At 42.3% G+C, this 72,089-nt stretch overlaps 2 protein-coding genes across 5 annotated transcripts; both read right to left on the bottom strand.

Moving 5' to 3' along the window:
* Positions 1 to 1,698: 1,698 nt before the first annotated feature.
* Positions 1,699 to 28,468, bottom strand: SH3BP5L (SH3 binding domain protein 5 like). 4 transcript variants are annotated; one of them, XM_055123777.1, is made up of 7 exons: positions 27,766 to 28,468; positions 26,696 to 27,286; positions 19,841 to 19,903; positions 18,803 to 18,931; positions 16,130 to 16,291; positions 14,256 to 14,429; positions 1,699 to 13,555 (listed from the first exon to the last, which is right to left on the bottom strand). In XM_055123777.1, the coding sequence occupies exons 2-7, from the start codon at positions 26,879 to 26,881 to the stop codon at positions 13,106 to 13,108; spliced, it is 1,164 nt and encodes a 387-aa protein (XP_054979752.1). In that variant the 5' UTR covers positions 26,882 to 27,286; positions 27,766 to 28,468; the 3' UTR covers positions 1,699 to 13,105. The 4 variants fall into 4 exon arrangements, with proteins under 4 accessions (XP_054979752.1, XP_004618962.1, XP_054979774.1 ...); XM_004618905.2 differs by having other exon boundaries at positions 27,608 to 28,468; XM_055123799.1 differs by lacking the exons at positions 26,696 to 27,286; positions 27,766 to 28,468 and adding an exon at positions 24,891 to 24,947.
* Positions 28,469 to 41,662: 13,194 nt separating this feature from the next.
* On the bottom strand, positions 41,663 to 50,315 carry ZNF692 (zinc finger protein 692). The gene is given in 11 exon segments (XM_055143687.1): positions 41,663 to 42,363; positions 42,489 to 42,588; positions 44,491 to 44,605; positions 46,523 to 46,601; positions 46,690 to 46,776; positions 46,857 to 47,075; positions 47,564 to 47,612; positions 48,807 to 49,061; positions 49,441 to 49,472; positions 49,745 to 49,932; positions 50,184 to 50,315. Coding segments are annotated over 10 exon segments (1,344 nt in total). The 5' UTR covers positions 49,921 to 49,932; positions 50,184 to 50,315; the 3' UTR covers positions 41,663 to 42,131.
* Between the last annotated feature and the right edge of the window lie 21,774 nt (positions 50,316 to 72,089).

The raw sequence follows: 72,089 nt of genomic DNA on the forward strand, positions 1-72,089 counted from the left end.
CTGAAACATAATCATTAAAGTTTGTAAGTCTGTAACTGTATCTCACGGTGATTCAGTTAAAAAAAATTAAATTTTGGCTCCAAAAAGAAAATCGTATTCTCTCATTCTCCATGTCTTGCATTCAAATCTTTGTTCACTGGAAACAAGTCTTTAAAAAAAACAAAACAAAAACAAAAATGCTAACAAAAGAACTGCTGGCCATCTCTAAATGGGCTTTAATTGGCTCTGACTTAATGAAATTCAACTAAAATTAATTGCCCAGTTACCCATCTTTACCTTTCTGTAGTTCCATTTAAGGAGATTCAGACTTTAGTCTCTGAATGACTGTCACTGTCACTGTCATCCCGTTGCTCATTGATTTGTTCAAGTGGGCACCAGTAACGTCTCTCATTGTGAGACTTATTGTTACTATTTTTGGCATATCCAATACGCCACGGTTAGTTTGCCAGACTCTGCCATGTGGGCGCGATACTCCTGGTAGCTTGCCAGGCTCTCTGAGAGGGGTGGAGGAATAGAACACAGGTTGGCCACATGAAAGATGAATGCCCTACCGCTGTGCTATCGCTCTAGCACAAATGACATATCAAAAAAAAAAAAAGTATTTTTTGTTGGATATTAACTCTAAGTGTTTAAGGTTTGATCAGTGAATTGCCCCTTTTCCTTCTCCCAGAGAAGCTTTCTCTGCCCTTGATAAGCATCCCTAATTTAAAGTCTGTCTTTAACCTCTCCTTTGTATTTTACCTCTCCTTGTAACAGTTCCCCAAGTCAGTCTTGATTACTTATAAGCCAAAACTTTCTGGTAATTCTGAACTCTGTATTTGTACTGCTTTGTATTTGAAGTGCTGTGTGCTGGTACTTGCTTTTCTATTTTCCCTATAGTCTTTTTATAAATTTTACTATAGAACAATGTTCTTTGATTAAATACAGAAAGACCATTAATGCTTTGTTCCTAATATTTGGGAGTTGACTGACTCTGAAATCTATCTATTCCTGGGCATAATTACTTGGTCATAATTACTTGACTCAGGCTTCAGTTGCTATAGTTCCTAACATCCCAAAAGGGAGGTCCCGCAGTGGGACTGGGATAGACCCGAGGCGAGTGGCAAAAAAGCTACACTGGCATAGAAATGGGACATTCTAGAAAACATAAATGCATGATCTTGATGTAAGCTGTTATGACTTAAGGGAAAGGACCCCCATGGAGAAGGACAAGCTGAACTGGCCCAAGGGCTTAGTGTGGAATTTATGGCAAAAGCCTTGCTTCCTCTCAGAGCCCAGAGAACTAAGTGTTGAGATCTTTGTCTCTTACTGTGTTTATCCAAACAACTGCAAGTGCTGATAACATATACAAATAGAGGGAAACATAAAAGAAATGTAGATGTCCCTGGGAGACAGTGTATCCCTGAGTTAATCTCCCCAAGAGAATTTCCTCTGCCAAAAGTTTATGCAAATGATCAATCACACCTATGTCCTTACCTAAAGCCCCCTTAGATGTTCTATAACTATGTTAGCAGCTCTGCATTCAATAGGCCATTTTCACCATCAGGCTGTGGTCCTCCATCCCCATCTCTCTGTTGGGGAGGCAGGTATGAGCCATGGGATACACAAGCATAACAGCAGCAACAGCAACCCCCTCATTTTACTTTGTGAACTCACAATCTTTCTAAAGTTGAAAATAAATGCATACTGAGTCAGGTCTGTAATTACAAATCTATCATACCTAGCAATTCATGGTTGTATGTCTGATCATACAGCATGATTGTAAGGAAAACTTTAAAATATTTTTATTAATTAAATTAAATATAAACATATTTTATTAATTAAATGATTAATTTAAAATTTCAAAACAATTTCTTCCAAAATCTTTCTTCTTTCAAAAGGAGAAAAATACCCCTTGGGCACAGGAGTAAACTCTAACCTAAATTATTTCATCCTCCTATTGGAAGTCATTTTTGTGAAAAGGCTAGCAAGCACGCCTTGAAGTCTGGTATCTATTAGAAAATATATCATGAATAAGTTATTATTTTGATTTTGTTTTGTTTGGGGATGAAATCTGCTTATGCTCCGGGCTTACTCCTGGCTCTGCACTCAGGGATCACTCCTAGTTGAGGCACTATAGTGCTGGGTGCTGGGATCAAACCCGTCTGCTGTGTGCAAGGCAAGTGCCCTACCAGCTGTACTATCTCTCCAGCCCTGAATAGTAAGTTCTTAAATCAAGGACTACATTTTGCTCAGACCTGTCTTAACCCCAAAGTGCAAAGCACTCTCTGATCAGCCAGGGTATTGGATCTCACCAAAAGACAAAAAGATATAGTCACATCTTAATTCAAATGTAATGTTTCCTTTACATTTGTAACTACCTCTGTAAGAAAACTATATAGATCTAAAAGTTTATGCTTTATTTCTATCTTGGGGTTACACTAGTATACTCAGGGATGACTCCTGGTGGATATTGCACTTAGGTTGACTGCAAGCACGTTACCCACCTCTCTATCTCTCTGGCCCCAAGGTCAGTGGTTGTTTTTGGTTTTTTGTTTTTTTTTTTACTTTTTCCTTCCATACATTTATTTCTTGGCGATTCAACCAAAGTTGAATAGACAGAAAGTCAGTGTTTTTAAAGTGAACAAATTATATTATTTAATCTCACTTTTTGTGGGTAAAAGTCCTGAAAACTGGTAATTTTCTTTTATTCAGAGTGCTGAAATGATTTAAGTTGACGGAGGGTCTGGAGTAAATGAAGAAAAAGACACTGAAGTGTTGAATAATAACCCTAAGTGCTTTAGGCTTAATCAGTGAATTGCCCCATTTCCTTCTACTAGAAAACCTTACAGTGCTATTGCGAGCATCCCTCATTCTCTGAATTTATCTTTAACCTTTCCTTTGTGTTTTACACCTGTCACAGTTCCCCAAGTCAATCTTGGTTACTTATAAGCCAAAACTTTCTGGTAATTCTGGATTTTGTATTTGTAGTGAATTACTTGCCTTTCTATTTCCCCTATAGCCTTTTCATATTTTACTCTAGAGCAATATTCTTTGCTTAAACACAGAAAGACCATTAATGCTATGCTCCTAATTTTGGGGAGTTGACTGACTCTAAAATATATCTACTTCTAGATATGTCATAATTACTTGACTCAGTCGTCAGTTACTGTAGTTCCAAACACTCCCCAAAGGGAGATCCTGCTGTGGGACTGGGATGGATCCGGGGCAAATGGCAAAGCTACCCCGGCATTGAAATGGGACATTCTAGAAAGCATAAATGCATGGTCTTGATGCAAGCTATCATAACATAAGACATAGGACCCCCATGGGAAGGACAAGCTGAACTGACCTGAGGACTTATTCTGGGATTTATGGATTTAAAGTAAAATCCTAGCTTGCTCTCAGAGCCCATAGAACTAAGTTTTAGAATCTTTATTTCCTACTGTGTTTATCCAAATTACAAGTATTGGTAAGTAGAACTGTTTGGCCAATTGTTTGATATATATGTGTGTGTATATATATACATACATATATATACATGTGTGTGTATATATATATATATGTATATAACTAGAGGGAAAGAGAAAAGCAATATAGCTATCCCTGGAAGACAGAGCATCTCCTTGAGTTTATCTCCCCCAGAGATTTGCCTCTAATGGAACGTTTTACCTTTGCATATCAAAGAGACATGCAGTCCTACACCTATGACCCCTTTAGATGTTCTATAAGTATGCTAGCAGCTCTGCATTAAATGGGCCATTTTCTCCATCAGGCTGTGGTCCCTGTCTCTCTCTCTCTCCTTGGGAGACCTGGGGAAGATGGGAGGCGGCTCTCAGCCACAGAATGCACACACGATATTGCAGCACCCACACATAGCTTCGTGAACTCACTAAAGAAAATGAAAAAAAATTGTTTCCCCACCACTCTTCTGGGTGGGAAGCTAAAGTGGATCTTTAAGTTGGCCTGGACAATTTGATGGCCATCTCCAGGGAAACAACTGAAGCAGATCTGAGTTATCACTTTCATGCCAGTACAGAAGCTTCATCCCCCAATCTTTGACTGTGTTCATAGTATTATTATTTTAGTGAAGCAAGACAATTTTTATTGAACAAAACTTACTTAGAAGGGGTGGGGAAGAAGAAAATGAATATACGTTCCAGAGAACATTTTCTAGCTTGCTGCTTAAAAGCAGGCAAGTAATCAGGGACATAGAAACAAGCAAGAGAGATATGTTTGAGGGAGAATAAGGGCTTGAAGGAGGAAGCCTCAAATTACTCCTTTAAGTGCCTTTGCTATGTATGGTAAATAATCTCCTCCTGATAAAGTTGGTGCAGTTAAGACCCAAGATTCAGCCAGTTGCTCTAGTCCCATATTTGCTTGACTACTTCAGCTTACTCACTAATCCTGCTTGCACACACTTCCACTTCCGTAAGCACAAGATATTAAAGCCATGTACTAGTCCATCAGCTTAGGATGGCTTATTCCAGGTAACTGCAACCCACCACCATCAAAGTGCTCATAACTCCCGTTTTTGACCCTGTTCTATGTCTCCTTCAGCTCAGTCATTTTCTAATTCCTGTGTCTAAGTGTTTTCTTTCCCTCAAGTTCCATTTATGCTTCCAGATCAATTTACCTTCCTCCTATATTCTCCTTTTTATTAGATTCTTTCTGAACATACACTGAAAAAAAACTAATTAAATTTAGAAGAAAAAAAAAGTAAATACCTGACACCCCTCCCCCCAATCTTACCTGGTGTAATTTGAGAGATGACACAGTGACTTTTCTCTAATGGAGACCATTCAAAAGCCTCATGCCATTCTTGCTATTTACAGATCCCTTTAAAATGGGTTCTTTCTGCTAAATCCAACTTTGAAGAAAATGGAAGGGTTTGTGTTTGAAGACATCAAAACGCCCTCTCAAAGTAGAAAGGGTAAACATAGAATTGAAGATACTGAACATATTTTCAAGCATGTGAAGGAACTACACATTCCGATTCTGGAAACAGAAGATCTCTGCCCTTCTCTCCAAGAGTGGAGGCTAAAACTACAGAAGTAACAGGAGGTTCAAATGGAAGGGGTGATATTAAAAGAGAGCCTCTTCACTATACAGTGGCAGAGAGTTTCCCACCAAGAAGTCTTTCATGTCAGAAATTTCCATTATTCTTTCCAGATCTCCCTGAGCCATCCAAGCTCTATCATTTCTACTACTGGAGCTGAAGCAATGGTATAGTAGGCAAGGTGGGCTTGACTTCCATGTGGCTGACCCAGGTTTGATTCCCCATGACCATTTATGGTTCCCCAGGTATCACCAAGAGTGATCCCAGAGCAGAGTCAGGCGTAAGCTTTGAGCAAAACTGGGTGGTAATAGGCATACAGGTAGAAAATTCCTACTACTTAGGAGAAGGGTGTGTCCTAGCATAAGTGAACTTTCATATGGGCACAGAAAGGACCCTTACCTTTTGTATGCTATTACTTAAGTCATAAGGAGGAAAGAAAGGGTGAGAAAAGAAGTCAAATAAGCGGCCCCATGGTAGTAAAATTCAGAAAAAAAGATTTACAAAAAAAAAAAAGTAAAATAAACAAAGAAATATTTTTAAGCAGTATGACATATTTTGAAACAGAATTATTTTGTTGCCAGCTGAAGACCCAGTCTGGGGATCACTAATGGCCAGAAGATGAGGCCTGACTAAAAGGGAGGACAAAGAAATCCCCAAGACTGAAAGTCCTTCTCCTTGACAAGTTCACAATAACCCTCGGATCCAAACAGAGGTAGTTTAGAAGGGGAAATAAACAACCTATAGTCAGCTTCCCAAAACCAGTTGAAAGCACTTCATCCTGAATGACCTGCAGTCTAATTCTGGGGGTGTGATATCTTCTCTACTCTACAGTTGTCCTTGCCTTCCTTTAACATACGCTTTTACTTTTGAAGTTCTGTTTTTACCAGTTCTGATCTCCCTGGGCATACCCACCCCATGAACAACAAAGGGATCAGGCCACCAAGTATGGCATGTACAATGATGCAGCACCTTAAGGAAGAAATTTTTCTTCTCAACAAATTCCATGGCCCATTCCATACTAAAAGTATAAATGGGGGAGATCATTTTAATACCCTTTCCTTCCAACTCTGTTGATGAATAAATCAGCTGGTTCGGCATCTACTTATTCAAAGGAGAAACTCCCATTCTGCATACCAACTTTCTTGACTACAGCAGATGGTCCTCATTTCACACCTACCTCTGGTTGGACCCATGGCTTACCCTGTATTGGAGTTCCCATGCTCTGACCACAAACTCCTTGTAAATAACCCCTCACAATGTTCACCAAGGTATCTCTCACATTACTCCTCCTCCACTGGTTGTATAATCATTCTATGCTTTAGATAACCTTGTCACTACTCCTCCTTGCAAACTGGAATATCAGGCCAGAGTTTCTGAGAATCTTGTTCATCTGCACAGTCCCCGAGGCAGTAGCCAAAACAGTCTTCCTGGAACAACGTGATTTATACTTTTCTGACCTGGGTTACATCTTTCTCCTTTCATACTCAAGGTCCAATTTAAATCAAAGGACACATGGGCACTCCACATACATCTACCAAACTACACTGAGTGACAGTATGGCTGATATGAGGGGTGACATTAAGCCAGTTCAATTATTCAAGAGACTTGGGGAACTTGAGTAGGGGGGGATTAATTCAGACCCTGGTAGAATGCCGGGGGTAAAAAGTACTTCTTTCTCGAGAGAGACAGACATAGAAAGATTGCACTCATCTATGGTATATAGAACAACAGAGTGGGAGACTAACACCCAAGAACTGTAGAAATAAGTACCAGGAGGTTGACTCCATGGCTTCGAGGCTGGCCTCACGTTCCGGGGAAAGGTCAACTCAGAGAAGCGATCACCAACTACATTGTAGTCGAAGGCCATGTGGGGGAAGGGAGTTGCGGGCTGAATGAGGGCTAGAGACTGAGCACAGCGGCCACTCAACACCTTTATTGCAAACCACAACAGCTAATTAGACAGAGAAAACAGAAGGGAATGCCTTGCCACAGTGGCAGGGTGGGGTGGGGGGGAGATGGGATTGGGGAGGGTGGGAGGGACACTGGGTTTACGGGTGGTGGAGAATGGGCACTGGTGAAGGGATGGGTTCCAAACTTTGTATGATGGAAGTATAAGCACAAAAGTGTATAAATCTGTAACTGTACCCTCACGGTGATTCTCTAATTAAAAATAAATAAATCAAAAAAAAAAAAAAGATAGAGGATAATGGAAAAGATAATAAAGGAACACACACAAAAAAAAAAAAAAAAAAAAAAGTACTTCTTTCTCCAGAAAACAGAACATCAGCCAGGCTTCAACCAAAGGGAAAATTCTAATGGGCCAAAGCAAAAATTGTATCAAAAGCAGTGTAGATATAAATGAGTAAGTGGAGCAGGTACTGGGTGGGGGGAAACTGCTTCGTGCCATACCCTAGCGGAGACATGGGACCTGCCAGATTTCAGGACTGGTTTTAGAAGAGTAAATTTAAGGGGTAAGAGGACTGGAAGGCGGAGCTTACTGTCACATTTTTCCAGCCTGAGATGAATGGGCAGTTCAGAGATTCAGAGTAGTCTCCTGCTCAAAGCCTCCTATCTGCCTTAAACTCCTGAGCAATCTTTAAATGCAGCCTTCGTTTTTTTGTTTTTGTTTTTCAATTGCCCTGAATCACCTGTCACCTATGTGTATTTTGTGTTATTTTTTTTCTGATGGTTCCTAAGAAAACCTACCAGATTTTGGGTTTTTTTTCTACTCTAGAAGTTCCAGTTAAGTAAAAAACTACACCTACCCATTTTCCGATCAGTGGAATGGACTCGATTCCTTCCATTTAGCGAAGCTAAAAAGTACAGAGGCCTATGTCTTAAGTCACTATGGCAGGCAAAGCCAAAGAAATTTCCTAGGAGAGCAATCTAAAAGAATGCTGACAAAGACAGTAACAATGGACACTCACGGGGCTGGAGCAATAGCACAGCAGTTAGGGCGTTTGCCTTGCATGCGGCCGACCCAGGTTCGATTCCCAGCATCCCATATGGTCCCCTGAGCACAGTCAGGGGTGGTTCCTGAGTGCAGAGCAAGGAGTAATCCCTGTGCATCGCCAGGTGTGACCCAAAAAGCAAAAAAAAAAAAAAAAACACAACAATGGACACTCAGAAGTGAACTGAGGTGAACTGAGAAAAAGAGCTGCAGAGATTTGGTCTAAAATGGCAGTGGTTGCACAAGTGACTCAGTTGTTACACTTAGTTGCTGATTCCAAGGGAATTCAGGGATACAAGAGGTTCATGCATGAACAATTTAATTATGCTGGATATATCTGACCTCCCATGCCACCATGAACTGAGATAGACATTGTGCATTAAACCCAGATTTCAGGTTGCTGCTGCCCACTGTTATGACGTGAGTATAATGGAACAGCCAGAAAAGCCACTCAATGTGTAAAATGGACACATAGCAACTAGCAGATAAAGACTGTCGGGCTTGACAAAATAAAGTCCAGGAGGGAGAAATTATAATCTTCAGTAAGATCTTTATGAAAAGCCTCCGTGCATACAATGTACACACTTCTCCTCGCTGTATTAACAAGTTGCAAACAGCTAACAAGTATATGGCTGACATTCACTGAACAGTTTTGTGCTAAGCACACCTACATTTTCTCATTTATCAAAGCATAGAGAAATTTGAGAACTCATCCCATGGAGATATATGTAATATATATTATATATTATAATATATATACAAATATAATATATATATATATATACTGGCAGAAGGTGGAAGTTGGGAGATGGGAAGACAGAGACACAAAATCCAACTTAACTAGGTATCTATTAAGTAGGTTCTCTATGCCTGGAACTGAGGTCAGAAGCATACTTGGATAAGAAATTCAAAACAAGTTATTATCACTTAGTGTATGTGACAATACACAAAAAATAGGAAGACTCCATATGCCCCAGGAATCTATCTCTTGCTTATTTCAAAAGAAAATTTCTTAGGGTTAATTGACCTTGATTCTTGATGCAGCTCTGATATTCCTTGTAACTTTATAAATCTCAGCACTTCTCTCCTATAAAACTTCCTAAGAGGTGACTCTACCCACATCTTATAATTTCACACCTTTAGTTTCTATGAGATCATTCACTCAAGAACTCAAGTATGAAACTCTATAGAGTTCAGCTGTCCCATTATCCTTTGTAAGGCTAGAGGTAGTCTGGGCACTTGAAAAGGCAATATTGGTGTTAAGTACCACATAACATACATATGCCTAGCAGAGAAGTACTAAGTAAGTTCAAGTCACTACTACTAGGACAGGGCTCAGGAGACTGATTGTATTGGCTATTCCCTTCTACTAGAAGAGGAGCCACTAACTCTCCTGGATTTTCTCATTCTTGCCCCATCTGATAGGTAGTACTGCAAACAAGGGGTACTTCTTTACTGGTCCCTGCACTGACAGAAAATGATGGGAGTAGTCTGCAGTCTCAGCATGAAAAGCCCAAAAGACATGCTCACCGGTAGCAGCACTTGCTTTTTCCATGAAAAGAAAAAAAAAATTATCACTTATCTGCCAGGTGACACTGACTTATCTCAAAAAAGGAAATCCTAGGGCATGATCAGGATCTATTAAAATGAATGTTCAGTACCAGTAGCCCCTAATTGACCCTCTGGGGTCACTACTCTATCCCTTTAGGCCTTCATTTGAGATATATAGTCCTCCTTATTGTATTAACAGAGTTTACAGGTTCCCAACTTCCTCCCTCACCTAGCTCTAATGTACGCACACTTCTGTTGGAATTCAGTCTATAGAAAAAAAAATGGAGCACAGAAGAGATAAATTTCAGGTTTTAGAGTCAATTCCAGGCAAAGTAAACAAAAATTTTCTTCTTAAAAGCTTTTACACCAAAAATACACTCCCCCCACAAAAAAAAAAAAAAGAGTAAGAAAAAAAGTGCCTGCTATAGAGGCAGGCAGGGCGTTGAGGGTGGTGGGAGAGGTAGTGGGGATATTGGTGGTGGGAAAAGTGTGCTGGTGGAGAACGGGAGTTGGAATGTTGTATGACTGAAACCCAATCATAAAGGCTTTGTAACTGTGTATCTCACAGCGATGTAATAAAAAAAATAAAGTAAAATAAAAGCTTTGACAATCTTCATTGCCCCAGCACGTCTACACTTTAGCCTCTACATTTACTGTGTATCTCATGGTGATTCTATAAAAAAATTTAAATAAAATAAAAAGCTTTGACAATCTCCACTGCCCTAGCTCATCTACATTTTAGCCCCTAAAGAACAACCACAATAGCTGTAAGGAGCAGGGCGACTGATTGGTGCTACAACTAATCCTACTCCACCCCACCTGTATTATAATAGTATGGTGGCCTCCTGCGTTTAAAAAAAAAAAAGAAGAAGAAAAAAGAATGAAGAAAGAAGAGGAAGGTGAGGAGGAGGAAGAAGGAAGAAGAGAGGGAGGAGCTGCAGCAGCAGCTGTGCAGTGAGATAGTAGGGCAGTGAAGGTGCTTGCTTTGCAAATGGCTGACCTGGCTTAGATCCCTGGGACCCATGTGGTCCCCTGAACTCTCCAGGAATGATCCCTGAGTGCACAGCCAGGAATAAGCCCTGAGCACAGCTGGGTGTGGCCCCAAACACCCACAAAAAATACCAGACAAATATTCATATAACTAAAATTCTTACATAAATGTTTATCTTTTATTTACATTTCCTCAAACCTAGAATGGTCCCACCTCCAAGATATAGATCTCAATTCAAAATATGCATTTTCTTGCTCAGCCAGGATATTAGAAATTCACGTAGGCCCTTTAAAGAAAAATAAGAAAAATACTGTTACATTAAAAGATTATAATTTTCTTTTCCTTTGAAAATAGCCCACCTGTTCTGGAACTGCCTTATGGGTAAGGTAAAAAAAAAAATCAGAAATGTTTTAGTTTTCTTTAGGCAGCCCTTAACTAAAATTCTGAAAATTAGGGGCCAAGGAACTTGCTGCACATGTCTAACCAGGGTTTGATCTCCAGTCTCCCATATGGTCTCCTGAGTCCTCCAGGAATGATCCCTGAGCACAAAACCAGGAATAAGTCCTGAGTACAGCCAGGTGTGGCTCAAAGCAAACAAACTAAAAAAAACCTCTAAAAAATATGTTTTATTCCTTCTCTTAGGTGGCAGTGATATTTTAGTTAACATGTAAATACCCCATTCTCCAGATCTCCACTTCCATAGCTCAAGTTCTCATCCCTTCCCTGAAGATTTCCCCATATGTTTCACAGACTATGAAGCTGTGAGTACAAAAGCACGTAAAGCCCTCCCACTCAACTGGTGAAGCCCTATCTAGGGAATTACATCTATATTTTAATCTTACATAGACAATGAAATCAAGTATAACTTGGCATCATATGTAAATGCACACCTTTGTTAAAATCCACAACAGTATTTATATCCTTCCTTTCATGCTCACATCCAGACATGCCCAGGGTCTTCCTCCTCCAGCACCCTCATCAATCACCTAGGCTACCATAATGGCTCTAGCAACCATTGCAGACTCCAAACACAGCTTCTTACACCCATCACACCTCATTCAGAGAACAATAAAGCTTTAGCTTTCCAACATCTCCATCCATTCTCAGATAGCTCACAATCCGTGTCTACTGGTAACCATGAGCCACCTTCACAATATTTTTAATTTTCCTCCTCCCATGGCCATGTTCACCTCCAGAGGAGTCTTTCCTGACCAATTCAGCAAAAGAAACCTCCATAAACCAAGTCTGTTCTTTCCCCTTTCTCCATATTGATCTCTTTCACCTTCTTTCTTCCTGGACAAGGAAAATAAACTTTACTGTTAGATAAACAATATTTTATTTAAAGAGGGACGCACACGCACAGAGGCCTATGCATGCACATATGCTCATGTTCCACCCTTTCTTTCCCCCATTCCTATCCACCTCTAACCTGTGATTCAGAGCACGGCCATCTGGCAACACCCTCTCACATAACTGATCGCAGCAATACACAAGCTAGGTAGGAGCTTTGTCAAGATCCCACTTTTCAGCCTTGAGATGAGACAGAAGGACTGGCTATTCCAAGGCAACCAGATCTTATGTGCTTTCTATACCTTTATCCCCACACACATCCAAAGAGCAACAGATACCTAGAGCTGTTCCCTGTGGACAGTGTGGCACTGCAGGCCAATCCTTTGTATCACAGAGGGCCAGAGAGCCAGACCTGTGCATTCCTCAAGAGATTTAGAGTAGTTATGGTATGGTTGGGGAACAATGAGAGCAGTTAAGCACCAATTTCCAAATACTCCCTGCAGAAGGTGCTTATCTTCAGTCTAGGAACTCCATAGCAGAAACGGCAGGGATATCAACCATCAGGAAGCACATCACTAAATCTCTATACAATTAATCTTGTTAGGTATCTACTAGCACCCTGGGTAATGTTAAGGGCCAGTCTAGCTGGGCCATTGCCTTACTCACTGGAGACTGTTTGGAGATGGTGGTACCCTAAAGCTGACAGTGGGGCTGAGCATCCACTACTCTTGACACTGGCACCCTTCAAGCCCTGCCTTAAGATACACAGAGGACAGTGGCTTAGGTCATTAGAAGCACATTTTGAAGAGTACTGTCTTCCAGAGAACATAATCTTATAGTACATCTAAATGTAATAAAAGGACCAGTTGGGACCAAAGACAAGGATTAGGGCACCAGAAGAGGTCAGCAGCATCTCCAGGGCCCCTACTAGAGAAGATAATGGGAGGACTAATACTATAGAAAGGCATTTGTCCATTAATTCAGAATGGGGCTGAGATGCCAAGAAGCCAAGCCTTCTCTGATGGCTTCCATTTGCCTTCCAACACAAGTTCCCTGAGGGAAAAAGCCAGAAAGGTGAAAGGAGAGATATCAGAAAGAGTACAGCAAAGGGTTTCTGACTGTAAGCAGTCAACAGCTGAAGAGATGTGTGAACCAGAGACAAGCCTTCTGAAGAGATCTGACCTGATCTCTTTGAGGTAAGCAAGGACCAGAGCAGAGCAAACCAGAGACTGATACAACCCTGTGTGGGCTGATAAGACACAAACCAGTTTCCCTAAGTCTAGGGCTATAGGCTGACACTGCGCTGATGTCGGCCCCCATGGCTTCCACTGTAGCTACCCCGATGATCCCCACTCCGATGATCCATGTCCTGGCCATCCAGACTGGTATGATCTGAGAGACCCCGCAGGTGTTCCACAGAGTCACACTTCTGCAAGTCAGATGCCACAGTGCGCAGGCTCAGCAGGCTCAGGGTGTCGGTGTCCAGGTGACCCTCGTCCAGGCCCCCTCCCTGGGCCCCCTCAATAATCCCACTGTCCCCCTCCTCGCCTCCATCAGGCCCAGCTTCAGCTCCTACAGGAGAAGAGCGCCGCTGGCCTGGGGGGTGAGGTGACAGGCCCCGGCGCCGTGCATGGATCTGTTCACTGATCTGCTCCAGGTTGCGCAGGGCAACTGAATAGCGGGTCTTGGCCTGGGTCACCTGCTGCTCCAGCTCTGTCACTTTGGCCTTGTGCTCCTGTAGAGGAAGGGACAAAGTAACCCACCATGCAATTCTCCACAACCTGTGGAGATGGCAGATCCTGTCAGCCTGATTTAGCTCTCTTACAGCATCAGCCTTCCCCAACTAACAGAAACCTGCAGTACCTCACCCCACCCCACTCACCTCGTTTTCTTCCTAGGTTCCCCCTTCTCCAGCATTCCTATCCTGCTCCTAACCTACACTAAACATTCTAGATCTTTTTCCGAGGTGTTCATTCCCATACACTCCTTCTCTTCTTCCTGTTTTTCCCTTTCTCTGTCTAGATAGTTCTCTTCCCCATTCATCCTGGTGTCCCTCATCCTCACTTTCACTTTCGTTTACTTCCCATTTACTGTTCCTTTGGGGGGGAAAACTAGGGCTCCTCAGCAGTGCTCAAGGGTTCTACCGCCACTCCCAGCCAACTGGTAGGCAGTACAGCTCCGGTTACGCAGTGTTGGGGACACCAAGTCCTAACCCAGTGGGGCTCAGGGGGCCATGCAGGGCTGGAGAAAAACCCAGGCCTTACACGTGCAAAGTATGCACTCCATCCCTCTAAGTATCCCAGCACCAACCCCAACCTAACGCCACTCTCACTCTACAAGGCTGTGCTGAGTGCATGTATTCTACACTGGTATGAAGTATAGCCGAGTAACATGTCCTCACCCAGTCCACCCATTCTCCCATGTCCCTCTGTTACCTCTAGAATCTGGCTGAACTGGGCCTTCAGCTCAAAGTAAGGACGACTCTTGCCAATGGCCCGACGGAGTGTCTTCTGTAGGGCCTGGACTCGAGCCTCAGCCTGCTGGCACAGTCGAGTCACTCGCTGATGCTCCCGCTCACCACGAAGCCTCTCCTCCTCTGCCTCATTTACCTGGCCCAGGCAGAGGGCAAAGAGACATATCACTGAGCCGGAACCCTCATCTCCTCATCTCCTAGCCCTGTCATTTTTCCCAGGCCGCCATTCCTACTATACCCTGAGGTGCTCTCACCAGCCTGTAGAAGACACAGCACAGTGAGTCCCTGACCTGCTCACACACTGGCTCTGTTGCTGCTAGCAGAGTGGGCTAGGCTTCTCTCTACTACATATGAGGGTGTGGGGCAGCTCCAGAACTACAACAGCCACCGTTGCTGTGCTTAGGGGCTTCATGGGCTGAGGGTGATAGGATAGAAAAAGCCCCATTAAGGAAGCCAGAACTCTGCGCTCAGTTCTCTAGGTGTTCCCACTGGAGCAGGGAGCAGGTGAGAGCGTCACCGCAGCAGGCAGCTATTCCAACCACATTGTGGGCAGATACACATTAGAACCTGTCATACACTGCAAAAACAAAACTTTACCACCACCACTCCCTGAGTCTTATGCTCTACTTCTGTGAGCTAAGTACAAGTAGAGCTGCTGTATGTGAGGCATGACCAACGAACACACCAAAAAGCACCAAACAGGGCCCTCCCAATAGAACTGCAGGATTAAGAGCATTCTACAAAATTTACACACTGCAATTCTAGTCCCAAGTTTTCCAAACTTATTTGGCCTCACTTTTCAGGAGAAAATAAAAAAAAAAAATACCCTTACTGTCCTACTAGAAATCTATCTTCTTTAAGTGAACAAACAAACCCCAATTACACCCCAAACTACTCCTGTTCCACTGGATAATTCCGGTTACTTCCCCTCCCCAGTAGGATGGGACTGCCTACTATGAGAAAACTGTCCCAGCCCCTCAAGTGAAAACACTGGAGGTGGGGCCTCTGAGAGTAATTAACTCGAGGAAGGACTTCTCATAAGTTGGATTAGTGTCCTTATGAAGGAAGTCTATTCTCATTCGGAAAAAAAGTGAGAAAACAGAGGGAAATATGGAAATATACCCTAACCAGACACTAGATCTGCCTGTGCTATCATTTTAAATCTTACCAGTCCTCAGAATTGTTATTATTTTTTTGTAACAGCCAGTGGACCAGTCTTGTCCTTGTTTTTGTTCTGGTGCTTGTCCGGCACCAGACCAAAAAAAGGTTTTTGTTTATTCCTGGTTCTGTGCTCAGGGATCAATCCTAGCTGAGCTCGGGGGACCTAACTGAGGTGCTTGGATATGGAATGTGTTGGCCATGTGCAAGTCAAGCACCCGACCTGCTGTACTATCTCTAGGTGAAGAGGGAAGACTAGAGTTAATACCGGGCTCTTCTTGATCCCCAGTCTCCTTGGGGTTAACCAATGATACAAAAATTCTTCAACTCAAAATCAAGAAAATGTAGAACATTCTGAAAACAGAATTGAGGAGGTCACAGCTAACCATAACAAAATGCAATTACTGAATCCAGCATATTCTGTAAGCCTAGTCCCACATCTGGAGGTAAGGGATGAAGAAGAGATGCCCAGAAAGTTTTATTAAGTGATATGGAAATATATGTGAGAAGCACTGGAGGTCAAGGAGGGCTGAGACCAAGAAATAGGTTTTGCCTGAAACTAGAGTCAAAACTGAAAGGTGGAGAGAGGAGAAAGAGTAAGAAGGTTGATAAGATGAAGAGACAGCAAAGGAGGCACCAGAACCAGTGCAAAGGACCTGCTGGTATGGGCCCACTCACCTTGCAGGTGGCATGGTTGAGCATCTCCTGCCACGTGGGATCCAGCCGGTTCTTGTCCGCCATAACACCCTGCTCGGCCACAAACACCATTTCCCTGGCAGCATTGTGCATGCTCACAGCCCGTTCATAACGTAGTGCTGCCTTCTGTGTCTCCTGCTGGGCCTGAAGGAGAAGACCATAAGGATAAGGAACTGCCAACTGCCCCCAGAGACTATCTTGGGTAAGGATAAGGGAAAGAGGAAGACACATGATAATGTCCCCTGCACTACCCAGGCTGCTCTAAGGATCAATGCTGAGAAAGCAACTCTATACAGAGTTTATTAAGGCTTCAGTCTTAATTAAGAAACATTAAATATAGAAATACAGATTTTAAAAAATGACACCACCAGTGCAGGATGAGTGTGTGAAACCTAGCACTCTCCAAAGTGTCTGGTCTTGGGTAGGAAGGGCACACTGCTGACCCAGGTTCAATCCCTGGCACCCTATATACCCCTTAGGAGCCCACAGGAAGTAATTTCTGAGTGCAGAGCCAGGAGTAAGTCCAAAGCACTACTATTATAGTCCAAAAACTACAACCAAAAAATGTTGGTCTTTTGTCCTAGGGAGAATACAGGGAAGGTGGTTTGCAACATGGAATCAATCTTATAGAAAATTCACCCCGGACATCATGAAGTCCAGTGCAGGGAAGCAAGCTGAAGAAATCAGACAATTGCTCTGATACTCATCATAACCATATTTATCCAAAAACAAACAGAGAACATGGGGGAGGGGAATCATGCAATGGATACAATGGATAAGGAACTTGCCTTGCACACACTCAACTTGGGTTCAATCACTGGAATCCCAGATGAACCCTGAGCTCTAACAGGAGTGAGTCAGAGACAGGAGTAAACTCTGGACACCACTGGGTGTAGTGTGACCCAAAAAGAAAACATGAAATAAACAGGGAAACAAAAATAAATTCTAACCCAAGGTAAATTTTTCAAATTTCATCATCAATTTCAAAAATCGATGGTATGGAGGTGTCAGAGGTAGCTCAATGGGCTAGAGCACACATTGTCCCTACAGGAGGCCCAGCGTCAATATCCAGCCTGCAAGGCCACCTGAGCACCACCAGGAGAGACCTTGCAGTACCTCTGGGAGTGGTTTAAAAAACAAACAAGTTTTGTGTGTTTGTGTGTGTCTGTGCAAGCACACATGTATGTGTGCGAGCATGTGCGACAAATATCTTTACTTACATGGAACTGTATCAAACTAAATAAAATAAATAAAAATAGCAAAAATGAGTCAGGAATGTGGCCCTGAAATAGTGCATGCAATTATGGGTTCAATTCCTGGCACTGTAAAGAAAAAAAAAATTCTAGCATAAAATTTCTTTTTTGGGCCACACCTGGCTGTGCTCAGCACTTACTCTGTGCCCAGGACTTACTCTGTGCCCAGGGTGACCTCTTGGCAGTGCTCGGGAGACCATATGCAGTACTGAGGATCAAATAGGGACAGAAGTCTGCATAGTTAGTAAGCACCTTAAGCACTATCTCTGTGGTCCCAAAATCTGCTACAGTGTTATTTTGATAGAAAATACACCTCCAGGGGCTGGAGCGATAGCACAGCGGGTAGGGCATTTGCCTTGCACAGGGAGTAACCCCTGTGCATCGCTGGGTGTGACCCAAAAAGCAAAAAAAAAAAACAAAAAAAAAACCCTCAAAAAATTAAAGTTTTATTGCTGTATTAATTACAGTTCTTTATTTACTATGTTTTATAATACTTTGATCTCATTCTCATCTCTCACCTCTCCCTCCCCCCCGCACCCCCCTGCCCATCTCACTGTGCTCAGGATTTACCCCATTCTGGTCTTTTCTCCCAAAGACCATTCTTAGTAGGCTCAGGGTGTAGGGCTCAAACCCAGGTTGGCCACATCTAAGGCAAATGACATACCTGCTGTACTATCACTCCTCCACCCTTCCCCTACCATACTTTGATCTCTTGGTTTCCATTTCAAATTTCCCAGACATAGCAAATTCTTAAAGTCAGTAAACTCTGTAAACACAATTTTCCTAAACATGGAACCATCCAAATCTTACCACCTTTTTTCTATACTTCACACATCAGACAAGTATTTCTCCAGCCCTAAAGGACATCAGGGTCAAGAAACAAAAAACTAGAGATCACTCCAGAGACCACTATTCAAACTATCCAATCCTAAGGTTGTTCAAAGTTGCTAATCTTGTCTAATAAAAAAACAATAATTAAAAAATCAAGGAGGCTAATATAAGCTTTCTCCTCTTGCCTTCTGATCAGCCCAGCTACTTTTCCAAGTGGTTCTGTATGGATGGCATGCATGCACTCTTGTGGTTCCTTTTAGGAACTTTATGTAATGAACTCTTTCAATGCTGTCATCACTATCTGTCAGCTCATCAACTTGACTTTACATTCCAGAACAAAAATTTTGAATATGTATGTAGCACAACTTGCTTTTCTTGCCTCCTTTTTTTGCTTTACAGCTTTAGTAAAAATTAGGTTTATAATAGTGAATCTAATTATTTACATAAATGAAAAAATGGGAGGAGGATGGGTAAAGCACAGAAGAGGTAAATAAAATAAAGATGCACATGAATCAAAGGGAAGAAAGAAATAATAAAGGGTCTTTCACAGAGACAGAAAAGCTAGCCAAACCTCCTTAGCCAGTCGCCGAGCCTCATAATAGGGACGGGCCTTCTCAATACAGTTCCCTAAGTGGGAACCCTGTGTATTCAACTTCCTTGCTGACTCCTGTAGGATTCTCCGATAGGTGGTTCTGGCCTCCTAAGAAAGGAATAAGGATGTTACAGACAGAAGACATAAGAAACACAGAGGGGCTGACGCAGTAGAGTAGAGCAGAGCAGAGTAGAGCAGAGTAGAGCAGAGTAGAGTAGCGTAGAGTAGTGTAGAGTAGCGTAGAGGGTAGAGGGTAGAGGGTAGAAGGTAGAGTACAGTAGAGTAGAGTAGAGTAGAGTACAGTACAGTACAGTACAGTACAGTACAGTACAGTACAGTACAGTACAGTACAGTAACTTGGATTCAAGCCCTGGCATCCCACATGGTCCCCCAAAGCCACCAGGAGTAATTCCTGACTGCAGAGCCAGGAGCAACCTTTGAGAATTCTGGGTGTAACCCAAAGGTCAAAAGCAAGCAAACAAAAGTAGGAATGGAGGGAGGAAGGGAGGGAGGGAGGGAGGGAGGGAGGGAGGGAGGGAGGGAGGGAGGGAGGGAGGGAGGGAGGGAGGATGGAGTAGAAGAGAAAGGTGGGGAGAGGAGAGGAAGGAAAGGAAGGGGAAGGGGATGGAAAGAGGAAAGGAGGGAAGGAGGGAGGGAGGGAGGAGTAGAAGAGAGAGGTGGGGAGGGGAGAGGAAGGGAAGGAAGGGGAAGGAAGGGAACGGAAAGAGGAAAGGAGGGAAGGAAGGAAGAAGGGAAGGAGGGAGGGAGGGAAGGAAAGAAGGGAGGGAGGGAGGGAGGGAGGGAGGAAGGAAGGAAGGAAGGAAGGAAGGAAGGAAGGAAGGAAGGAAGGAAGGAAGGAAGGAAGGAAGGAAGGGAGGGAGGGAGGGAGGGAGGGAGGGAGGGAGGGAGGGAGGGAGGGAGGGAGGGAGGGAGGGCAGGCGGGCGGGTGGGCGGGCAGGCAGGCAGACTAATAACCCTGATATTTCCTCAAGGACATGAGGAAAGAATGCAACTCACATCTAGCTGTAGCTCCACCTGGTTGATCTCTTCACTGGCCTGATTCAGATGTTCCAGCTCCTCCTAAGAGAAAAAAGAGCAATAGAAGGACATTACTTTAGGTGAAACTGGTGGAACGGGAGTACACTACAGGGAGACCAATACAAACGGCAAAGGAAAGAAATGAAAGGGGACGTAGTTAAATATCTTCTATTGGAGACCAAGCATATGCAGTCTGCTACAATCCTCATAGCTCCATCCTTCTGTGCCAGGTTTGGAGAAAGGAATGCTCATATGCACACAGTCAAGTGAAAGCAAGTCAGCTTTCTCCCTCAGACTGCACTGCCAGAGTATGAGTGTGCTCACAACCTAGGCAGGAGTCTGCTCAGAATACAAGTCTGTTTCAGAGAGAACAAGTCCCCAAGTACATATTTACCACACACTGATCATAGCTCAGCACTGTAAAACCTGATAATCTCAGTGGTCTAATTAGTAAGTAGCAGATCCTGTTGATATTAAAAACTATGTTAGGGAAGGGCAAGGTGAGTGTCACAGGGTCACTACTTGGCAGCAGCAGGCCAGGGTAGGATACCCAAAGCACTTACTACCAGGCCAGGAAATCAAAAGCAGAGCAAGTATCTGGGGCAGACAGGCTGTCAGGTGAGAACAAAAGAGGCTGAGCACAGGGGAGGGCATATTTGATTTTCAAAACGGCAGAGGGAACCCCTTGGAGCAGCACTTGGTCTCTATTCAAGACAAAGATCTGAGCATTGTGGAGAAAGCTGGAGGGGTCATGAACACAAAAGCAGAGGCTGTCCATACTTCTCAAGGTGGGAGAAGAAAGGGTAGATCCCAGAGAAAGACAGGACACAGAAGCATGAGGACGTGATGGACAAGACCTCTGCCACTAACCCAAGATTACTGCAAATAAAAGACATTTCTTGGGGAGAAGATGCCAGAAACACAGAACCAGTCAGGGCTTCTAAATGGGATGGAAGAGAGCAGGGAGGTAATTACTGACCTCAAATACCCTTTCGTGGCCTTTTTTAACCAAGTTCTGGGAGCTTGGAGACCAGTAATCCAAGAAGACTTCTGAGAAAATGCCTGTATTGAGCTTGCTACTGGACCCTCCTCCATGAGTCCTTTGTCCCTAGACAGGACAGCGGGATTTAGCTTGGTATCTACCTGCTGTCAAAACCATTAGAAAATTTGTACTTGGCAGAAAACACTAGTGCTGGCTCCCATTCACCTCATATAGTGCTTCCAACAACTCAACATATCATGGCACTTTAGTTCTTTTAAGTCTCTTCTCTTCCTCATGCCCAAGAAGATTTGGGTCAAGTGAAAATCAGGAATCAAAGTTATATGTCCTAATTAAAGTAAAAGAAAAAAGAAATAAACATATAAGAGAACCAGGAACAACTTGTTCTTCAATCCTGTGTTCATCCTTGAACATTTATCTTGCTTGATTGTTTCTGTGTCTCTCTGCTAGCCTTTTCTACTCTGGAGAAGCTAGTGTTCTCTCTTAAGCACATTATTTCCCCTCTTTCTCTCCTCTCACAACTTTCTAAGCAAATCTTGTACAATAAAAATTATCTTGCTTCACAAGAGAATTATAGGCCAATATCCTTGACAAACACAGATGCAAAGATCCCCAACAAAATACTAGCAAACAGAAATCATATACCATGACAACTCATCAAAAAGATCATATATCATGACCAAGTAGAATTCAGCCCAGGGATGCAACAATAGTTTAACAATCAACATAAGACACAATCAATAAATGAAAAAATAAAAGCACTGTGATCACATCAATAGACACAGGAAAGCATTTGACAAGATCCAGCACTCACTGTATCACTGTCATCCCGTTGTTCATCGATTGCTTGAGTGGGCGCCAGTAACGTCTCCATTTGTCCTAGCCCTGAGATTTTAGCAGCCTCTCTTTACTCGTCCTTCCCAACGGTGCCGCATTGGAGGCTCTTTAAGGGTCGGGGAATGAGACCCATCATTGTTACTGTTTTTGGCATATCGAATACACCATGGGGAGCTTGCCAATATCCAGCACTCATCCATGATAAAAAACACTCAACAAAATGGAAATTGGAGGAACTTTCCTCAATATAGTCAAAGCCATATAAACAAGCCCATCCCAAACACTATACTCAGTGGGGTAGTGGGGGAAGGGGTGAAGAACCCAGAGCATTCCTTCAAGGATCAGGCACAACACAAGGCTACCCACTTGCATCATTTCTAATCAATATGGTACCATAAGTACTCACCATATCAATTAGGTAAATGAAAGAATCAAGGGCAACAGAAAGGAAAAGGAGAAGTCAAGCTCTCTTCCTACTTGGGGATGACATGATATTATAGTTAGAAAATCCAAGACTCTACAAAAAGCTCCTAGAAATAACAGATTCCTACAGCAAAGTGGCAGCCTACAAAATTAATCAGCAACATTCCATGGCTTTCCTATATACAAAGAATGAAAGAGAAGAAAAAGATGTTTTAAAAACAATCTCGTTCACAACTGTGCCTCAGAAAATTAAGTAACTCGGAAGAAGCTTAACTAAAGAGGAGAAAGAACTATACAAAACAAAACTACAAACACTAATCTAAAAATAAGAGAACATGAGGAAATGGAAACATAACCTCTGCTCAAGGAATGTGAGGATTAATATCATTAAAATGGGAAAACATCTCAACGCATTGTACAGATTTGATAAAGTCCCTATAAGGACACCCATGCTGAAACACCACTTCACAAGCAAGTAAAAGCAAATATAAACAAATGGGACTACATTAAACTAAGAAGATTCTATACCTCAAAGGAAATGATGAGCAGTATATGAAGACAGCCAAAATAAAGAGAAAACTTACCCAATATTCATCTGATAAGAGGTTAATATCAAAGATATATTTAGCACTGGTAGAATTTTACAAGAAAAAACCTCCACCCCCATCAAAAAATGGGGAGAGATGAACAAAAACTTCCTTAAAAAAAAAATTTAAATGGCCAAAAAGCACATGAAAAAATGCTCTACATCACTAATCATGAAGAAGATGAAAATCAAAACAACAATATGATATTATCTCACGCCAGAGACTGGCACACATCCGAAAGAACAAGAACAACCAGTGCTGGGGCAGATGAGGGAAAAAGGAACTCTCATCCATTGTTGAAGGCAATGTCAACTGGCCCAGACTTTGGGGTAAACAATACGGGAATGCCTCAAAAGACAAGATATTGAGCTTCCACATGGCCCAGCAACACTGCCTCTGGGAATATACCCTGGGGAACCTAAATCACAATGCAGAAAATCCATCTGCACTTCTATGTTCACTGCAGCACTATTCACAATAGCCAGAATATGGAAACAACCCAAGTGCCTGAGAACAGATGAATGCAGAAAGAAACAATTGCATATCTACACAATGGAATACTATGCTGCTGTTAGGAAAATTGAAGTGTAAAATTTGCTTATACATGATAGACATGGGGTTTATGACACTGAGTGAAACAGAAGGAAAGATACAGAGATTTGCAGGATTAAAAATAACAAAACAAAACAAAATCATAGTATGAGAATAATATAAAAGACAGTAGAATGGAGGGTAAGGAGGATTGGTCCATGGTAGGAAGCTTGCCACAGTTGGAGGCAGGGAGGGTGGTGGAATGTAATTACAACAGAATAATACTATGAGACTATGAAAATGAGACCATGAGAATAACTCTGAACAAAAACTGAGTGCTGAAAGGAAGTGATATAAACAGCCTAAAAGGGGAAAAGTAGGGAGGAATGTAGGGAGAGGGGGATTAAGAGAAGTGTCTGTCATAGAGGCAGGCTTGGGCAGGGGCAGGAGGTAAACTGGATTCACTAGTGGGGAGAAACATACACTGGTGAAGGGATGGGTATTGGAACATTCATTGTATGATTGAAACCCAATCATGAACAATTTCGTAAGTGTATCTCGTGGTGATTCAATTTTTTTAAAACTTAGGGATCTCATAAGGAATTTTTTCGTTTTCTAGCAACCACACTTTTGAAAAAAGCAAAAGCAAATAAAAATTATAAGAATATGCATTTCGCTTAACACAATACAGCCACAAGCTTATATTTCAACGTGCTAACACTTTCTTTGATTTAACTACAATTTTCATGTCATAAATGCAGTCCTTCATAGCACATTTCAACTTGGCACATGGCTTCCCATACTGTGATGTATAATGGAAATCTGAGTAGTCAACCTAGAGTCTGAAAGACAAGAAGCCAATCTAGAACCACATGCTCCAAATATGCCAAAAGAAAGCAAGCAGTAGCAACCAATGCAGCATCTTCAAACAAGGACATCACCTTTAGCTGATTATCCTAACAAATCCTCACAAAAAGCCATACCTTGTCAAAGTAAGAGGCAGTATCTTTCTCTGTGGGAACAGCTTCCCCTGGCTCAACTTGGACTACTTGAGTTTCAGAATATCTGGGAGATAAGATGAACTGGTACTTTTAGTAGCTCCCACTGGAATTTTCTTTTCTTAATTCATATTGCTAAAAAAGAAAAACTGAGGTGGGCAATCAGGGACAAAATACTTTCTGGGACCCAATCTTTGATTTGGCTACTACTTACTACTGTAAGGATATCCCTGAACAGACCTCAGAGAGAATAGGCATACACCTATAAAAATAGGTGTATAATAATCTATAATAATTATAATCACTCTATAATAATCCTGGAGAAGATCCAGTAGTCCATGAATCTTGGTTCTATGACCCGAAATGTTCTCAGTCCTTTAAAGTATCACCAGAAGAAGGAATCATCACTTGAAAAAGAATATGAAGAACTCTAGCTACTACTCCAAATGGATGTAGACATTATCTTTTTATGTGCTAACTCACACCCACATGATTGCTCCAGCAATTATAGTCTTTTGTAAATGATGTCTGTCCTTGTATCTCAGAGGTCTTTGTCCTAGGACAAGAATGAAGAGCAGAGCAAACTAGAGAGAAAGAAATTCTGGAGAGAACAACCAGGTCGGAGCAGTCCAAAGTTTGGTAGAATACTATACCACACCAGAGCTCTGTTTTGGGCAGCTGGCAACACAGTCCATTTGGCTTATTCCGTAAGAGATTCCTGGCACTTGGCTGAAATGGAATTCAAGAAGGATGAAGTCTGAGTCAGCATGCATCATCCATTCAGTGTGCAGTCAGCAAGTAGAGTGACCTTCCTGAATCATGCATTCACTCAGCTACAGATATGGATGCTCAAGGCTACTGATGCTCCCACATGTCTCCTACAGGTCACCCGTAATTCATGGTGGTGGTGGTGGTTGAGGTGGACACCAAAACCAAAATCATCAACACACTGTAAACACATAAATTATATATTTTTCAAAAATGGTGAGTGAATATAACCTCTTCACTGAGGAAAGAATAGATTTACAAAGGAAGTAGAGAGTCACAGGGAAATAAACCCAGACCCTCCAAGTGACATCCTTCTTTCTTCCTCTAAAACATTCTCACGAAACTGAATTCTCAGAGAACATGGGGAACCAGACAACGGTCTTCCCTAGGGGACAGCACACTTGAGACAGCTAGGATCTAGGTTCTTGCCAACTTATAGCGGGATTTCACACACAAAAAAGAGAATACAAGTTTCCTGCCTATAAAGAAACCCTATACATCAGGTTAGAAAATTTCACTCTAATGACACATATCTGGGAATTCCTGGAGAAATAACTAACAGGCCTCTGCTTTGATGGATGTCTTTGGCCCAGTGGATTTACCAAACTTCCTTCAGAACCAGTTTTTGCCCTACCCAGACTGGCAGAATTCACCTATCTGAGTGGGGCGCAGTGTCTTGTATTTTTAAAGCTCCATAATGGCTTCTGATGGATCTGTGAATAGACACTTACGGATGTACTGAGAATCCAGAAAAATAAACATCCACTTAATTCTGAAGGTATTATCAAGATAACACAGTCTTGTGCACTGATAACACCAAAAGAAACCTCAAAAGACATTCCTCTTCATCCAGAAGAGCCCACACTCAGAATAGCTGAATGCCACAAGACTCCTTTCTGAAGCCTGCCTCTCCCTATAGTAGGACAGTGAATTCCATCGAGACTATGTCATCAGCACACCTGGTGACCCAGCACTCTCAGGTTCAGGAATATGTATTAGAGAATGACCATAACAGATACAACTCCAGAAACACATCAGATTGACCTACAAGTCTAAGCATGATGCCCACTCTTCAAAAGACATGGGTTCACCTTTATGTGAATGTCCTGGGGAAGCAATAAAAAAAGTGAGAAAAGATTCGAAGGACTTCTCCTGTTCCACTCATCCACATCTCTGGGTCAAGTGCCTCTCTGCTTATTTGTAAAGAACTACTTAATTTCCACTGCCCTAAAGTGTGCCCTCTGCACCTGTTGACAATTTATTGCTTAACTTCTTCAGTAATCTTCAGCAACATACCACGGACACTTAGACTGGACCTTTCTCTGCATTTTCCAACACACAATCCTTTTAGCATGAATCATTGTGCTAAATCATTATATATATATAATGATATAATTTTATATATATACACATATATGTGTGTATAAATATATAAACCATTGATAAAGACATCTATAGATATCTATATGTATGCATGTATATGTGTGTATATATATGTATGTACATATGTACATACATATATATACACACACATATATATATACACACACATACACATCTCAAAGATTTTGGTGACAAACTTAATTTGCTTTCCCATGGCAGTGTACTAGAGAAAATAAGTCTAATCCCTTAATCATATGACAGCTCTTCTGGTAAACTGAACTCTATCTTCCCTGATAAATCCTCTCACCTGTATTCTAGGGTCCAGTTCTTCTTCCTCTCTTGGGGACAATTTGGCTTCGTGGTTGCTGTTGCTTCTGTCTCTTTGAGGCTCCTCTGCTACTGGGCTCTGACTAATTTCATCCTCTACAACCTCAGGTCGAATCTCCCCCTGTGGGGTTTCTCGCCCTCCTGGGACCTCCCTGAGCTCAGCCATTCTGCTGGGCAGAGCCCTTCTATGCACAAGAGAGGAGTGACATGCTGGGACCTAGTCCCAAACTTGGGTGTTTGTTCCTTGTTCGAGGTAACAAGAAAGATTCCACTTTTTAGAGTGAAGAAAGGGGGCAAAGAAGAACCTCACACTGTTAGGGGCAGAGCCAGCCGCGAGGTTTATAAAAATAACGCCTGTGTGGGCAAAAATTCTTCTGTCTCCGTGGAGAGTCTACCAGGAAAGAGCTGGAGCAACAGCTCCGAGGCAGGGGGGGAAAGGGGCCTGGATCTTAGGCCAAGGCCTGCAAAGAGGAGCACCATTCGGGAGGGCTGAAGCCTCCAGGCTGTGGTGGCAGCTGGAGAGAGAAGGCTGAGCCCAAACAGAGGCTGCGGAATGAGAGTCTCCGGGAAGCTGCAGGAGAAAAAAAACGAAAGAAAGAAAAAGAAAAAGCCAAGTACTTGGTCACTATCAAAATATTGGTCATCATTTCTTTCCAACCCTACAGTCTCCCAAGAACTTCCACACTCCCTGCCCCCCACCCCGCCCCGGTCCCCAGGACAGCTCAACTTCTCTCGTCAGGCTTCAAAGACTTGAGCTCCCACTCCTCCCGCAAGTTCCAGCTCCGCTCGCTCCAGTCGCCTCCCGATCCGCGACTTCCAGACGACCCTTTCCTGCTCTCACCCCAAGTTCTCCACCCACCAGACTCCACCCGCGTCAGGCTTTGCAGTTTACCTGGTTACTCCAGTCCCCGCCTCAACGCCTCTTCTCTCTGCAACCCAGCAGACAACCTGAACCTTTCGTCTCCAGCCCCACATTCTTCTACAATCCAACCGCCTCTGCCCCCGGGCATGTTGCACAGGCGGGAGCAGAGGCCCGGCGTCAGGCCTTACCGTGCTCAGGCGGGGAACCGAGCTCCTCACGCCGGCTTACTCCCTCCTACCCGCAACAAGGTAGTCCAACCAGATGCCCGAGCCAGGGGAAGCGGAAGTGCGTCACGCGATGGGTCTGCCCTTCTGCCTGAGTCCCGCCTTCGCATCCGGCTCCGCGCCAGGCCACCTGCCTTGGGGTTCCGTACGGGAATGGTGTCCCACGCCTTTGGGGATCTTTCCGTTGCCTCCAACCCATAGCCCAAAAAGAGAGAATGAAGATGAAATGTATATGATGCTCTGTCAAAGCTCAGGAAGACAGATGAAAGCGTGTCTCGAGATACAAGCAGGACTGTGAACCAGACACTGACATCTCCCAGGTGTGGACGCGGCCATAGTGCTTCGGGCGCGGCCGCGGGCTTACGTCACTTCCGGCCCCGCCTCGACGCCGCCGAGCTCCGGAAGTGAGGTCAGCGGTTCCGGGAACTCCCTCCTGGCTGTCAGGCTGGGAGAGCAGTGGCCAAGTACTTAAACGTCGAGTTCTTATGCATCGCGGACTCAATGATCTGGGCTTCAGTGTTGTTCTTTGCCGACCCCACCCGGAGTGTGACCCTCTCCTAGCTAACGTCCTTTTGTTTGGGGGTTTATTCTTCGTGTCCTCTGAGGAACCACAGCCCACGTTGTGCGGGGCGTGCTTCAGGATCCCGGGCAGAGCACCAATTAACCGGATTAGAAACTGCGGTCCCAGAGTCAGATAGCCTAAGGATCTGAAGCTCTTTTTCACCTGTAAGACACCCGACCATGTTAGGAATGACCGCCGTGGTGCGTGACGCTTAAGAAATAAATGAATAAGTAAAACAGCCTGTCTTTATGCCTGTCTGTATGCGGTGAATTCAGCACAATTCCTACACATTGTGCTGAAAACCCACGAGGAATATTTTATTATTATTATTATTTTTAAAATTCCAGAAGTAACAACCTCAATAGTGTCCAAGTAGACAGGTCTGATGTATATTGCCTCCGCCTACTGTGATATTTTCTTTCTATGTTAAGGTGCTGAAAAAAATATTTAAAATTACATATAAAAATCAGGCTGGAACAATAGGGCAGCTGGTAGGGCGTTCGCCTTGTACGCGGCTGACCCGGGTTCGATTCCTCTGCCCCTTTCGGAGAGCCCGGCAAGCTACTGAGTATCTCCTACACAGGGCAGAGCCTGGCAAATTTGATATGCCCAAAACAGTAACAAGTCTCACAATGGAGATATTACTGGTGCCCGCTGGAGCAAATGGATGAGCAATGGGATGACAGTGACAGTGACATAGAAATCAGAAAAAGTTAACAAGCTCTCTGCCAGTAACCTTAATTTTATAAAAGTGGAATTTCACTGCAATTCCATTTTACCTGTTATCTCTACCTTGTCTCCATCCCCCTCCAGTGTTCCCTGTACCATGTCTATTATATCGCATCATACAGTTCTTTTCCAGGGTGTATTCAGACCATAGCAAACAGGAGTTGTTATATTTGTAGTATATGGTGAGGATAAACATGTATACATATAATATCTACACTATTTTTAGATCATATTCAGTAGCCTCCCTAATATCTTCACTAGCCACTCCTAGGGTTAATTCTCACTGAGATCGAATAAAAGACTGTCATACAATCCTAAGTGCTTAGTTGTGTGTCAAGTAGAGAGAGCTGGGAAATATAATGCATTGCATTGGTTTGAAACATATTCTATATATAGCTATGCAATGGCTGTAAGTGTGCGTGTATCTTTCTGAACTGATTCTTGGGATAGATGCTAAGAAGTGGACTTGCTGGGACATGTTAAGCCTCTATTATTTATTTGAGAAGGTTCCATGCTATTTTCCATAGATTCTGAACTGGATACTATTTCCACCAGCAATGAATGAGAGTCCCAATAAAATTTATATCTGGGTGAGCACTATCCAGTAGATCTTCCTGCTTTGATGGAAATGTGCATTCACTCTGTGAAATAAGATAGTCATTAGCCAAGTACAGCTTTTGAGGACATAAAATGCTATTTTATTAGTATTGCTTAATATTTGTTACTACTATTAGCTAGTATTATCAAGAAATTATATGTAGATTTAATTCAGAATAGCCACAATTGGCTAGTGATTTCTTTGTTGAACAGCACAATTCTAGACATGCCTTTCCTACATAATATCTTCTGGAAAAATAATGAATTTTCATGTCTTCAGTGCAAAACAAGTTTTTCTCATTGTTTCATCTCTTTCTCACCTCTCATTACCTTTTGCAATCTAGCTTATGTTCCTACCAACCCCCAGTGATAAGGTCATCCATATTTGGAATATTGCAAAATCACTGAAGTATGACATTTGATTGTTTCTTCTCTCTTCTTTCTCTCTAGTTCTAAGTCATCTACTCTTGGGTTCCTCTTCTCAGCTCTTAAATTCATTCCTTTATGCAATATGTCTTTTCAAAGCATCATGTGTCAGGATTTGAGGTGATGAGAACAAAGGACACGCCCACTCTACATATAGTTATAGTCTGTTGTGGCTATTTCATAAATTGTTAACATTCAAACTAACTAAATGACATAAAAGATGCTAATGACACTGTCAATTGCCAGGTAATTTTACAAGTAAGCTGTTTCTCTTGGATGGGGCTAGGGGAGACTGGCAGAGGGTGTGATATTGGAACATTTTATGCTGGAAAACTGTCATTAACTGTTGGATATTACCCTAAGAGTTTCAGGCTTCATCAGTGAATTACCTCTTTTCTTCCTCCCAGAGAAGTTTACCATGCTCTTAAAAGTATCCCTAATTCACTCAAGTTTATCTTTAACCTTTTCTTTGTATTTTACCTCTCATTGTCCCAGTTTCTCAAGTCAGTCTTGATTACTTATAAGCCAAAACTTTTTGGTATTTCTGGACTTTGTATTTGTAGTCTTTGTATTTGAAGTGCTGTGTATTTGTACCTGCTTTTCTATTTCCCCTATGCCCTTTTTATATTTTACTATAGAGCAATCTCCTATGCTTAAACACAGAAAGACTATTAATGCTATGCTCCTAATACTTGAGAGTTCATTGACTCTGAAATATATCTACTCCTGGGCATTGGTCATAATTACTTGACTCAGGCTTCAATTGCTATAGTTCTTACCACCCCAAAAGGGAGGTCCCGCAGTGGGACTGGGATGGATTCAGGCGAGTGGCAAAGCTACCCTGCATCAAAATGGGATATTATAGAAAGCATAAATGCATGGTCGTGATGCAAGCTCTTATGACTTAAGAGATAGTACCCCCATGGGGAAGGACAAGCTGAACTGGTCTGAGAAGACTTATTCTGAGATTTACAGTAAAAGCCTTGCTTGCTCTCATAGCCCAGAGAACTAAGTTTTGGGATCTTTATTTCTTACTAATTTATCCAAACAACTGCAAGTATTGATGAAAAGTAAACCTAATTGTGGGGTGGAGCGATAGCACAGCAGGTAGGGTGTTTGGCTTGCACGCGGCTGACCCAGTTCAATTCCTCCATCCCTCTTGGAGAGCCTGACAAGCTACCTAGAGTATCTTACCCGCATGGCAGAGCCTGGCAAGCTACCCGTGGTGTATTCGATATGCCAAAAACAGTAATAACAAGTCTCACGATGGAGATGTTACTGGTGCCCGCTAGAGCAAATCGATGAGCCATGGGATGACAGTGACAGTGATACAGTGATAAGGAAAGACAAAAGTAATATAGATGTCCCTGGGAGAGAGAGTGTCTCCTTGAGTTAATCTTCCCAAGAGAATTTCCTCTGACAAATGTTTTACTTTAATCTCAAGAGAATTGTCTCTGGCAAATGTTTTGTCTCTGTAAATGTCAATCACATGTAGGTCCTATACTTCAACATCCCTCAGATATTCTGTAAGTATGCCAGCAGCTCTGCATTAAATGGGCCATTTTTACCATCAGGCTGTGGTCTTCCATCTCTCTGTCTCTCTGCTGGGGAGATCTGGGGAGGATGGGAGGCAGCTTTCGGCCACCAAAAGCATGCATTGTTGCAGGACCCATGTGTTGCTTTGTGAACTCACAATTAACATAAATCATGGTCCCCAAGATTGAATATATATATTTTTAAATGGCTATTTATTATAGAAATAATTTTCTATTGATAACTTTAGTTTCTTCACAGTATGCTAAAGTGCCTTCACTTAAAAAAATCACTCAGGTTTATTTTTCTTTGTTTTGGTTTTTGGTTACAACAAACAAACTTCTGACTGTACTGAATGATCACTCCTGGCAGACTCAGACGACCATATAGGGTGCAAGGGATCAAACCTGGGCAGCATAGTGCAAGGCAAGTGCCCTACTTACTGTACTACCTCTGTGGTCCCACTTTTAAGTTTTTAATGACTGGAAATTAGTTTTTATGTTCTTAGAACTTTCCCCCTAAATCAAACATTTAATAAATTGATAATTCATTACCATCAACTGATGATCAAATAATCGACTAATGGATATTTAGGGGGGTACCTAGGAGCACAATGAAGGGGGTCACAAAATAGTATTTAGAAAATTGTGGGTAGTGATAATAGAATACTATGAAGCCACTGGGAAAAATAAAGTCACAAAACTTGCTTATACATGGATGGACATGTAGAATATGCTAAGTGAAATGAGTCAGAAGGAGAGGGACAGACATAGATGATCACATCTGCGAGATAACAAACAAAACATAGTATGAAAATAATACCCAAAGACAGTAGAAACAGGGCAGGGAGGGCTGTCGATGTTTGGAAGCTTGCCACAAGTTAGGACAGAGAAGGTACCACTAGAACAATGATAGTTGGAAATGATCAATCTGACAAAAGCGGAGTGCTGAACATAGGTCAAGTGATATACTGATAATCTTTCAGTAACAGTATTGCAAACTACAGTGCCTAAAAGGAAAAGGAGAGAGAAAGAGAGAGAGGAGAGAAAGAGAAGAAATGTGTCTGTCACTATCATAGAGGCAGACTGGAGAGAAACTGGGGACATTGTGGTGGGAAACATACACTGTTGAAGAGATGGGTTTTGTATGACCAATCATAAACTATAAATTAACAAAATAATCCTCAAGGGCTGTTGCTGCTGGACACGTGTGTGTGTTCAGTGGCCCTCAGCCACCTCTCCACCTCCCCACCTCCCCAAGGCTCCCCAACAGAGACACAGAAAGATGAGGTGATGGGGAGGCTGGGGACCACAGTCTGATGGTGAAAATGGCCCGTTTAATGCAGAGATGCTAGAATACTTATAGAATATCTGAAGGGAGTTGAGGTAGGACAGGTGTGATTGTACATTTAAATAGATAATTATTTGGCAGAGGAAATTCTCTTAGGGAGATCAACTCAAGAAGACACTCTGTTTCCCAGGGACAACTACATTGCTTTTATGTTTCCCTCTAATTATATAAGTTATCAATACTTGCAGTTGTTTGGATAAACACAGTAAGAGACAAAGATCCCAATACTTAGTTCTCTGGGCTAAGAGCAAGCAAGGCTTTTAACACTTAATTGTCTGGGCTCTGAGAGCAAGCAAGACTTTTACCATAAATCCCAGACTAAGTCCTCAGGCCACTTCAGCTAGTCCTTCCCCGTGGGGGTCCTGTCTCTTAGGTTGTAACAGTTTGCATCAGGACCATGCATTTATGCTTTCTAGAATGTCCCATTTCGATGCTGGGTAGTTTTTTCCTCCCTTTTGGGGTGTTAGGAACTACAGAAACTGAAGCCTGAGTCAAGTAGTTATGACCAAGTAATTATGCCCAGGAGAAGATATATTTTAGCGTCAATCAACTCCCAAATATTAGGAGCATAGCATTAATGGTCTTTCTGTGTTTAACCAAATAACATTGCTCTATGGTAAAATATAGAAAGGCTATTGGGGAAATAGAAAAGCAGGTACAAACATACAACACTTCAAATACAAAGCAGTACAGATACAAGTTCAGAATTACCAGAAAGTTTTTGGCCTACAAGTAATCAAGACTGACTTGGGGAACTGTGACAAAGAGAGGTAAAACACAAGGGAAAGATTAAAGATAAACTTTAACTAAGTTAGGGATGCTAGCAAAGGTATGTTAAACTTCTCTGGGAGGAAGAAGGGGGCACTTAACTGATGAAGTCTAAAGCACTTAGGGTTAATATCCAACACAAAGGAAAGGCTGACAATAGACTTTAACCAAATTAGGGATGTTAGCAAGGGCATGGTAAGCTTCTCTGGGAGGAGGAAAGGGGTAATTCACCCGAGAAGTCTAAAACACTTAGGGTTGATATCCAACAATAAACAGCTTTACAACTGTGTATCTTATAGTTATTCAATTAAAAAATTGTAGGTAGTGGATGTGTTCTCTAGATTACGATGAGGAGTTAAGATTTCATAAGACAATAGATTATATATACTACATATTATATAATATATAATCTATTAATAATATATAATTATATATAATCCCTCCGCGCCCCAAGCAGAACCTTGACAGTTGAAGACCTCTGGAACCCAGCCACAGCCATGTTCAAGGCCATTCTCCACATGTTCGGACAAGCCTCACGCATGAAGGGACAGGCAGAGGAACCCAGGTGTGCAGGACCCGGGGCTGAGATCTCCAAGCCTGCTTGTATTGGGACTGAGCTTTCTCCACCCAGACCCCCCATTTTCCAGTAGCTTGGCAGCCACAAACTGCCCCTGACACCATGTAATCCCAGCAACGGCCAACATCCAGAGACCATAAGACCAAGTTTCCGGAAGCTCCTGACATCTAATAGCCTTGTTCTCCCTCTTGGAGAACCTGACAAGTGTAAGAGTCTATTGCCCACACTGGAGAGCCTTGCAAGCTCCCCATGGTGTATTCATATTCCCAATACAATAAAAGATATATACATACCTCTCAGAGAGCCTGGCAAGCTACCGTGAGTATCCCGCCTGCACGGCAGAGCCTGGCAAGTTACCTGTGGCGTATTCGATATGCCAAAAACAGTAACAATAGGTCTCATTCCCCTGACCCTGAAAGAGCCTCCAATTGTTGGGAAAGATGAGTAAGGAGAGGCTGCTAAAATCTCAGGGCTGAGTGTAATAGAGACGTTACTGGTGCCCGCCCGCTCGAGTAATCCATGAACAAAGGGATGACAGTGATACAGTGATACACTGATTATATATAAACTTTTCAAACTGTACATTTTAATATTTGAGATTTTTGTCAACATGCCTTAAAAACTGTTTTGAAAAATCTGGTTTAAAACAAGGAAGAAATCTCAAAGGGTTTCTACACATATTTGCATACAGGAGCCCTAAGTTCAATCCCTGGCATATCTATATATTCATAAATAAGTATGTGTATATATGTATGTAAATATGTGTGTATATACAAATATATACATATACACACAGTACCCTTGATTTTCAAAAAATTGTTTTCCTCTGATTTGTATATCTTACTTAATAATAAAAATACCAAGTAGTTTTGCAATGTGTACTTACCACTATTCTGACTAGTTTATCCATTTGGTCATCATTATACCCCTTTGAGATTTTTGTCTCAAGTTTTGTCCTACAATTCAGGACACTGAAGGACTAAAAATGACCTTATCACTGTCATACTACTACTAAGTGATAGTAGCAGTCTTTGAACTCACAAAATCTAGGATCTTCGGCACAATGATAATGCTGATTCCTTTAAGATTGAGAAGAAAAGACATTTAAGAATATTTAAAATCTTCTAACAGTACTTTACATGTTAAGTCTAACTATATATATTTCAAGTTTGAATACCCAAATCTGTGAAAATAATCAATACCAAAATACTTTAAATAGGCTAATAGTTTAAATTACTTTAAATATGCATGATAATACAGGGTAATATTTGTACTGCAGCTCTGATGTTCCTTAAAGTGGTTTTAATAATAGAATTTATTCTCGCCTTGTTTTTATTTTGAAACTGGATTTCTTCTAAAAATTCTGCTCCATAATTTTAACTTCATTTCTATCTTAAGCTGTGAACCAGAAATTTCTAGATGTAAATTTTGAACAGAATCTCCTAATCCCGCCCAGGCTGGCTTCACCAGAGCACCCTTGGAGGGGGATAGGTTGAGTTTCCCTCACTGCCCTAAGCAGAACCCCAGCTGCCGAACACCTCCAGAAATCATCTACAGCCATGCTCAAGGCCACTCTTCATATGCTCAGGCGAGCCTCAACCATGAAGGAATGTCAGAGGAACCCAGGTATGCGGGACCTGTGGCTGAGATCAGGACTGGGCCTCCTCCACCCAGATCCCCAGTTTTCCAGTAGCTTAAACTGCCCCCACCCCGAGCCATGGCAAGCTACCTGTGATCTATTCGATATGCCAAAGACAATAATAATGGGTCTCATTCCCCTGACCCTGGTCACTATCTCTCCAGATAAAAATAAGTAAAAATTACCAATCTTTGGACTCAGGAGTATATTTTTCTTCTTTTTTTTTTTTCAGGAGTATATTTAACCATCTCAATTTGGACCAACCACATTTCAAGTGGTCATCACAAAATGTGGCTCACTGTTACTGTAGTTAACAGTCTAGTTCACCTTAGCCTCTCTGTAGTCCAGACTAGTTTTATTCCATCCTGCCTCTTAAATAAAATAAGTGTGAAATGATCATTTGTCTATTCTTCCCACCTGAGATATGCAGGCTCAGAACGAGTAACTAGTGAATAAAATTTTATATTGACATAAGGATAACTAAAAAGAACTAAATTACTGTAACAGTGTATTGGTTTGTTGTTATTGTTGCTGGTGTGTATATGTGTGTACATTTAGTTGTGTACAAGGTTTACTCCTGGTTCTGTGCTCAGGGAGCATTCTGGCATTACTCAGGGGACTGTATGCAGTTCAGCATATTGACCAAAGGTTGGCTGCATACAAGGCAAGCACTTCATTCCCTGTGCTATCTCTTTGACCCTCCGACAGTATCACGATCACGAAATCTTGTTAATCGTCTATTTCTCGAGCAGGCTCAGTAACCTCTCCATTTGTCCTTTCCCTGAGATCTTAGAAGTCTCTCTCGACTTGGCCCTCCTAATGACGTTGCACTGGAGGCTCTTTCAGGGTCAGGGGAATGAGATCCAGCTTGTTACTGGATTTAGCATATGAATACACCATGGGAAGCTTGTGAGGCTGTCCCATGTGGGCAGGAAACTCTCAGAAGCTTGCCAGTTTCTCCCAGAGGGAGAAGTAGGCTACAAGATAGAAGTGGGCTACAGAAGCTTCGCAGCTGCGCTTCTGGGAGCTCGCTTTTAAGTCTCTGGATGTTGGCCGTTGATGGGATTACACACACCTGGGTTCCTCTGCCGGTACCTTCATGCGTGAGGCCTGTCCGAACGTGTGGAGAGGGGCCTTGAGCATGGCTGTAGCTAGGTTCTGGTGGTCTTCGGCCACCGGGAGCTCTGCTCGGGGTGGGGAGGGAAGCTGGAGTCCATCCCCTCCGAGGGGCTCCGGGGAAGACAGCCAGGCGTGCGGGCAAGAGACTCTCTGTGACAGTATATTGTTATTAAATGTACAATATCCTGATTAACTATAGCACTCATAATTTGTAATGTATGATTCTTAGATGTGGTATCAAATACCTGTTATATGTTAAAAAATGATACACAAAGATAAATTCACAATCTTTGATCTTTTGTGATTATTTTTTCTATTAAGTAGCCTTCTGAAAACTTTGTATTAGTTACATGTATAGTATTTTCAAACAGAAATATACAAGTATCAATAATTGAACTTTTACCAATTCTAGATGTCTCTTTTCTGTTTTTCCAAGTTTTCCTTATACTTTTTACAAAGTCAAAAAATTTACTGGTATAACTACTTCAAAATCTACACTTAGAAAAGTAAGAAAGTCTAGAAATTTTTCCTTTTGGACAAAATCTTCCTTGTCCATTTGTGTTGGGAGGCATTAGCTAGGCAGTGGGATAGTACCAGGAAACTTGGTTTGAAAGATGCCATGAATTCTAGAGACCCACAATTTTAAGGCAGAGCATTCTTCAAACCATGATTGTTGCTATTTGCATCTAGGATGAACCAGAGTCTTGAGGAAAGATTTTATTCACACAAAAGCAAGTATAACTTTCAATTGACAACCAGTTAGAATCAGTATCCCAAATGTCAAAATGGGTTTCTTTCATATGGGCTGAAAGTTCCTCTGGAAGAAATGAAATATTCCTTCTAAAATTTGCTCTCTGATCTGCTAGGAGACTTCTGTCATTGCTTGCAGATTTTGCTTAAAATTCATCCTTGTTAAATAAAATGTCCTAAATTAAAAATACCAGTGAGGAAAATGGATATTTTATAGTTCAGGCAGAAATACACAGAATGTTTATAACTTTGAATACCCTGAGTATTAGAAAGATGATATCTCTTCCTTCTCCCCGGCCATTGCTGAACTTGTGAAAGCACTTCTCAAATGAAACCATTAACTTTTGACAATACTATTTGTGAATTATCTGTGCTCTCTTTTGATTCATTCCTCAAATCTTGAAACACTTTCTAAAAGTTAGGCCTGGAATCATTGTGGCTGAGCATGGTGTGTGGAGATCAGGAACAAAATTTTTCAGTTTCTTCAATACTTTCCCTTGTCTGGGTCCCAGTCCTTCCTATACTTTTGCTGACTGCCAGGTAGGTTTATGTTTCATCACTTTACCTTTCTTATTCTTCCAGTACAGCTCTAGCTGGGTTAATGTTGGTGACAAGGAAAACCCAGATCAAATAGGAATGTTGGTGTAGTATAAGCTCCTGGACCTTCTCATTGGCTGCCCAGACTCCCACCTCAGTCTCTTGCTAGTGAATTTCCTAAATCAAGGCATTCCCCTCTTTGTCATTTTCTAGCATGCCCCTGGTCTTGCTCCTTTTGAGGAATGGGGTATCTTAACTGAGAAAACTGCAAGAAATTAAGGCATCTGTGCTGCCCCTTCATTTCCCAAAGTTGCAGCCATTGCAGTTGTTGGGATTCACAATATCAGTCTCTCTGCAGGGCTCACAGTGCAGGGAAACCTGGCTGCAATATGCCTTTTTTTCCTCTACTGACATTTGGGAAGACCTGGAAGAGGGAGTGGCATGTTTCTCAGCCACCCTGGTTCCCGCACCCCCCCACCCCTTTACCTCTAGGACCTCACCAAGTTCTCTGCATTATTGGCAGTGGTATCTGGCTGGCCTTTCCCATGTAGTAAGTGCTGCAAGAGCTTCAGCTATACATCTTTTGCTGCTTTAGCATGAGCATACCCTGTGTGAAAAAGCTACTCCCACTGCCTCAGCTTCGATGAGCACTGTGCAGGAGCTGCAGACCTCACACACTGATGGACCTGGCAAGCTAGATGCTCTATATCTGTAGGGAGTGGGCCCAGAGCTACCATCATAGTGGCCGTCTCACTCTGTACCAGAAAGAACACTAGAGGTGCCGTTCTCGTGATGTGGCTGCCACTTCCCACATCTTCTGGTTTTGCTGTTGCACCAGCACTGCCAGCACCCATGAAAGCAACCACGCTGCTGCCCTCTACTGGCCTCCCACCAGATTGCACTGTGTTTCTACAAGAGGCACGCACATGCCTGGGGACCACTGCCACCTAGCACTCCCATCAAGCACAATGCACATGTGCAGTAATGCAGGGTTGCAGACTTAAGTGGTCGATTTCCTGATGGCTCCATGACCCAGTCGCCACCGGGAACAGACATGTACCAGTACAGTGTATAAAACAAGGGCTATGACAAGAGCTCCATCCTAATGAGACATCAATGCACTTCATATGTCCAGTTGTGGCAAGGTCTTCCTAGAGAGCATCACACTGGTGAGAAACCAACGTTTCTCATATAAATGGGAAATATATAGGTGGGGAAACCTATGCCTGCAGCATCTGTTGATGTTTCTGTGGCCACATTGTAGGCCACAGTTCTGAGGGTGAGTTGCCCCACGTGTCATGCATCACAAGGGCTTTGGGCATACTCAGACTGAAGAGTGCAAATCCACAGAGGCAAGAGGGCTGGAGCGATAGCACAGCGGGTAGGGGTTTGCCTTGCACGTGGACGACCCGGGTTCGATTCCTCCATCCCTCTCGGAGAGCCCGGCAAGCTACCGAGAGTATCCCAGCCACACAGTAGAGCCTGGCAAGCTACCTGTGGTGGATTTGATATGCCAAAAACCAGTAACAACAAGTCTCACAATGGAGACGTTACTGGTGCCCACTAGAGCAAATCGATGAACAATGGAATGACAGTGACAGTGACCAGTGACAGTGTGACAGTGTGCCATGCATCGCAAGGGCTTTGGGCATACTCAGACTGGAGAATGCAAATCCAGAGGCAAGAGGACTCTCCTTCTAAAGTATGGCTGCCATTCAGTGATGACTCAGGTCTCATCAAGTGGCATAAACAGATGAGAGACGCCCTATTGCTGACAGGTGTGTGGCAAGGGCTTTACCTGTGTGTGCATTCTCAACACAAACTGGCACATACCTGATAAATGCCACTGGCATGATAAAGCCTACTGCGTGGGTTCCAAGTTAGTACTGTATTCCAAAACACATACTGTTAAGGAACCAGTAGCGTGTGCTACATGTGGCAAATATGTCAGTCTCGACTGCATGTTATCACAGTGCCAGCAGGTACACACTCGTGTTAAGACTCATACCTCTACTGTTGCTGCTGTCACTTTCCCCACTGGGATTGTCCTCATTTTTGTTCAAAGTAAAAGGCATGCCTCTTGTGGCCCAGTTTAGAGGAAGTACCTGAGATGCTTATCAGGAGTAGGCTGAGCTAACCATTATGGAGAGGCAACTCACAGAGAAAGATCTGTGTAGAGGGACCTGCTACTTTCCTAGTGTGTTAGCCTCTTGGTGAACCCCTAAACCTCTTTCCCTTGTGAGTTGAGTTCTTTTCCTGTCTTCAATGCATATGTCAGTTCCTGGGATGTAGGTTCAGGGGATAGGGAAGTCTTCTAGAGACTAACTACTGCTGTGATCTTAAGTGTTACATCTTTTATCCCCTCTCCTTTTTTCCTGTTTGAGTCTCTTCTACCTCTCCTTCCCAGGTTCTTTTGCTGCTCTTTTTCAAATAATTACCACAAATGTGGCTATAATCACATACAAATCACCTCTGTAATATTCTTGCCAATTGGTGTCACTTAATGTTGGTCCCTCTGTTCCTTTCTCCCATAGTTTATGAGATGGGAATCTTGAGGGCAGAGAAATTGTAGAAGAGTCACTTTAGTGAAAGACAACTCTACTCTAGAAGTACTCAAGCCTGCTGTTTGGCAGAGGTGGTTCATGCACATGATGTAAATAGGAACCTGTTCATTGGCCAAACTTAATGATAGCCAAATCAAGATGCCTCTGGGGTGCACTCCAGCCAGGTGGTTCATATTAACCCTGGGATCTGGCAAAGGACTTCACAAATACACAAAACTGGGTACTACAATGTGGAACATCAGAATATTATTTCCAAGTAAAGCTTGAAGACATGGCACAAGATTTCAATGGGGCAACAGCACAGGGCGGGAAATTCCCTGAAATTAGCCAGTAATGTTTGTTTATGGCTGGTAAAATAAAGTTGTTTGCTTAGATTCTAGATGCTAAAAGCCTCCTTTCATCAAAACTGAAGCTACTGTACTATCTTTGCAGATTTTAAGACTGGTACAAGAGTCAGCTGGTATAACAGTCGGGACTTTTCCTGATATCACTCATGCCTTCCCAAAGTGGCTGAGCAATTTTGTATGTATTATTCCCTCATGTTTCCATTTTCCAGCGAGACTCCAGAATCTAAACATTTGGTTTTCTTACTTTTAGAGAGTACAAAAAGGCTCAGGATTGTATATTGCGTCAGCTCCAGCCTGTCCCCTCAGGAATTAATTGGCACTCTCCATATTATCACATACTTCCAGATTAAATACAAAAGTGAATGTGACACTCCACAGTGAAAATTTACAAATTGCTACAAAGAAATGAGAAATGAAGCTAAAGCTGGATCATCAGGGTGGTGTCCAGTAGTGCTTGCAGAGAGAGTAACAGGGCTCATCCACATCTACAGTGCACTGAGGCATATCAGTAATATTTCCAAAGGAATCAGAAATCTTGCCTAGAGGTGCCAGAATATTTGTTCTGTGCACACACATACAAATAAAATACTAGCTTTATTCTGTCTGTCCTTTAGGAAAACTTAGAAGTCCAGCTATCTGAGACCCCAGTCTTATCCCATACCCTGTCACCCTAGTTTCCAAGGACCAGGCACCCATTCCTCTTGTTGGTGATCATTTCAATATCTAAGCTCTGAACCAGAGTCAGGAAATGCTCATTGCTTACTGGTGTTCAGGAGCAGGGTCTGGACCCAAAGAGCCGGAGAGTGCCTTGACTCCTTAGTGGGTTCCAGGGTCACAGATTAGAGATGCTGGGGCAAGGTTCCAGTGGTCTAGGTGACTCTTGTAGGTTCAGGAGCGGTGCTGTGTGACTTTTGCTGCAATGAGCTGCAACACTGTCTGGCTTTTCAAAGCGCTTCCCACAGAACTCACATGGGAAGCGCAGGGTAGCCTCCGTCTCTGCGTGCTTGCGCCGGTGCCAGTTCAAGGAGGCCTTCTGGCGGCAGGTGAACCCGCAGATCTCACACCTGAGCCAGGAACAGCAGTGGAGGGAGGCCTTCAGCAGGGCTTTAGTCTGTCTTAATTCTCGGGGGGCTCCCATCTTGCTCCCAGCTGGTCCCTCACCACCCCAGGCTCCATCCCCGACACTCACTGCAGGGGTTTCTCTCCAGTGTGGATGCGTCGGTGGATGACTAAGTTGCTGCTGGTGCGGAAGGACCGGGCACAGAATTCACAGATGTAGTCCCGGGTGTCTGTGGGTACACAGAGGACACCCCAGCATCCACCCGTGGCTCATGTTCCCATCCCAACCATCCTCCTCCACAGAAATGTCATTCCCATAGATCTTCGTATATCATGTTCCCTAAAAAGTACTTTATGGAACTATCAGAACTCTTATAAGCATCGAAAGCCAATCCCTTCTCTTTTCTCTCTGAAACTGATCTTTCTGCCTGCTCTAATAGCACCTGTCTATTGACCAACTCTCAAGCTCTCACAGGCCTACGGTGGTTTTCTCGTACACATTCAAATCTCAGGATCTGCAATGAAGTGCCTTGGATTCTCATGGCATCCTTTGGATTTCTGTCCCACCACCCTGCACCCCGCCATCAGACTACACACACTGCCCTACGCCCCCTCCCGGCCCACACCCCCCTCCCCACAGCCCTTGCCTCCATTCCTCTGTTTCTCACAACTCTGACTCTGGGATCTATTCTTCCTAATGGTGCTATAATTTTCTTCATGTCCAAAATTCCACTCCTGTTCCCTGATCGTCAATGACTTAGTCATCCACTCTTCTCTGTCACCACTTCAGCTGTAGAATCTCATCACAATACTATCTTAAAATTGCAATTTCAGGTGGCTGGACATCCACTTGCAGGCTATTTTGTCATTTGGTCACGAACGGCTTGCAGATATAACTGGTAGCCTATCATCATCTTTATTTTGGGCAATGGCACAGCTAATCTCTACCTCATCCCTAGAAAACTCTCTCCAGTTGGCTCATTAGATACTATACTTCAGCTGCCTCACTGGTTCTTCTGAAGCAGAGTTGACCTTCCCCTATGCCCTACTCAGATCTTTTGACCTACCCCATCTTTCTGTGTGAGTATATGCCAAAAAAAAAAAAAAAAAAAAAAAAAAAAAAAAAAAAAAGGAGCTCCTGAACACTTTTCCATCCCCAGCATCTCTCCAGAACTTGATTTGTACCATCTGAAATGTCTAACCATTGTGTCCTAATTAAAATGGCCATTTCCTGAGGCTTCCTTCTACCTCATTTTCATGAAATCACATCACCTTCCGCCTCACTGTTCAGGCTGGAATCCTCTAGATCACTACACACCCCCACCTCACTGAGTCCACTGATTCCCTCCCCCCGTCCTACAACACCGCCCGCCACCCCGTCCATTCTACCTCCTGTGGCAAATCTGTTCTAACTTTTCTGATTCTACTTTCAAGCTCTCCTCAGCTTCCAACCACTTCTCACCACCCCCAACTCAACTGCACCAATTTGCCCAAATCATAATCACACTAAATTTTGTATTTTCTCACAGTACCCTACTCTCATGGGAGTATCAGTGCTTCTTTTAAAATCAATCATGTCTCTCTAAAGACCCTGAGGTGGTGCCCTTTTATTTTGTCAGCGTCTGAGCCTCAGGATGTTAGTCTAGAAGACCCCTACCCTTATCTGGTCTCTTTTCATCTAGCATTTGGGCTTCCCCATGTGTTGCCTGCAGACATGAATATGTTTCCATTCCTTCACTTAAGACTCTTCCCAAAGGACTTTCCTTTCTACAGGTGCTTGTACTTTCTTCTTTTTCCTTGCTTTCACATTTCCTCATAGTCCTATGTCACTAGAGCAGATGTCTTATGACAGCTTTATTCACCACTATATCCCAGGATTTATAACAGTCTCAAGCAGGCAGACAATAAACATACAGATGAGTAAGCAAATGCATGATCAGGATTAGGATTAAGCAAGAGTAAACCCTCAGAGGGTTGTGAAGGGATCTTGCTGATAGGAGGTGATAAACTCCACAGGGGGAGGTGAAGAAACTCCAAAAAGTAATGAAGGAAGCCACAAAGAGAGATGATAAATACCCATGGGATGAGGTTAGGAGGAGGAGTGTAAATGAGAAAGCATTCCCACCACTCACCACTGTGTAGCTTTATGTGTTCCTTCAGGTGTTTCTTAAAGTTAAAGGACTTCCCACAGGCTGGCTCTGGGCAGGAGAAGGACTTTTGGTAGATGTGCTGATACTTCTTGTGGTGCTGGGAAAGGAAACAAGTAGTCTTCTCAGGAGTACAGGCAAAGGCAGGCTCTTTTGCTCCTTTCCAAGTACCTCAGTACACCATCACTCTAAGTAGTAATCACTTATACTGATGATACCCCAAACCTATCCACTTTTTCCCCCCTCTGGTTCTTGGACAGAAAGTTCATACAAGCATGTAGCATTGCCCTAAATGAGAGGTTAATCAAAGAGGATCAAATTGAGTATCATGAAGGACTGAACTCAAGTTTCAGAGATGTGGTTTTATTTTTTTTCCACTGTTTTGATAGAGACCAGATCTATAAGCTCAGTATTATAGATTTACCTTAAAAAGTACAAACCAAGCAGAGTGGCACAATTTTCCAAGCACTTTCAATATGATATGCTTAAATATTTATACAAATGTAAGCACTGTGTGGGAATGCATGACTATTTTGGTGTCAGAAAGAAAAACTCTATGTACAGGAAGTCTCCATATGGTAACATTTACACATCTCTCCTGAGAAAGGTCAGTCTGAGCATCCCTTCACACCTGCACATCCTCATACTTCAGCAGCATATCTTGGGGAAACCATATCCTCTTTCATTTGATGTGCCACTAATTGCATAAAATACATGTAAGGTGTTGCTCGTCCAGGGGGAATGCATTCTGTCTCCCTGCAATACCTACTCAAGTCTTCAAAGCTGCTCATGGATAATGTCAGATAATTCTTCCATCATATCTCTGTATATGTCTCGCAATTCATTTACTTTCTTAGGTGGATAGTTGCTGACTTGACTGTCACTCGGGATGCTCAGGAGCGACTCCTACTAGTACTGGTGCTTACCAAAATAGCCACATGCAAGTCAAGTGCCTTATCAACTTGCACTAGCTTTCTAGTCCCAAGCTCATTTCATTTTGAGTACAAACTCTGCTTTCACTTACTTTTCCCTTAGTTTCTATAATCATAATGCCTTGCCATATCCTTATCTCGAGATGCCCAGTTCCCTGTGCAAAGTGCCACGAGTAATATTCCTGCTTCTCTATCCATAGATTCACACTTGGATAATTATTTTTGTCCTCTTCAATGTCAGTATCAAAAATGGCCTACTTTTTATTAATAGCTCACTATGAGTATGTATTATCTGATACATACTTTTCACTAGTACTGCTTTGGAAATATCAACACATACAATGTCTCTCTCAATGTAGGACACTTCTAAGTTATATTGTAAGTACATTGCCTTAAGAAGGTACACTTCTAAGGTATGTTACCTAAACTCCCCAAGTATTTCTGGGAAATATTTCTTTTTGTCTAGTTTAACTAAATTAATTTCACATCCTGAATTTCTCCATAATCTCACTTTTTAATGCATTGAGAGCCGTTTAAATCTCAGATTTGTTTGGCCAGATCTGGTACAGGCTCTTTCCAACCAAAGTTTTGGTGCGACTTGGGGTTTTCCCTACTTGGTTCCTCACCATGTCCATTCTTCTGATGCCTTACCATTCCACTAATATGGACCTTCCCATCAGGACCTACATGGAGAGGGCTCAGGCTGACTGGGGTCCTTCTCACTCAGCACTTCTAATTTTCTTCCCAGTCTTCCCACACTAGGAACACTCACGCCAGCAGAGTGAAGATGAATGTAAACTTGGGAACCCTAGCACTATCATAACACCCTACGAAATGCCTCCACTGTCATGTCCAAGTCGTCCTAGAAGAGGCCACAAACCTACAGAACCAAAGGCTGTGAATCTACCATGTTTTCAGTCTTATTTAAAGAGACAAGAGGACAAGAACTTGGCAAGTTCTGTCTCTTCACTCAACCACTTCTCTTCCTATCTCCTTTCTCCCACTAAACTCCTATCCTCAGTATCTTCAGCCTGTTCCTTCCCCCAGTGCACACACAGAACACAGTGTGTGTTGCATATCCTCACATTCAAATACTGCCGGTTGGAAAAGATCCTTCCACAGCCAGGGAAATCACAAGGCAGCAGCTCTCTTTTGGCAGCTTTCCTTTGGGGGAAAAAAGGGAGAGGGCATACTTGCATCTCTTTAGTTTGCTTCTTTGTCCCCTTCCAAAAACTTCTTTCTGTCGTCCTACCTAATTCTCTTCGGGCCAATTTGTGCAGCATCATCAGTGTCCTCATTACAGGCTGAAGCCAGAGTAGACTGGGCTTGACTTCCGGGACTATGGGCAGCAAGAGAGAGAAGGCCTTAAGAAAGGGCCACATGCCAGGGTTCCCCTGCCATTATTCTTAGCCCAGTTACCTGGCCAGGAGCTCAGTATGCCAGGCGGCCTGAGAGGTTCTATTGAGCTCGACCTGCACCCTGACATCCACAGGCAAAGGAACTCCAGAACTCAATGATGAGACCGATGAAAATGGCACAGCAAGAGGAGAGGGGGAAGCAGCTGGGGCAAGAGGTATCCTTGTCTCTTTAAATGCATGGGTAACAGGGGAAGAGGGTGGCTTGTGGGTTTCTGGCTCACTGTTGAAAAGAAATTTTTTTTTAAAAAGGGCATTATCTCTCTGTCTCTGAGTCAGTCTCTGCTTGACCCCAGGCCTAAAGTCACAAATCCCCAAAACCTGGAAACAACCCTACTCCTACACTAGGCTTTATGTTTATACCTGCTTTCAACCTACAGTTTCAAATTATTTTTGCCCTCCTACACAGTTCGTCTTGCCTTTTCCTCACTTGGATCTGTCAAGTTCTAGATTCCCTCACCAGCTGTCTACTCTTCCTGTTGTAGTCAGAACCCTCCCTCAGCCCAACTTGCTCATCTGGGGAGGATCTGAAGGTCCATGGGGTCATGGTGTCGCTGAGCATCCCCTCTTCATCTTTCGCCTTCTTTTCCTTTCCTGAAGGCAGGAAGGTCTCTGGTGGGATTACCACCCCTCTGCAGATCCAAGGAAGGCAAGCCCAAGGTTCTGTCCCCTCCTCCATGTCTGCTTTGTCTCTCCTATTCCCATTCTTACCTGATCAACCTGGTCTCCAGAGTTCTCTTATCAAGCTCAGATTCCAAACCTGCTGGCACAAAGATGACAAAAGAAGGACATGTGAGCTAAAGGAGGAGAAGTAGAATTCTAATGTCTGAAGTGGTTGAGGACTTTTAGAAAGGAGAAAGTAGAGGCTACTAGAGGGGAAAGGTGTACTTAATTTTAGAGATGACACATGTCACAAAAAAATAAAAGTCTAAAGAGATGTACTATGGTAAGTCTCTTAATACTGTCCTTCAATTCACTTTGTTCTTTCCACACAGAACTTCTTCCAATCTTTCCATACAGATTTCTTCTAAGCTCTTCCATATTCGTGAATATACACTAAGTATCTCCAAATATATATATATATTTTCCCTTTACAAGTCTACCAGTGATAACATCACATATTCTATTCTACATTTTGTTTTAGTTTGTTTGGGGGCCACACCCAGAGGTGCTCAGGGCTTACTCCTGGGTCTGCATTCAGGAATCATTCCTGATGGGCTCCAGGGACAATACAGGATGGTGGGGATTGAAGCCAGGTTGGCGGCATGCAAAACAAGTGTCCTACCCACTGTACTATCACTTTCACCCATGTTTCCTTTTATACCTAAAATTATATTTGAGGATATATTTATTTTCTACCATACAGCTTCTTTTTCTTCATTATAGTTTAGGTAACATGGTTTCAACAGTATTAAAGTTTATGGCATTTAGATACAAGTAACTGCACCTCACTACCACCAAAGTGTCCAGGACACTCTACCACTATCCTAATTTGATTCTCATTCCACCCTACCTCCTTCCCCTCTGTTAATCACTTTTGTAATCCAAAGTCAAAAACGTGTCATTGTTTAATACTCTTTCTTTGGTATTAAATATTTCACCGATGAATGAGGCCATCTTGTAATTTTCACCGAAAAAGTTTCCTTTTTCTAGAAAATGAAATTTTGAGCTTCAACACTGCCCCCCCCAAGCACACACACACACACACACACACACACATATACACACACACACACACAATATTTCTCCTTTTCTCCACAACTTTTTTGTTTTGTTTTGTGTTTGGGCCACACAGGGTGTACTCCTGATTCTGAGCTCAGGGATCACTCCTGTGGAACTCAGAGTACCATATGGGTACCAGAAATTTAACCCAGGTTGGCTGTGTGGAAGGCAAACACCCTACTCCCTATATTATCACTCTGACCCTCTCTACATCTTCTTTACCCAAACCAACCTGCAGGCTTCTGATTTTCCAGGCACAAGTTTCTCTGCGCAGTATTTGGAAGGAGAACCATGTTGGGGTCCTGTGATGATGAGGGCTCTGAAGATGGGCCCCAGGAGAAGGTATGGCCAGCTGAGCACTCCCATACAAGGTCCCCATCTTGGCTCCCAGATTCTCACAGTCCAGGCACCAGGCTGCATTCTCGGCTGTGAGCATGAGACAATAGCACCAGATACTGCAGACCCTTCGGGGGTAAAGGCTCAGGACCTGAAGGAGGCCGACAGCAAGAGTGAGCTGAAAGGCCTCCTGCATGCCTCACTGAGAGCCACACCCAACTACTCTGTCTATCCAACTCTCAGCAAACTGGATTTTCATTCAGTTTACTGATCTTCAGAGACCAGGCCTGCAAGATCCTAAACATCACTCCTGTATTCACAGAGCACTTTATGTCAAACTGCCCTGGCCTCTCCAACACCCTTGCCTCTTGCCAAACTCACTCACGGTTCCCTCTGATCTAAGCTCCTTAAGAAGGGTGTTTCCGGGTCCAGTCACTACCCACTGCCCTTCCTCTCCCTCTTACTCCCCTAACTGCCTCCTCCTGCTCCTCTCCCCTCTCCCCCCACCCCCGCCCCCATTCCCTACCTACCTGCACAGAGTACACAGCCTGAAGAAGTATACCTGCCAGGGAACAAGAGGTAGAGGAGGTCACGACAGCCGGTCAATACCCTCAGCTCTGAACACTTTCATGCTTAAGGGGCAGCCCGAGGAGCCCCCTGTTCCCTGGGAATACACGAGAAGGGGCAAGACACTAGAAGGCAAGCCACAAAGGGCATAGGCCATCCTAGCAAAAGGAGGTATCAGCAGACCAGTTCTCGGCTCTGATTTGGACGCCCCTCCCCCCCACGCCCCGCACCCCGCACACTACCGCCAGAGGCCCGCTGACAACCAACCGATCCAGCAGGAACTTGGCCAGCTGGGAGTGCAGGGAGAAGCCCAGCTGCTCCTTGAGGAGGCACCACTGCTCCATGTGGCTGCCCAGGCGGATGCGGCACTTGCTGCGGCGCGAGTCCAGCTGCCGCCTTTTCTCCTGCCTGTGTTGAGACGCATCAGCCTGGGATGCAGCCATGGGCCGCAAAACCTGCGGGGCGAAGCAGACATGCCCGTGAGGCCACTTCTCGGCGACTACCCGCGCAGGGAGAAACCATTCCCAAGGCAGTCCTTGCGCTTGATCCCAGGCAGCCGTTTCAAGACGCATTAACCACACTACGGGGAGGAACATAACCGGAAAAGGGTCTAAGTCTGAAAAACTGTCTGAACCCCGGCCTACCAAGTGTAGAACTGGCAAGGACAAAATCGGTGCGACCGGGTAGGCTTGTGCGCGACTTGCACCTGGACTGACTGAGGAGCGGAGACTGGGGCACTGCGAGCTCTATCTCGGGCAGCGCTCCTTTTAGGGCGCCCAAAGGAGCCAGTCCCGCACGGCGCAGCTCTCAGACCAGAGTCGGAGGCAGCCGGCAGGGACTCGGAGGCCGAGGGCGCCTGCGCACTGCCGTCCGCGCAGCGCCTGCCGGGACTTGTAGTCCCGCCGCGGCCGCCGCCCCGCTCTGCCGCGACCGCGACTGCGCCGCCCGCCCTGGAGCTGGAGCAGCTGCTCGGGACGGAAGCCCGCCCGGCACAGAGCCTGAGGAGCTCGGTCTCACCCTTTTAAATTCTGAGTCCCAACAGCCACCATAAGCAAATGCGAGGAGGATCGGCCACTTTAAAATCTTCTGCAGACCCCAGTGACCCTGCAGATAAACCTGTTTCAATTCAAGTTTGATTATAAGCGCTCTGAAAACTGAACTGATTCGCGGGGAACTCTTCTCACTTCCCATTCTCGCTTCAGTACATTACCACGGAACTTTCCTCTCCACCAAGCCAACACGTATATACAAATGTTATTATACAAATACTAACAATATCCCAATTTTCAAACGAGGGAATAAAGTTTTTTATGATACTTAAAGCAATATTAATTTTTCTAAGGAATATTAGTGCTTTTAAAGGTTAGAAAAAAAAGATGAACTATTAGAATTTTGAGTATTATTTTGTACCTTTCTGGATTCTCCATGTTGTAACTGAGTTATTTTGATCCAGTATATATTTTTTTCTATCCAATAGGCTATACGAAAAACAAACAAACAAAGAGAAAACCCACAAAAGATCTGGGGCTGAGAAGGTAGGGCACTTACTTTGCATTCCCCTGACCAGGTCCCATGATTGGCACCACACATGGACCTACCACATACCACGGAGTGATACCTGAGTACAGAGCCAGGAAAAACTAGGCGTGGCCCAAAAATACATACTATAAACTATATCTATCTATATATGTGTGTACATATATATGCACATATCTATGTGCTTCATATGTCCTCCCCAATACTATATAACATAATCATATTGAAAGCACATGTTGTTAAATAAAGCAATATCTATTCATAAATAAGATTATAACAAAATGTATCTCCAACACAATTTTATAAAACAGTTAAATCACAGTATGGGGCCATTGTACAAAGAGTAGGGCAATTGCCTTGCTCGCAAGCTGCCAACCTGAGTTCAATCCCTGGCATCCCATATGGTCCCCCAAACACTGTCAGGAGTAATTCCTGAGTGCAGAGCCAGGAGGAACCCCTGAACATTGCTGGGTGTGACCCAAAAAGAAAAAAAATCACAATGCACATTGTTCCAATATGTCCAAATTGTTACTGCTGTAACAAACGAGGTAAATAATATTGTAATTCTAAGTATTCAGGAAATGGAAATTAAATGATTTTTGTGTAATTTATGTAACTGTCAGTTAAAATATGAGACTAGAAACAAACTTTTCCTTCTGCTTCTGGCTTACTTCATTTAACATAATGTCTTCCAGTTTTATCCATATTGCAACAAACAAACTGCATGATTTCATCATTCCTTGCATAGTATTCCTTTGTGAATATATACCACATTTTCAGGATCCACTAATCTGTTGCTGGACATCTAGTCTTATTCCAAATCTTATCTTTTTTTTTTTTTAATTTTTGGGTCACACCCGGCAATGCTCAGGGGTTACTCCTGGCTCACGCACTCAGGAATTACTCCTGGCTGTGTTCGGGGGACCATGTGGGATGCTGGGAATCGAACCTGGGTCAGCCACGTGCAAGGCAAATGTCCTACCCACTGTGCTATCACTCCAGCAAATTTTCTGGAGCTACCGGGTAGCTTTCTTTCTTTCTTTCTTTCTTTCTTTCTTTCTTTCTTTCTTTCTTTCTTTCTTTCTTTCTTTCTTTCTTTCTTTCTTTCTTTCTTTCTTTCTTTCTTTCTCTTTTCCAAATCTTAGCTATTGTGCTGAGGGCTACAATGAGTAATAGTGTGCATGTATCCTTTCTAACGAATGTTTTTCTTTCCTGGGGGTAGGTAACCCAAAGTGGAACTGAATTATATGGTAGCTCAATTTTAAGTTTACTGATACTTTTCCATAATGCTTTATATAGGGGTTGAACCAAAATACAGTACCACTAGCAGTGGATGAGAATTCCTTTGACATTACACCCCCGCCATCACAGATTATTCACATTATTTTTGACATGTGCCATTCTCACTTGTGGTATCTCATTATCATCATGATGTTAAGGAATGATAGAGCTAAATATCCAAACCACAGAGTCAACACTGAAATTTTGAGACCCAAACTTTAATAGTCAAATTTGTTATTTTTTAAAAGTATTTATTTTATAAAGTTGTTCATGATGATTTGTTACATTCAATATACCAACACCAATTCCACCATTGCACTTCCCACCACCAATATTTTCAATTTTCCCAACAGCTTCTCAAGCCTGCTCCTATAGCCGGCCCTAAATCATTTATTTTATGTTTATTTTATATTAAGTAAGCAGCAACAGTGAACTGGAAGACCCCTCCTTGGTTAAGTTGCCCAAATGAGCACCTAGGAGAGAGGGGATAGATGCAGTTTTAGAATTGCAGCTGAAGAAGCACTGTAACCCAGGACCAGCACCAAAGCAGGGGCCCTCCCACACAGGTACAGCGGTGGCCAGGGACGTGGCCTGTAGGCCAGTGGCCACTCAGGAAGTTGCCAATTGATTTCCCCTTTCATAAGTGCATTGGACTTATATCTCAGCATCTGCTACCTAACTGTTATGAGGTACCTAATCCACATTAGGCCAATAGTCCAATAGCCTATCCCAATCAAAATACCCCCCAAGCTCACCAAAATAATGGTGAACACAAGAATCTGTACAAACCTAATCTGAAAGAATGCATCCAATCCCTGAATCTGTGCTAGAGGCCTCACATAAGTCACACAGAAGCACCAAAGAAGAAGAAAATATCCTTTATTTATTTAAAAAATTGTTTTATTGAATCACCATGAGAAAAGTTACAAAACTTTCAGGTATAAGTCTCAGTCATACAATGATCAAACACCCATCCCTTCACCAGTGTACATGTTCCACCACCAAGAACCCCAGTACACCTCCCATCCCACTACCCCCACCCCACAGCCTGCGTGGCTGATGATTTTCACTTTACTCTCTCTTTGCTTTGATTCATTCAATATTTCGACAGACAATTCACTATTATTATTTGGAAATTTCCCCCCACAATCAGACCTACTGAAAAGGCATCATTTGATAATTTGTTATCCATTGCTTAGAATGAAGAGCATATGAGGTCCCCCATGGCCGTGCGGTTTTGGATTTCAGGTATTTTAGTAATTAAGTCCAGAGAAATTTCTGCCAGAAGTTGCATCACTGCAAGCTGTCTAATGACTCCAAAAGATGGAAGTTGCCACGCAGCCGCCACAGCTGAAAGAAAGGCCAAGATACAAAAACCTTTCCCCTTTCAGGGCCACACAGGGACATAGCTTAGTTCACAGTCTAGAGGCATTTCTGCAAGAAGCCTCTGGGTTGCAAAATTGGTTAGTGGGTCTCTGGTATCATGGTCATTCAGGAGCGGAGGAGCCATTAATGTGGGGCTGCTCAGGGTCTCGTCTGGGCAGAGTAGCTGAAATATCCTTTAAGGTGAAAGAGGAGACCATCATTGACCAAGTCCATCTAGAGTCTCCTCCCCTGCAGTAAGAGGGGGGCACTGGTAGTGAATTGGAGGGATCCACCTCGATGCTACACAGCATCATGGGTAAACAGCGCAGATCCCCACCATGAGGAGTGGATGAAGAGAAGACACAGAGTAGTAAAATAAATTAATAAATTGAATCCAACATTCTGCTGCCTATAAGAAGCACATTTGAACAGTCAGAGCAAACACAAACTCAAAGTCACAGAGTGGAAAACAATCCTTCAAGCAAACAACTCCCTCAAAAATGCTGGGGTGGCCATACTGGTATCCGACAACATAGATTTCAGACTGAAAAAGATGAGAAGTGTCAGAAAAGACCATTTTTAATAATAAAGGGATGTGTATATCAGGAATAAATTACACTCCTAAACATATATGCACCCAATGAGGAGCCAACAAAATACTTAAAACAACTGCTGGGGGTGCTGGAGTGATAGCATAGCGGGTAGGGCATTTGCCTTGCATGCGGCCAACCCAGGTTCAATTCCCAGCATCCCATATGGTTCCTTGAGCACAGCCAGAGGGGATTCCTGAGTGTAGAGCCAGGAGTAACCCCTGTGCATCGCCGGGTGTGACCCAAAAAGCAAAAACAAACAAACAAAAAAAAAACAACCAACTGCTAATAGACTTTAAGGAGGACATTGGTAGCAACACAATAGTAGTTGGAGACTTCAACGTTGCCTTGTCACCTCTTTTTTTTTCTTTTCCTTTTTGAGTCACCCCGGCAGTGCTCAGGGTTTGCTCCTGGCTCTACACTAAGAAATTATTCCTGGCGGTGCTCGGGGAACCATATAGGATGTCGAGAATCGAACCCGGGTGGGCTGCATGCAAGGCAAATGCCCTATCCACTGTACTGTCACTCCGGCCCCCACCTTGTCATCTCTTGATAGATCAACAAGAATAAAATCAGTAAGGAAGTACTGGCTCTGAAGGAAGAAAATGAAGAGAGAAGGCTCATAGATGTATACAGGGCTTTTCATCCCCCCAAACCAAATACACATTCTTTTCCTATGCACATAGAACATTTTCCAAGATTGACCGCATGCTGAAACACAAAACATAGCTCAATAGAATCAAAAAATAGAAATTGCATCAACTATCTTTTTGGACCAAATGCACTGAAGATATAAGTTGATAACACACAGAAAAGGAGAATCAAATCAAATACCTGGAAATTAAATAGCTCAATGCTGAACAAACAGTGGGTTAGAGAGAAAATCAAGAAAGAAATCAAAAGATTACTGGAAACAAATTGTAATGAGGACATGACTTACCAGAACTGTGGGACACAACTAAAACAGAAGTAAAAGGAAAGTTTATAGTTCTGCGAGCATTTATCAGGAAGGAAGGGAAGATCCACATAAATAACGTGGCTTCACAGCTCAGGATCTTGGAAAATGACCAACAAAAGGAGCCCAAACCAGACAGGAGGAAAGAAATAATAATATTTAGAGCAGAAATCAATGAGCTGGATTACCATAAAACAATCCAAAAGATCAATGAAACCAAAAGCTGTTTCTTTGGAAAAATAAACAAGATTGATAAACTTAGTGTGGTCTCTTGTCACGTGCATTCAGTGGCCATAAGCTGCCCCCCTACCCTGGTTGGCTCCCACTGCTAACAGATGCATGAAGGAGGGAACAGTGCCTCCGGCTGGTTGGTGATCCATTACCATTTATTCCAATCTCAGTCTCGCAAATTTTCCCATTCCCCTGAGCACCTATTCCAGTGTCACTGCATGCCCCATTCCAGTTTCCACCTGCCCTTAATTCCCATCTCCTCTTGTTCCCCAGGCTAGTCTCTCCATGCCCAGTCTTGCAGCCTTAGTCATAGATCCCGTCCTCGGAGTTCCAGGTAGCAAATATATATATATATATATATATATATATATATATATATATATAGCACAATCAACATATATAAAGCCCTTCCTTTGGAGGAAGCTCATGGAGGACAATATCTCATCCTGCTAGGAGATCCACCTAAGGGCAGAATTTCATCTAAGGCCTATTTCTCATTTCCTTAGTCCATATCTATTAAAACAGTTATCTTAAATTTATTTCTTAATAATTATTCTAGTCATTTTGTATGGACAGAGTGAGAGATATATTAATCTTGTAGGGTAGCTCTCCTGGGGAAATCTCACCATATATTCCAAACTACAATCCTCATGCCAGATTAAGTTTTATGGCACTCAGCCTGTCTGTTTCGATGCCAGGGTAACCACTTGCCCTGGGTCCATCTAATCCCTTCGTTGGAACTCTTCCCTTAGGAACTAAGGGAAACCAAGGCTTAAGTAGAGTAAATATGACAGATGCTCAGGAGTAAATCTTATTCAGGGTCATTAAATCCCAGTTACAAAAGCATAGAACTGTCTTCCTGTGTCTATACAAAAGAACATTGCTCTAAAGTAAAATATGCAAAGGACATAAGGGAAAGAGAAAAGCAATATTTCACTTATACGTACAAAATCCAGAGTCCTGAGAATAATCTGCCTTTACAAGTCACAGGGTGTAATTTGGGGATATAAGTGATTAACAGATAGGGAAACAGAACACAAAGGAGAGTTTAAAGATAAACACAGAGGAATGGGAGTGCCTCAGGAGCACTGTGATGGGTATCACTGTATCACTGTCATCCCTTTGTTCATCTATTTACTCTATCGGGCACCAGTGACATCTCCATTCATTCCAGCCCTGTGATGGGTGTGACTCAATAAACCTAAGCTACCTATGGCAAGGGAGAAAGAACAAAGGAGAAAAGATAAACAAATATTTTACTACAGTAACCCACTGGCAAGATTCACAGAGAAAGAGAGATCCAGGGGCTGGAGCAATAGCACAGCGGGTAGGGCATTTGCCTTGCACGCGGCCAACCCGGGTTCGACTCCCAGCATCCCGTATGATCCCCTGAGCACCACTAGGGGTGATTCCTGAGTGCAGAGCCAGGAGTAACCCCTGTGCATTGCCGGGTGTAACCCAAAAAGCAAAAAAAAAAAAAAAAAGAAAGAAAGAAAGATGGAAAATAAACCGGATAAGAAAAGGGACATCAAAAGAGAAACCACAGAAATTCAAGATTATCAGATCATTTTGAGAGTTTGTATGCTACAAAATATGAGAGCCTAGAAGAAACGGATAAATTCCTGGATTCCTATAACCTCCAAAGGGCTGACCTAGGAAGATTTTTGATTACCTGAATAGACCTATCACTATCAAGGAAATTGAAACAGTAATCAAAAGTCTTTCCCCAAAACAAAAGCCCAGGTCCATATGGATTCACTAGTGAATTCTTTCAAACATTAAGAGAGGACCTATTTCCAGTTGGACTGGAGCAATAGCACAGTGGGTAGGACCTTTGTCTTGCATGCGGCTGACCTGGGATCAATTCCTCCGTCCCTCTCAGAGAGCTGTAATTTTCTTTACAAGCTACTGAGAGTATCTCGCCCACACAGCAGAGCCTGGCAAGCTACCCATGGCATATTCGATATGCCAAAAACAGCAACAACAAGTCTCACAATGGAGACGTTACTGGTGCCCACTCAAGCAAATTGATGAACAATGGGACGATGATGCTATTTCCAGTTCTTTTCAAGCTTTTCCAGGAAATTAAAGAAACACAAACACATCGAAAAATTTTCTATCAGGCACATAGAATACCCTAATACCAAAAGCAAATAGAGACACCATAAAAAAAGAAAATTACAGGAGGTCCCCCAAGATTCGACATGGGTGGCCATGCCTTTGCACAGCCACTTTGCTGCTGAACGACTAGAATCCAGAACCAGCTATATTACTTGGGGTCCCAGCGAGTGCTTGCAGCCATGTCTCCAGACTGTGAACTAAGCTTTTGCACCATGCCAACTAAGGGTTGAAATATCCTTCTCCCTTGGTTTTTCTTCCCTCCAGGAAGAAGCGGTGTGGCGTCCGCCATTTTATGGAACTTTTAAACAGGTATGAACTTGGTGGAGTGGGAGAAAAAAAAAATGTGTTTTGAACTTGAAACAGCGGGACGCTTGGGCAGTCTTGGGCTGGGGCCAGTGCCGGCTCGAGTTCCACCGAGATTCAACGCGGGTGGCCATGCCTTTGCACAGCTGCTGTGTTGCTGAACGACCAGGATCCAGAGCCAGCTATATTACTTGGGGTCCCAGCGAGTGCTTGCAGCCATGTCTCCAGACTGTCAACTAAGCTTTTGCTCCATGCTGCTCTAGGAAGGGAAATGATGCAATTTCCAACTTAAATCTCCCTGGACTTAATTACTAAAATACAGAAATCCTAAATTGCGTGGCCGCAGTAGCGGCCACGTGACTTTATATCTCTTCATTCTCATTAGTGGAAAACTAGTTATCAAATGTTACCTTGTCAATAGGGCCATATTCTTGGGGGATAAACTCCAACAAGAATAGTGAGTTCTGTGTTGAAACTCCAACAACAATAGTGAGATTTGTGTTGAAATATGGAATGTAATCAAGGTAAAGAGAAAAGGAAGTGAAAATTTATCAGTTATGCAGGGGGGGTTGGGGTGGGGGAGTGGGAGGTATACTTTTTTTTTTGTGGTGGAATGTGGGCACTGGTGAAAGGATGGGTGTTTGAGCATTGCATAACTGAGACATAAGCCTAAGAACTTTGTAACTTTCCACATGGTGATTCAATAAAATAATTAAAAACAAATAAATAAATAGAATTAACTGCAAAAAAGAAGAAAATTACAGGCTGATATCCCTGATGAACACCGGTGAAAATATTCTCAACCAAATATTAGCAAATAGAATCCAATGACTAATCAAAAAGATCGTATACCACGACCAAGTGAAATTTATACCAGGGATGCAATTGTGCCTTAACATTTGCAATTCAATCAACATAATCTATCATATCAATTAAAAGAAAATATAAAAACCATGTGATCATATTAATAGACAAAGAGAAAGCATTTGACAAGATCCAGCACCCACTTATGATGTAAACTCTCACAAAATGGGAATTGAAGTAATTTTCCTCAATGTACTAAAAGCCATCTACCACAAGCCCACGGCAAGAATTATTCTCAATGGGGAGAAACTAAAATCCTTTCCTCTAAGATCAGGGACAAGACAAGGATGCCCACTCTCAACACTTCAATTCAGTACAGTACTAGAAGTACTTACCATAACAGTTAGGCATATAAAAGATATTAAGGGCATCCAGATAGGAAAGGAAGAAATCAAGCTCTCATTATTTGCAGATGACATTATACTATACTTAACAGAACCCTAAAGCCTTTACCAAGAAGCTCCTAAAAACAATAGACTTGTGTAGTAAACTCTCAGGCTATAAAATCAATACCCAAAAGTCCATGACTTTCCTATATGCAAATAACGAGAGAGAAGAAAGTGATATCAAAAAATCAATCCTGTTCCAAATCATGCCTCAGAGAATCAAGTACCTTGGAATAAGCTTAACTAAGGAGGCAACAGACCTGTACATAGAAAACTACAAAATGCTACTTCATGAAATAAAAGAGAACACAAAAAAATGGAAACACACCCCCTGCTCATGGATTGGGAGAATTAACATAGTCAAAATGTCAATATTTCCTGAAACATTATACAGATTTAATGTGATCCTATAAGGATATCTGTGATATTCTTCAAAGAAATTGATCAAACACTCCTGAAATTCATATGGAACAATAAGCCCCCACAAATAAGCGAAAGCAATTCTTGGGGGAAAAAAGAAGGGAGGCATCACCTTCCCAACCTCAAACTATGCTACAAAGCAGTAATAATTCAAACAGCATGGTACTGGACCAAAGGCAGATTCACAGAACAATAAAATAAAGTCGAATATTCTGGCACACCCTAAATATGTTATCATCTAATCTTTGATAATCGAGCAAGAAATATATAGTGGAGCAAGGAAAGTCTCTTTAACAAATGGTGCAGGCAAAACTGGACAGCAACATGCAAAATAATGGGATCAGACCTCTACCTAACACCATGCACAAAAGTCAGATCAAAATGGATTAAAGACCTCACAATCAGACCAGTATCCAATGTACCATAAGGTACATTGAAGAAAAGGCCGGAAAAACTCTCCACAACATTGAAGCTAAAGGTATCTTCAAAAATGAAATACCAGGGAACAAGCACATGGAAAGAGATAAACAAATGGGACTATCTTAAAATAAGAAGCTTCTGCACCTCAAAAGTGACCAGAATAGGGGCTGGAGTGATAGCACAGAGTGTAGGGCGTTTGCCTTGCACGCAGCCGACCCAGGTTCAAATCCCAGCATCCCATATGGTCCCCTGAACACCCCCAGGATTAATTCCTGAGTGCAGAGCCAGGAGTAATCCCTGTGCATCGCTGGATGTGACCCAAAAAGCAAAAAAAAAGTGACCAGAATACAAAGATAGTCTACAGAATGGAAAATGATATTCAAGAAATACCCTTCTGATAAGGGGTTAATATCAAGGAAATACAAGGTGTTGGTGTCTAGCCAGATTATTAGGATGAGTCCACGGACACTGTCCTCCAAGGAGAATGCAGAACCAAGACCCCACTTTGACAAGTGGGCGAGCTAACGCTTGTGAGTCAAACTGATCTGGAAAGGGTTAGCAAGTCTTCCCTCAGCTGCCTTGATCTTATTTTAACTCCTGCAATACAAAGAAGCAGTCCTCCCCTTCCCACATTTCTCAGACCAAGCTTGGCTTTGAAATGTAGACATTCTCAGCCCCTGCTTATCCCAGACTCCAGGTGTGAGGAGGTCGTGCCCTATGGAGGCACAGAGCCTGTGTGCTGGACCTTGCAAATAATTCCTGAGTTGATAGCCATTTGCTTCACGGACATGGCAGGATAATGCACGCTTTAGTGTTCTATGAGATATGTTTCGTCTGTGCCCCAACATTCTTTTGTTTATTATCTTTTCTTATTTGCTGAATTCTCTGGAGAGGTTTGCAGTAGGAAAACAAATAAGAATAGACTGCCAAAGCTGCTCTTGGCCACTGGTCCTCCATGCTTCTACATTGCTCTTGCCTGACTTATGCCTGTGCCTCTGACTGACTGAATATTCACACAACGACAAGGCACTGCTTGAACTCTACAAGAATAAAACATCAAATCTCGTCAGACAATGGGGCAATGAAATGATCAGAAATTTCTCTATGAAGAAATTCGAATGGCCAAAAGGCATATGAAAAAATGCTCTTCATCCCTAATCATCAAGAAGTTGCAGATCAAAACAATAATGAGATATCATCTCACACCACAGAGACTGGTCCACATCCAAAAGAACAAAAACTATCAGTGTTGGAGTGGATATGGGCAGAAAGAGACTATACTTCATTGTTGGTGATAATGACAACTGGTTCAGCCTTTTTGGAAAATAATAGGAATGTTTCTCAAAAAGCTAGATATCAACCTCCCAATTGACCCAGCAATACTACTTCTTGAAATATATACTGGAGATGCAAAAACTACAATGGAAATGGCATCTGCACCTGTATGTTCATTGCAGCACTATTTATAATAGCCAGAATTTGGAAAAAACCTGAGTGTCCGAGAATAGGTGACTGGTTAAAGAAACTGGTACAGCTACATAATGGAATACTCTGCAGCTGTTAGGAAAGATTACATCATGAAATTTGCATGTAAGTGGATCGACATGGAGAGTATCATGCTAAGTGAAATGAGTCAGAGAGATGAACATAGAATGACTGCACTCATTTGTGGAATATAAAGTAACATAATAGGAGACTAACAACTAAGAATATTAGAGATAAGGGCCAGGAGGATCACTCAATGGCTTGGAAGCCAGCCTCCCATTCTGGGGGAAAAAGGAGTTGGGATAGAGAAGGAACCACTAAATAAATGATGCTTGGAGGACTTCCTTGGGATGGGAGAATTGTGCTGAAAGTAAGCTATAGAGCAAACATGATGGCCGCTTAGTACCTGTATTGGAAAACATAACACCCCAAAAGAGAGGGAGAGTAAGGCAGAATGTGCCTGCCACAGAGGTGGGGGGGTGGTATGCGGTAGGGTGAGAGTAGCAGGAGAGATACTGGGAACATTGGTGATGGAGAATGGGCACTGGTGGAGGGATGGGTACTCGATCACTGTATAACTGAAATGTAATTATGAAAGTTTGTAAGTCTGTAACTGTACCTCATGGTGATTTATTAAAATAAATAAATAAATAACTAGGGGCCAGAGTGATAGCACAGCGGATAGGAACTTTGCCTTGCATACGGCCAAATTGGGTTTGATCTCCAGCATCTCATATGGTCCTCCAAGCACCACCAAGAATAATTCCTGAATGCAGATCCAGAAATCACACCTGAGCATCATTGGGTGTGACTCCCCCAAAAAAGAAAAAAAAACCCTAAATTTAATAAAAGAGATTACTATCATGTAGTTATAGGTTAAGTATTTTGTGCAATAATCAAATTTTTTTATCTTTATATTAGAATCTTCTTACTTTAGTATGTATTATTTGAATATGCATTATTTTATTTACTGTATATTGATTTTCAAATGTCTCTAAATATTTTAATACTTACAAACAGTAAAAAGTAGCATTTGTGGAATTTTTCTAAGTGTCAAATTTTCAATTTTATAAACTGTGTACTTTTTTCTTTTTTTTAAAATTTTTTAAAAAATTTATTTATTTTTAATTAGTGAATCACCGTGAGGGTACAGTTACAGATTTATACATTTTTGTGCTCATGTTTCCCCCATACAAAGATTGAGGACCCATCCCTTCACCAGTGCCCATTCTCCACCACCAGTAAACCCAGCATCCCTCCTACCCTCCCCAATCCCATCTCACCCCACCCCACCCTGCCACTGTGGCAGGGCATTTCCTTTTGTTCTCTCTCTCTAATTAGGTGTTGTGGTTCACAATAGAGGTGTTGAGAGGCCACTGTGTTCAGTCTCTAGGCTACATTCAGCCCGCATCACCCTTCCTCCACATGGCCTCCGACCGCATTATACTTGATGATCCCTTCTCTGAGTTGCCCTTTCCCCAGAATGTGAGGCCAGCTTCCAAACCATGGAGCCAGCCTCCTGGTACTTATTTCTACTATTCTTCTACTCTTGGGTGTTAGTCTCCTACTCTGTTATTCTATATTCCACAGATGAGTGCAATCTTTCTATGTATGTCTTTCTCTTTCTGACTCATTCCACTTAGCATGATACTTTCCATGCTGATCCACTTATATGCAAAATTCATGACCTCCTTTTTTCTAACAGCTGCATAGTATTCCATTGTATAGACATACCAAAATTTCTTCAACCAGTCATCTGTTCTAGGGCACTCGGGTTTTTTCCAGATTCTGCCTATTGTAAACAGTGCTGCAATGAGTGCAGATAAGTGCTGCAATAAGTGCAGATGTCATTTCGATTATACTTTTTTGCTTCTCTGGGATATATTCCCAGCAGTGGTATTGCTGGGTCAAATGGGAGCTCAATATATAATTTTTTGAGAATCGTCCATATTGTTTTCCAAAAGGGCTGAACCAGTCGGCATTTCCACCAGCAGTACAGAAGGGTCCCTTTCTCCCCACATCCTCTCCAACAGCGGTTGCTTTTGTACTTTTGGATGTGTGCTAGTCTCTGCGGTGTGAGGTGGTATCTCATGGTTGTTTTGATCTGCATCTCCCTGATGATTAGTGATGTAGAGCACGTTTTCATGTGCCTTTTGGCCATCCATATCTCTTACTTGGGAAAGTTTCTGTTCATTTCTTCACCCCATTTTCTGATGGGGTTGGATGTTTTCTTCTTGTAGAGTTCAACCAGTGTTTTATATACCATTGATATCAACCCCTTATCTGATGGGTATTATGTAAATATCCTTTCCCATTCTGTATATAGTCTTTGTATTCTGGTCACTGTATCTTTTGCGGTGCAGAAGCTTCTTAGTTTAATGTAGTCCCATCTGTTGATCTTTGTTTCTACTAGATTGCTTAGTTCCGTGTCATCTTTGAAGATACCTTTATCTTCAATATCGTGGAGGGTTTTGCCAACCTTGTCTTCAATGTACCTTATGGTTTGTGGTCTGATGTTGAGGTGTTTAATCCATTTTGATCTGACTATTGTGCATGGTGTCAGGTCGAGGTCTAAGCCCATTCTTTTGCAAGTGGTTGTCCAGTTGTGCCAGCACCATTTGTTAAAGAGGTTTTCCTTGCTCCACTTCACATCGCTTGCTCCCTTATCAAAGATTAGATGATCCTACATTTGGGGTTGTGTGTAGGGATATTCCACCATGTTCCATTGGTCTGCGGCTCTGCTTTTGTTCCAGTACCATGCTGTTTTACTTGTTACTGCTTTGTAATAAAGTTTGAGGCTGGGGAGGGTGATGCCTCCCATTGTCTTTTTCCCAAGAATTGTTTTAGCTATCCGTGGGCATTTGTTGTTCCATATGAATTTGAGGATTGCTTGATCTGTTTCTTTGAAGAATGTCATGGGTATCCTTATAGGGATGGCGTTGAATCTTTATAATGCTTTGGGAAGTATTGCCATTTTGACAACATTGATTCTCCCTATCCATGAGCAGGGTATATGTTTCCATTTCCACATGTCCTCTTTTATTTAATGGAGTAGCGTTTTATACTTTTCTTTGTATAGGTCTTTTACTTCCTTGCTTAAGCTGATTCCGAGGTACTTGATTTTCTGGGGCACAGTTGTGAATGGGATTGCTTTTTTCATCTCCCTTTCCTCTGCTTAATTTTTTGTGTATAGGAAGGCCATGGGTTTTTTGGTATTGATTTTGTAGCCTTCAACTTTACTGTATAAGCCTATTGTTTCTAAAAGTTTCTTAGTAGAGGCTTTAGGCTTCTCTAGATATAATATCATATCGTCTGCAAATAGTGAGAGTTTGATATCTTCCTTTCCTATCTGGATGCCCTTAATCTCTTTTTCTTGTCTAATAGCTTCACAAGTACGTCCAGTACTATATAGAAGAGAAGAGGTGAGAGTGGGCATCCTTGTCTTGTGCCTGATCTTAGAGGAAAGGCCCTTAGTTTTTCCCCATTGAGGATAATGCTTGCAGTAGGCTTGTGGTAGATGGCTTCGACTATCTTGAGCAAAGTTCCTCCAAACCCCATTTTGGTGAGGGTTTTCATTATGAAAGGATGTTTGATCTTGTCAAATGCTTTCTCTGCATCTATTGATATGATCATATGGTTTTTATCTTTACTTTTGTTGATATGATGGATTATGTTGATTGATTTCAGAATGTTAAACCATCCTTGCATCCCCAGGATGAATCCCACTTGGTCATGGTGTATGATCTTTTTGATGAGTTGTTGGATCCTATTTGCTAATATTTTGTTGAGGATCTTTGCATTGGTGTTCATCAGGGATATTGGTCTGTAATTTTCTTTGTTAGTGGTGTCTTTGTTTGCTTTTGGTATTAGGGACATGTATGCTTCATAGAAACTGTTTGGGAGTGTTCCTGTTTTTTCAATTTCTTGGAAAAGTTTGAGGAAAACTGGCACAGGTCTTTAAGTGTCTGGAAGAATTCACCAGTGAAACCATCTGGGCCTGGGCTTTTGATTTTGGGGAGATTTTTGATTACAGATTCAATTTCCTTAACATTGATGGGACTATTCAGGTATTCCAAGTCTTCTTTGTTCAGTCTTGGGAGATTGTAGGAATCAAGGAATTCATCCATTTCTTTTAGGTTCTCCTGTTTTGTGGCGTATAGACCTTAAAAGTATTCTCTAATGAACTTTTGAATCTCGCTGGTTTCTGTTACGATGTCCCCCTTTTCATTTCTGATTTGAATTATTAAGATTCTCTCTCTTTCTTTCTTTGTGAGTCTTGCTAGCGGTTTATCAATCTTATTTATTTTCTCGAAGAACCAGCTCTTTGTTTCATTGATCTTTCAGATTTTTTTGGTTTCAATGTCATTAATTTCTGCTCTAATTTTTATTATTTCTTTCCTTAGGTCTGGTTTGGGTTCCTTTTTCTGGTCCTTTTCTAATGTCTTCAGTTGTGATGTCAAGCTATCTATGTGGGCCCTTTCTTCCTTCTTGAGGAATGCTGGAGAGCTATAAATTTTCCCCTTAACACGGCTTTAGCTGAGTCTCATAGGTTTTGGTAGCTCGTGTCTTCATTCTCATTTGCTTCTAAGTATCTATTGATTTCTTCCTTGATTTCCTTCCTGACCCATTCATTGTTCAACATTGAATTGTTTAATTTCCAGGTGTTTGACTTGGTTCTCCGTGTCGGTGAGTGGTTAGCTTCTATATTCAGCGCATCGTGGTCTGAAAAGATGGTTGATACAATTTCTATTTTTCCGATTCTATTGAGGTATGTTCTGGGGCCCAGTATATGCTCTATTTTTGAAAATGTTCCATGTGCACTGGAAAAGATTGTGTATTCTCTCTTTTTGGGGTGTAAAGCCCTGTATAGGTCTATTAGGCCTCTCTCTTCAATTTCTTCTTTTAGAGTCAGTGTTTCCTTGTTGAGTTTTGTTCTTGTGGATCTATCTAGAGGTGATAAGGCGGTATTGAAGTTTCTGACTACTATTGTGCTATTAGTGATGTCCTCTTTGAAGTCTGTTAGGAGTTGTTTTAAATATTTAGCCGGTCATTCATTAGGAACGTACACGTTTAAGAGTGTGATTTCTTCCTGTTGTACATATCCCTTGATAAATAGAAAATGACCTTCACTGTCCCTTTTATTCTTTTTCAACATGAAATCTATGTTGTCGGATACCAGGATGGCCACTCCAGCTTTTTTAAGGGAGTTGTTTGCTTGCAGGATTGTTTTCCATCCTTTGACTTTGAGTCTATGTTTACTCTGTTTGTTCAGGTGTGTTTCTTGCAGGCAGCAGAATGTTGGGTTTAATTTCCGGATCCATTTTGTCACTCTGTGTCTCTTGATAGGTGCATTTAGGCCGTTGACATTGAGAGAGATTATTATGATAGGGTGTTGTGTCATCTTTCTGTGGAATTTGTTATTCTTATGTGGCTCCTTCTTGTCTTACAGTAGCCCCTTTAGACCTTCTTTCAAGTTTGGTTTTGAGTCTATGAAGTTCCTGAGCTGTTGTTTATCCTAGAAATAGTGTATGGTTCCTTCGAGTTTGAGTGAGAGTTTAGCCAGATAAAGTATTCTTGGTGAGGCATTCATTTCGTTGAGTTTTTTCACTATGTCCCACCATTGTCTTCGGGCTCGGAGAGTTTCCTCTGAGAGGTCTGCTGTAAATCTGAGGGGTGCTCCTTTGTATGTGATTTCCTTCTTTGACCTTGCTGCTTGCAGAATTGTGTCTCTATCCATAGCATCCGTCATTCTGACTATGATATGCCTCGGAGTCTTTTATTTAGGTCTCTTTTTGCTGGTACTCTTCGGACTCCTTGGATCTGGATGCCTGCCTTCTCCAGCTCTGGGAATTTCTTAGCAATGATGTCTTTGACTGTGTTTTTTTCATTGGGGTTACTTTCCTGTGGTTCTGGTACTCCAATGATTCCTATGCTGTTCCTCTTGAAGTCATCCCCCAGGGCTCTGATTTGCTCTATAGCCCTTTTGAGGTCTTTCGCCATTATTTGTTGTTGTCTATAAGCTTTTTGCAGCTCATCTTCCAGGTCGCTGATTCTGTCTTTGGCTGTAGTCATTCTACTGTTGAGGGCCTCTACTGTGATTTTTAATTCATCTACCAATTCCTTTATTTGTGTGACTTCCGTTTGTAGGTTTGCAATTTCTGCTCTCATTTCTTCCTGCATTTTCTTGGTAGACCGTTGCAGTGCTTCATTCATCTCCTCCCTTAACTTATTGGATGTCTGTTCCATGGTTGCTTGGAGTAGGTCGACACTCCTCCAGATTTCCTCTCTGAATTGTTTATCTGAGAGGTCGTAGATGTGAGTAGCCCCTGTTGATGTTTCTGGAATCTTTTCTTCTCCCTCTCTTCGTGGAGGGAATTTTCGCTGCTTCTTCATATTGATGCAGAAGTATAGAGTTGGAACTTTGTACTTATTTATTCCTGTTCCCTCTTGTGGAAAGGAGGGGCTCTGATTGTGCTAAACTTCCCTTATTCACTGACAGCTTTTATAGTGTCAAACTAAGCTAATGGATATTTTGCATAAGTGGTTGAGATGGCTAAAGTGATTTTCAAAGAAATAGACACTACCTATTTTGCTGAGGAAACAAATAATAACTGCGGCCCCCTTAGGGAGGAGGCCACGCCCACTTTGAGGCCATGCCCACTGATACAGGCCACTCCCCCAGCGTCTTCCTGTTACAGAGACAGGCAGGTTGGGGGGGGTGGGGATGGGAGGGCGTTTCCGAGGGTTGGTCTTGGTACCTGGTGGGCGGGAAAGAAAGCTGGATCAGAAGTCGGGGTGCACGGGGCGCAGGGGGGGGCGGCTGTAGTATCTCGGGGAACCTAGGCGGCAGCGGCGGGAAGCAGGGGACGGGGACCCCAGCCATTCTTAAGACCACTTTTTTACACGTTCAGATGGGCCTCACGCATGAAGGAACTGGCAGAGGAACCTAGGAATGCGGGACCCAGGACTGAGATCTCCAAGTCTGCTTTGATCAGGACTGGGCCTCCTCCACCCAGACCCGCCATTTTCCAGTAGCTTGGCAGCCACACCCACAAACCACCCCCAGCACCATGTAATCCCATCAATGGCCAAGAACCACAGACTATAAAATAAAGCCCCTCGAAGTGTACTGCCACTTTGCTGATGTGTGACCTCTTAAAGTCTAACCCACTGATGTACCTAAAGCAGCAAAAATGTGTTTGGTTTTAACATACTTGCTTGTATTCTCTTATATATATATTCTCTGTCCCTCTCAGAGAGCCTGGCAAGCTACTGAGAGTATCTTGCCTGCACGATAGAGCCTGGCAAGCTCCCTGTGGCGTATTAGATATGTCAAAAACAGTAACAATAATGGGTCTCATTCCCCTGACCCTGAAAAATCCTCCAATATGGCACCATTGGGAAGGACAAGTAAGGAGAGGCTGCTAGAATCTCAGGGCTGGGACAAACAGAGACATTACTGGCGCCCGCTCGAGCAACTTGATGACTGACGGGATGACAGTGACAGTGATACAGTGATACATTATGTCCTAGTTTGTGGTTGACCCACATGCACTAGAGAAGAATGTGTATTCACATTTTGAGGATGGAGAGACCTACATAGGTCAATTTAACCCTGTTATTACAGTTGCTTATTTGGAGCTTTTGTTCCTTTATTGAAATTCTGTCTTACTGACGTGTCTTCTTTTAAATTTAGGTGTTTATATATCCCACTACTATTTTGTTTCCATTGATGTGAGTTTTTAGATCTGTGAGCAATATCTTACTATTTTTTGCCCTTTCATTTACTGAGTATATACTGATTACTCAGGATCTTTTAACCTCTTAACTATTAGCCTCTTATGTCTTTTTTATTGGGCAATTTCAATCCACTAACATTTATAGTGATTTTGATACAAAAGAATGTTTCCATTTTTCTATGTGGAATTGGTTCTTTTAGCAATCAGCAATTTTCCTTGAATTTTTTCCTTTTTTGGTTTAGACCACACCCAGTGGTATTCAGTGCTTATGCCTTGCTCTGTCCTCAGTTATCACTCCTTTCAAGGCTCAGGGGACCATGTGGGTTGCTAGTAAGAGAATCTGGGTCAGCCATGTGCAAGGCAAGCGACCTGTTTGCTATAGTATCTTTTTGGATGCAGGAAATTTCTTCGTATAGTAAATCTTTCAGTAATTCTTGCAGGACTGGCTTAGTTGAAGCAAATGTCACAGCTTTTGTTTGTTATGAAGGCAGTTTTATCCACTCTTAAATTTAAATGGTAACTTTTCAGTGTAGTGAATTCTAGATTGAAGTTTAATTTTTTTCATTCACTGTTTTGAATATGTCATTCCATTTCCTTCTTGCTTGTGTGGTTTCATATAAGATCTCTGCTGTGATTTTTATATTATTTTTCTTGCATATAAGGTTTTGTTTCTCTCTCGCTGTCTTTAAGTAGTTCTCTCTCTTTTTTGTCATTTTCATTGCAATGTGCCTTGGTATTATTCTATTTGAGTCTATTTTTTACTACTATTTGAGACTCTTGAATATGTGCAAAACTCCATCCAGAGACTGGGGAAGTTCTGAGCTATTATCTCTTCCACAAGTCATTCTTTCTGTTTCTCTGTTTTCTCTCCTTATGGAATCCTTATAAGTTGGAAATTATATCTTTTGCTGTTGCCTGTTTAACGCCTTACACTTTGTTTCATTTTATGCCCTTTTCTTTTCTACTTTGTTTCTTTTTATGATCTATTTTTATCCTCAAGTTCATTGACACTCACTTTTTTGGCATTCATAATTCTGTGGCTATGACTCCTCTCTTGGCTAGACACTTGTTATTATATTCTTTATTTCCTTCAATTCATTTATATAATACTCTAATATTCCAAATAAGTTTTTTTTAAGTTGCTTAAATTTCTCTTTCAATGCCTTCTTAATGTTCATTGCCATATATGAAGCATTGCTTTGAGGTCCACTTATACCAAAGTCAAGAATTTTGATGCACTTGACTTGTCTTGACTTTTCCTATTTAACTGGGGAAATTCAATTTAGTCATCAATTGTTCTTAAATTTTTGAGCTTAGTGATAGTACATCAAGAAAGGCTCTTGCCTTGCTTATGGCCAGTGGGGTTTAATCCCCAGCACCCCATATTTTCCCTCAAGTCCCACCAGAAGTGATAACTGAGGAGGAAGCCAGGAAGAAGCTGGGTGTGACTCCCCCTCAAAAATATTTGTGGGTGCTATGGAATTCAGGAGCTCTGAATGTCAACCCAATATATTTTTACAATATCAGACTGTTGTTTATATCTCTGTTGCTATTTTACTATCTCTACTGCCTTAAGTAAATATTTCAGCAGAACAGGCTATGGTGGAGCTAGATCCTTTGTTCTATTGCTAAGTAATTATCTAGTAGGATGCTGGCATAATTGTTATACCTTTTGAGCTCCAGGAGCCCTTTGAATGTGTGCGGTTCCTGAAGGACTGTTGTCATGTGGTTTCTATACAGTTATATGGTTCTTGGTAGTTGTTTCAGGTAGGGCAAGGCAGGAACCCTAATATTTATCAGTAATAGAAATATCATTATCTATATACTAATTTTGATCAACTAAATAAGTCCTCATATCTGGAACTAATTTTATTCAGCTGAAAAATTATAGTGGTTGTTGATTAGGTAACAAGGGATGTATTACTTTCAGAGCTTCTCCTGAATCTATTTCTACATCTGAAATATCTCTTTGAATTCAAAGTGTATAGAGCCTGGTATTGAAGAAACAGCACAAGGGACTTAATTATATCAAATGGTTCTTTTATGCATGATCATGGTGGAGAATGTGGTTTCCATGTTGCAGAATGTAATTATGAAGATAAGAAAATGCCCTACTCCCTGGATGCCCATGTGAACTCTTGCCACTTGTTTTCTCCATCCAGTATTCCCTTTTATGTCAGAGATTATTGTTAGGAGCCATGGGATAACATAATAATTCTCATTAATCAGCACAACCTGGTGTCCTCCCTGGAGGGTTTAACCAACACTTTTGTTTTTCAATGATGCTTATTATTTTCTGGTATTAAGAAAAGTTAGAATGAAATAATCATTCCTTTCCAAGGAGTTTATTTCTCAGAAAAATCTCAGGAGTGTAAAACCTTGTGATTTGCAGCTTGGTACTATATTTATTAAAGCTATATCATATTTATATATATATCAGGATTCATGCAGACATATATGTGTATGCAAACACATATATGAACTATATTTTGTAACATTTATTTATAAAATATTTTAGACTTCAAAAGAGTTATAAAAGAGTAAAAGGTATATGTCTTTAACTCAATTTCCCCTAATCCTGACATTTTCACATTACATAATACAGTTTACATCACAAGGAAGTTCATAAAAGCACAGATATTATTTAAATTTTATGAGCTTTTCATTAATGTCACACATTTAATTTTCTTGCCATTTTTTAAATCTCTTATCATACCTAATTTTCTTGTTTTTTTTTTATTTTTCCTTTTCTTTATTTATTTTGAAGTCACCCCTACTATGTATTTCCCAGATCATCAAATTAGGGGATGTTATGTATAACTAGTCTTATTAATGATGGTTCTTAAATAGGATATAATGAAGAGGGAAAATGTGTCTCAATAATCAGAATGTTTCAGTCTATGTAAATTGATAGCT

The sequence above is a fragment of the Sorex araneus genome, chromosome 1 (assembly GCF_027595985.1).
Source record: "Sorex araneus isolate mSorAra2 chromosome 1, mSorAra2.pri, whole genome shotgun sequence".
Taxonomy (NCBI): domain Eukaryota; kingdom Metazoa; phylum Chordata; class Mammalia; order Eulipotyphla; family Soricidae; genus Sorex; species Sorex araneus.

Bases quoted from the DNA above. Each gene is read 5' to 3' on its own strand.
- SH3BP5L (XM_055123777.1), bottom strand. From the start codon at position 26,881: ATGGCTGAGCTCAGGGAGGTCCCAGGAGGGCGAGAAACCCCACAGGGG. The intron at 19,904-26,695 runs GTGAGAGGATTT...TTTTTCTCTTAG, and splicing joins AACTGGACCCTAGAATACAG to GAGGAGCTGGAACATCTGAA. The intron at 14,430-16,129 runs GTGAGTGGGCCC...TGCCTGGGCCAG, and splicing joins TCAACCATGCCACCTGCAAG to GTAAATGAGGCAGAGGAGGA.